General features: G+C 32.5%; 4 protein-coding genes and 1 long non-coding RNA gene across 12 annotated transcripts in view; 2 read left to right on the top strand and 3 right to left on the bottom strand.

Moving 5' to 3' along the window:
* Positions 1-27,836: 27,836 nt before the first annotated feature.
* Positions 27,837-28,809, bottom strand: LOC120259322. The gene is made up of 3 exons (XR_005536093.1): positions 28,378-28,809; positions 28,198-28,299; positions 27,837-27,892 (listed from the first exon to the last, which is right to left on the bottom strand). It is a non-coding gene; the product is annotated as an uncharacterized LOC120259322 (long non-coding RNA).
* Positions 28,810-29,032: 223 nt separating this feature from the next.
* Positions 29,033-36,176, top strand: LOC120258520 (ABC transporter E family member 2). Of its 2 annotated transcripts, none has more exons than XM_039265961.1 (12): positions 29,033-29,446; positions 30,188-30,273; positions 30,380-30,477; positions 30,582-30,699; positions 30,785-30,874; positions 32,374-32,678; positions 32,770-32,965; positions 33,042-33,227; positions 33,330-33,599; positions 34,744-34,989; positions 35,452-35,613; positions 35,701-36,176. In XM_039265961.1, the coding sequence occupies exons 1-11, from the start codon at positions 29,344-29,346 to the stop codon at positions 35,569-35,571; spliced, it is 1,818 nt and encodes a 605-aa protein (XP_039121895.1). In that variant the 5' UTR covers positions 29,033-29,343; the 3' UTR covers positions 35,572-35,613; positions 35,701-36,176. The 2 variants fall into 2 exon arrangements, with proteins under 2 accessions (XP_039121895.1, XP_039121896.1); XM_039265962.1 differs by having other exon boundaries at positions 29,344-29,446; positions 35,452-35,605.
* Positions 36,177-47,974: 11,798 nt separating this feature from the next.
* On the top strand, positions 47,975-53,471 carry LOC120257997. 4 transcript variants are annotated; one of them, XM_039265328.1, is made up of 10 exons: positions 47,975-48,175; positions 48,279-48,355; positions 49,379-49,607; positions 49,876-50,030; positions 50,134-50,179; positions 50,270-50,361; positions 50,773-50,790; positions 50,937-51,033; positions 52,380-52,436; positions 53,132-53,471. In XM_039265328.1, the coding sequence occupies exons 1-10, from the start codon at positions 48,017-48,019 to the stop codon at positions 53,312-53,314; spliced, it is 1,113 nt and encodes a 370-aa protein (XP_039121262.1). In that variant the 5' UTR covers positions 47,975-48,016; the 3' UTR covers positions 53,315-53,471. The 4 variants fall into 4 exon arrangements, with proteins under 4 accessions (XP_039121262.1, XP_039121260.1, XP_039121263.1 ...); XM_039265326.1 differs by having other exon boundaries at positions 49,876-50,054; XM_039265329.1 differs by lacking the exon at positions 50,773-50,790.
* A 2,045-nt stretch (positions 53,472-55,516) lies between these two features.
* Positions 55,517-58,949, bottom strand: LOC120257865. The gene is made up of 4 exons (XM_039265151.1): positions 58,633-58,949; positions 57,933-58,052; positions 57,760-57,830; positions 55,517-56,109 (listed from the first exon to the last, which is right to left on the bottom strand). The coding sequence occupies exons 1-4, from the start codon at positions 58,801-58,803 to the stop codon at positions 55,857-55,859; spliced, it is 615 nt and encodes a 204-aa protein (XP_039121085.1). The 5' UTR covers positions 58,804-58,949; the 3' UTR covers positions 55,517-55,856.
* A 10,037-nt stretch (positions 58,950-68,986) lies between these two features.
* Positions 68,987-72,089, bottom strand: part of LOC120259018 (probable glycosyltransferase At3g07620) — a 4,213-nt gene continuing 1,110 nt past the window's right edge. For 3 of the 4 annotated variants that reach the window (XM_039266541.1, XM_039266538.1, XM_039266539.1), the window contains exons 2-5: positions 71,842-72,089; positions 71,634-71,764; positions 70,622-70,988; positions 68,987-69,826 (exon numbers count right to left, since the gene is read on the bottom strand). The exon at positions 71,842-72,089 is cut by the window's right edge and continues 609 nt beyond it. In XM_039266541.1, coding sequence (XP_039122475.1) covers positions 69,158-69,826; positions 70,622-70,988; positions 71,634-71,764; positions 71,842-72,089 — 1,415 coding nt within the window. In that variant the 3' untranslated portion in view covers positions 68,987-69,157. The remainder of the gene's footprint in view (positions 69,827-70,621; positions 70,989-71,633; positions 71,765-71,841) is intronic. The other variant, XM_039266540.1, reaches the window with a different exon arrangement.

Below are 72,089 nucleotides of genomic sequence, written 5' to 3'. Positions count from 1 at the left end.
TTAAAAAAATTATAAATACCAATAAATTCAAACTAAAATTTCCACATCAAACTCTTTCATCTCTCAATCTAATTCTCTTTTGGCTTTTAAGTGCAATTTCCAAGCTTCAAGTTTGCAAACCCAAGTTTCAAGTTCTTCATCAAGTATCTCAATTGCACTCAAAAGAAAATCGACACCAAAAATCGACTTTCTAAATTATTTGTTAAAGCAATTGAGGTAATCCGTTGTTCTTAAGTTTTAATTTTCATAATGCCGGTTCTTCTCCCAACTTTCCCTCCGATAATACTCCGTTTTGGTTTTTATGAAAATACCCCATTAAATTCTCCAGATGATGATGTTGAGCATGTTATTGAGACCCCAAACATTGGGCCATCAAGTAACAACCCTCCAAGCTCTAGAAAACAAACTTCCAGGGTTTGTCAATTTTATGATATTGTTGATTTTCCGAACAAAGGCACTCGGGCTGTTTGTAAAAAATGTAAAAAAAGGGGATGGGACATTTAAAAAGATATGCCGAAAAGCATGCAGCAAAGCCACTCGATCCCACCCAAATGCAAATTAGTTTTACCGATTCGAGTATGGGAAATTTTATTTTTTTTATAATGAAAATGCAAGAAAAGAAGTTTTAAAATTTATTGTTCAAAATGAGCAACCTTTTTATCTTGCCGAAAATCCTGCGTTTATAAAAATGCTTATTCAAGTTTTTAATCCTAATTTTAAATCGGTTTCAAGAAATGCTATGAGAAAATATTGTCTTATTATTTATGATGATTGTAAACAAAAAAAATTTCTTCTTTTAAAATTTCTCTTACTTCGGATATTTGGTCTTCTCAATTTCGAACAAATTATCTTTTGTGTTACCGCTCACTATATTGATAATAATTGGGTTTTGCAAAAGCATATTTTAAGTTTTTTTCAATTAGAACACCCCCATACCGCAAGTGTTATTGCAAGTTATATAATTCGGGCTATTAATGAGTATAATATTTCAATTTCTATATTTTCAATTACTTTGGATAATGTTTCGACAAATAACAATGCGGTCGATATTTTAAAAATGAATTTAATGCCTTTATTTTCCAAGGCTTTTTTTCATGTGTGTTGTGCTTATAAAGATAGAGATATTATTTCTATGTTTGTTAATGAGAGATTTCCCGAAGATCATATCACTAATTATGATTGGGATATTAGCCATTTAATTAAGGAATTTTTGGAAATTTTTTATGCTTCAACTAATATTTTTTCCGGTGTTTATTATTCCACTTCATCTATTATTGTCAACCAAATATTTTTTTATTAGTGAGATTTTTGCAAAATATAGAGAAGACCCTAATTTTTGCTCCTATTATTGCTCCCATGGAGGAAAAAATTTAAAAAATATTTTCAATTACTTTGGATAATGCTTCAGCAAATAACAATGCGGTCGATATTTTAAAAATGAATTTAATGCCTTTATTTTCCGGGGTTTTTTTTCATGTGCGTTGTCCATGTCATGTTTTGAATTTATGTGTTAAAGATGGTTTAAAAATAATTGAGCCCCATATTAAAAAGGTTCGAAATTCTATTTTGTATGTTCCAAATGGTTCAACCCAAAGACATGATTTTCAATCTTATTGTTCAGAAAGGGGGAGAAGATGTAAAAGATATATTATTGATGTTGAGCATAGGTGGAATTCAACTTATGAAATGTTGGATTGTGCTTATAACGATAGAGATATTATTTCTATGTTTGTTAATGAGAGATTTCCCGAAGATCATGTCACTAATTATGATTGGGAAATTAGTCATTTAATTAAGGATTTTTTGGAAATTTTTTATGCTTCAACAAATATTTTTTCCTGTGTTTATTATTCCACTTCATCTATTATTGTCAACCAAATATTTTTATATTTTTTATTAGTGAGATTTTTGCAAAATATAGAGAAGACCCTAATTTTGCTCCTATTATTGCTCCCATGGAGGAAAAAATTTTAAAAATGTTTTGGAAAAATCAAACCACTTCCTATTTTAGCTAATGTTTCCTGACCGCCCACCCCCCCCTGCCCCCGCAGATGTCGTTTTAAAATTGATGGCACTTTCTTTTTGCATAATTCATACTTATGATAATAATATGGGTATTGATCATTCTTTATTGAAAGAAAATTATCGTTCTATATTTTATGATATGTATAATGAAATATCAAAGAAAATATGGTGTAGAAGGACTTTCAATATGCCTCAATCTAGTGAAAATTCCTCTTCGAGCACCAAAAATAGATCCGCCACTTATGTTGAAAATATAATTAAAAAAAATTTCTATGGGTGCTTCTTCTTCTTCTTCTAATACGAGTACTTCTTCTACTTCTCATGAAATAAATCATTATTTAAATAATAATATTAATAATTTCCTTACATCGGAAGAAATGGATAGTTTTGATATTTTGACATGATGGAAACAACAGCCGCATAGTTATCCTGTGCTTGCCGCCATGGCTCGTGATTTGTTAACTCCACCGATGTCTACAGTAGCATCAGAGTCTTGTTTTAGTGCAGGAAAAAAGAGAATTGGATGATAGGAGGAGCAGAATGAATAATCAAACAGTGCAAATGTGCATATGTTTGAAGGATTGGCTGAATGTTGTTGAAGATAGATTGCAAAGGCAAATAGAAAAAATCACCCCTGATGATGGCGGAGAAGGCACATATACTGACGTAGAAGAGATAAATTGATGAGCCTCAAGCTTGCAAGATGCCAATATCAATCCTTTTCATTATTTCAAGTGTTCAAATTTTTTTAAAAAAGATAAGTATTTTGAGTTTACTTCAAAATTCAAATATCATAGTTGTTAATTGTTATTTTTGTAATTTTTTAATTTTTAGTGACCTTTTGATTAAATATTTTGTAACTTTTATTTAAATATCTACTTGGCTGAATATCATAATATCTATCTTAGTATCTTACCATCTATTTCACTTAGGGTTAGCAACTTCAAGGATTGGGGCCGGCCGCCGGCTTTCAAACATTGGGAAGTCCGGAGAGGAAGATGGAAGAGAGGAAGACGGAGGGCCGGCCGCCACGTTGTTTGCCTCTGAGATGCCGCTACCAAGCCTTGTCCGCCAAAGACCCAACCATCTCCGGGCATTGTCTTTTTCTATTTGAACTTAGGGTTAGCAACTTCAATGATTAGGGCCTCCCACCAGCTTTCAAACATCAGGAAGTCCAGAGAGGAAGACGGAAGAGAGGAAGACAGAGGGCTGGCCACCGTGTTGCTTGCCTCCAAGATGCCGCTACTGAGCCTTCTCCGCTGAAGACCAGCAACACCAACCATCACTGAGCATTGTCACAACATTCTATGTCTCTATTTCAATCTTTTTTCATTCTCTAGTTCTTTGATGTTTCAGATTTCTCAGAAACATATAAATATATGCAACTTTCTTTAGACCAAGCGGCTCATGAAAGAATTAGTTTGATGTTTGTATGTGTTTGATGTTTGTTGATTACTTTTCAAGAGGAATTAGTTTGATTTTTGTATGTGTTTGATATTTGTTGATTATTTTTCAAGAGGAATTATTATGATGTTTGTTGTTTCAATTGATTCAATTAGGAATTTAGCATAGAGTGATGTTTGATGTTTGTTGATTATTTTTAGGAGGAATTATTGGTATAATACCCTAATTGGTCCCTCTACTTTTCTCTCTCTTCCCTTTTGGTCCTTCTACTCAGAAATCCTCCCGACTAGTCCCTCTACTTTTGAAAATGTGCCCACTTAGTTAAAAATGCTCCCAACTAATCTCTCTACTTTTAAAAATGGTCCAACTAGAGGGGCTAAGTGGCCGTATTTTTGAAAGTAGAGGGATTAGTTGGGAGCATTTCTAACTAAGTGGCCATATTTTCAAAAGTAAAGGGACTTCTCTGGAGCATTTTTGAGTATAGGGACCAAAAGGGAAGAGAGAGAAAAGTACATGGACTATTTTGGTAATTATACCGGAATTATTTTGATGTTTGTTGTTTCAATTGATTTTTTTTCAGAGTGATATGATGAAGGGAAAAACTTTGATTCATTTGTAATTTTTAGTATTTTTCATCCTTTAATTTTTAGGTTTTATAAATTTTTATCTGTTCTTGTCTTCTTGATAATTAAAAATTGGTTTATACTTCATCTCTCAAGACTCAATGACTCATGTCTCATGATATGAAAATAAGAATAGATATTTTGTTTTTTCAAATATTTTATATATTATCAATTTAATTGAATAATTGATAGATTTCAATTATGAACTATCATGTTAGTATGAGTAAATCGGTAGTGAAAAATGATAATATAGTTTTTCAATTCTTTAAAATTTAATTTATATTTATATTATAATCATTAGATAATGTTTGTTATATTTTTACCCTTTTTTAAATTTTTTCTGATTGTTTTAGGTCAGTTTTTATTGTTAATATTTTATATTAAAAAAATAAAAATATTAATGGGCCGTCACAACACGAGCCCGGCCAAAGTGGGACATGTCTCGTGTTGGGCCGACCCTCCCCCATTTGTGGGTCGTGACAGCCCAGCACACACAGTGTCCAGGCTGCCCTACGCCCGGGCCGTGCCGGCCCATTTGACACCATTACCTCTTAAGACTCTCTTGAGTCGAGTGGAAAATGCTTTGAAGACTACCATCTCTTGTTGAATTCCAATGTAGTGGTAGAGAGCTCTCTTTGTGAGAGTTTCTCCATTATCTCTTAAGAGTCTCTTGAGTTGAGTGAAAACTATGTTAAAGACCATCAACTCATGTTAAGCTCCAATATAATGGTAGAGAACCCTCATTGTGAGAGTTTCTCCATTACCTCTTGAGACCCTCTTGATAAAGTGGAAAATATTTTGAGTGAGTGGAAATATTCTTAAGATTCTCTTAAGATCGATAACTCTTGTGGAGTTCACAAAGCAATGATGAATAGCTCCCCTCTTCAGATCTACATAGTCAATAGAGGTCTTTCCCCAAAAAAATAAAAATTGAATGATGCTTACACCTCACATGTCAAAAGAGTAAAAAAATAAAGAGTTCTCTCAAATTGACTAAAAAAAAGTTCGATTAGTGAAGAAAAAGAAAGTTCTCTAAATGAAGGCTAAAAAAAGTTCTCGAAGTGAAAAAAAAACTTTTAGCAAAAGAAAAAAAGTATTTCAAGTGAATTGATATAAAAAAAAATAGATTTCCCTGATAATGATGAACAAAGAGGCCTCACAAGAGTAAGACACCAAGCCTTCAAAATCCAAAACCAAAAGAAATCAACTCTATGATTCTCAATCAAATGGTGATCACCGGCCAAAATTCACAAGATATTTAAAAACAAAAAAACAAACAAATCAAAGCAATCGAGTTAGTGGGCTAACCAAATGAGTGGTCATGACTTGGAGATGCACAAACTAAGGCTCAAAAACATAGGGAGTAGATGCTTGAAAAGTTCAAATGATGGGACAAATGAGTTCAGAAATCTCAAGACATCAAAAGTCAAAGAGTCAAAGAGCTTCACAAGCATAAAATGCTGGAGTTTCTCGAAAGTCTAAATTAAATAAAATCAAGTTTGTGATTCATAAACATAGAGAAATCATAACTTGAAATCCAACTGATATTCAAGATACAAACAAAATAAAAAATAAGTCCACATTCAACAAAGTCAAAGGAGACATCCTTAGGGTCGGCGAAAAGTTGGGATAAAACAAAGTCAAAATAGACTCAAATTATGTAAAGCTAGAGGAATATTAGAAAAGTAGAATTACGAGAGTTAGAGTCTTCTAATCCTTGTATTCTTGATCAAATTTATGTAATTCATTCTTCTTCCTTCTTGAAATTAATTAAATTAATTTCTCTCACATTTGTTACTTTTCATTCGCAATTGCTCTTAATCGGAGGTTCCCATGACTTAGACTGGGTAAATTAACATTAGGGGCTTACCCCTAATGGAAGTCATGAACCCATAATCTCTTGAAGTCTAAAAATAAATTAAAATTTGATTGTGATCCATCATTTTTTAACTGGTTAATCCTAATTAAAGGTCAGGTAAGAATAAAAGACACATTTCCAAAGTACTTCAGTTACATCAGAAAGAAATAGATTATTATATATTACCTAGGGAAATAAAAAAAATATTTATGAAAATTAAGAATTTTCATTGCTCTAGCAGTCATCCTAAAGTTATACTTGGGACCCCACACTTCTTTTCATAAATCTAGTTCAGAACACTTTTCCAATTGAGTCATGCTTGAAGTGCTAATGAAAAACTTGAAACATGTTTGAAGTGCCAATGAGAAGAGATGAATAGTTTTGTTGTTTCTGAGAATCAGTATGCCATATCTCAGGAGTATTTAACCGGTGATTTTTTGTCTTTTAATTTATTCGAGAAACAATGTTGAGATTAATTAAAAAGATATGGAATTCTTGATAATCATAACAAAAAGTTAGGCTTTTGTTAAGTATTTGTTTTTTAAAATATTCATCACCCTTATCCAGTTAATTTTCAAATTTTTTTAATATAATTTTTAATGTTTATAATTATGTTTCTTAAATGAATGAAGAGATTTAGTCATAATGAGCCACACTTGTAGTCATAATGAAGAGATGTAGAACTAAGTTGGTCCTGCCAAATCAGTATACAATCACTTTAGGATAGTTTAACTAATGTTTTTTTTTATCTTTAAATATTTTTAAGAAATGTCAGTGAGATTATTATAAAAGATAGGAAAAATTTTGAGAATCATAGAAACAGATTCATATAAAGTGTTTCTATAAAGTGTTCCTATTGGATTTTTCTTTTAATAACTAGACAAATCCTACATATAAAATGTTCCTTATAGCATTTGAATTTCGGGGTAATCATTGATAATATTGTATAGAATAAATTGATTTACATGTGAAAACTTTGCATATCCAAACAAATAGGTGGCCTCTCATGTGAGCATGAGAGGTTTTTGTTTTTCTTAGTACAGAGATTGACGTATTTTTGTATATATTTGTGCGAATATAAGTCACCCTAGTAAGCTTGTTAGTATGGAGATAAAGCTTCACATTAATAACATCCAAACAAACCCATCTATACTATATATTAATTCTATCCTTGATTATCTAAAAAACCGACACATGGTGAACCTAACATTACGAGTTATGATGGTTCATTGTCAACATGATTCTTGATGGTCTGCAGGAGAAGCAATAATAACATTTTTCCGGATATTTTTGAAATATATAAAAAATAAAATAAAAAAATGATGCATTTGTCTACCATTATTGTCCACCAAAAGCAGATCTAGGTTAGAAGGGAAAAAAGAAAAACCAAAGATGGATCGGTTGATAGGCAGGCCGGCGGTAGATCTGGTGCAACGTGGTGAGATCGCCTCTACATCAGTGACCGGAGGAGGAAAAGAGATCTGGCTGTATAAGTAGTCCGGCGGAAGATCTAGCGCGACACAGTGAGAGCGCCATATTTGTTACGGCGTGGTGAGATCCGGCAGCGATGACCGAAGAAGAAAGACGGCGGGAAGTAAGGAGATCTGGTATGAGCGGAGATCTGCCACAGTTGAATTTATTTGTTTTTTTTTTTTTTAACAAAGATGCCATAATTAGCTGATGTGAAATAGAGCTAATCTAATGGAGCATGAATAACTTTAGATCCGGTCAAGTTTTGCAAAAAGTTTCATCTATTTTCCACCAAGTACTGGGAAAAATCTTTCATCAAGGGTGACGGAGGCCAATGCCACGCCAAAAGAAAAGAAGAACCTCTTTAATTTTGTTCTTCATTCATTCATATTTTATTGAAGTTAATCATTTCCAATCTTCCTTATCATCAACATTTCAATTCTGTTGAATAGTTTTCGTGTATGGTTATGCATCTACCTTCGGTGAGTTGTTCCGCTTGAAAATGAAAACGGCCCCTTCATAAATTAGTAGATGGTGTAAAAGATGGAGGCCACCAGCTTTTTGAATTGCATGAAGAAAAGTTTCCATCGGATGGTAGATTCTGAAGATTTCCTGCCCGCTTCAATATCCTGTACTACCAATTTCTTTTAATTTTTTCCAATTAAATTTTGATTAAATATTTTATCTTGTTTGTTTTATTTTTTCTGACAGTTACTAGATTGGAGAGAAAAATATTGAAAAAACAATTTTTATCACGTAAATATCTTTTATTTTAATTTTGAATGATTTTTGATTTGTTTTGTTTTTTCAAAAATGTTTTTTTTAGATGTACAGGAGAAGAATGATAAAAGTAATGACAAACTTTTTATTTGTGCATTTTTATTTGTTGTTAATTGCAAGATTTTTCCATGATGCACTTTTTCAAATTTTTTTTATATAATGAATTATTTTTTAAAACTTTTTTTTAATAATCATCGATTAAAATATAGATAAAAAATAATCATACATGAAATTAATAAATGAAAATTTATTTTTTTTCATGAGATTTTTTCAATGTAATTGTAAGATTTTTTTTCGGATGTACTTTATCATATTATTTTATTTCATGATCTATTTTATTTTAAAATTTTTTAATAACCATTGACTCAAATATATATAAAAAAATGATCATACATGATTAATGAATGAATTTTTTTAAAAAAAAAATCTTGAAAAGAAAATCCATTCCTACTCCTATTTTGAGTTCAGTCCTTTTTATTTTAATTTTAAAAATTACAAAATTATTTCCATTACTTATAAAACCTTATAATTTTCACAATTTTTTCAATTTTCATTTTTTTAAAAAAATCAAATTTTTTCCAATATTTTTTAATTGTAAATCATGTTTTTTTCATTAATAAAAACTAATTCTCTTTTAACAACTTAAATAAAATTTTATTGTTTTATAAGATTATTAATATAAAAAATGTGTACTGATATCAAAATAAATGTAATTTTAAAAAGTAGTAAAATATTATTTTGTTTTATTTCATAACAATTTAAATCAAATTTTCAAATTTGGTTAGGATAGCATGAATAAACAATAAATAGAAAAAAAAAAAAGTTTTACTTTAAATGGCAAAACATAAATTACATGTGCTTATCCACAATGTTTTTTTCTCTCTATAATGAAGGAAAACAACTCACATAAAACTAAAATCTTACCATTCCTTTCAATCAAGATGGTTGTTTGCACAAATCTTAAAGCAAGCCTACAGCTCACATAAGATGTCGAACTCGTGTCCCTTTTTCTGCAGAGTCAGAAATACTTTGTCCTCTTTTCTCCCTAGAAAAAAAATGACGGAAAAAATAAATATTAAGTAGAATACTAATAAACAAATAATAAGGCGTAATTATGTTGAATTCCCTTCAAAATTGTGTTTTATGGATTTTTTTATAAAATTTCTTAAAATAAAAGGGTGTGATTATCTTACTCTTAATAGTTTCGTTCTTGACTTTTTCAAAGACATGATATAAAATTTTGGAATGAATTAGCATTGATTATCAGCCTAATGTGGCTTTTGTAAAGGTTAGATTTATTTTTTTTGGTTAGTTCCAGAGATTTTTTTTTTAATTATATAACTATTTTTTTCAGCCTAATTTAGGTTTAGGCTGAAAAAAATAGTTATATTTTTATCAGCATTAATGTGTTGCCATTGAAATCAACTTTTTTCCAGAGATTTTTGTAAGGGTGAGATTTTTTAATTATATAACTACATAGAAAAAAGTTGATTTCAATGGCAACACATTATACATTAAGGTGTCGTTAATATAGGTTTTAAAAGTCAAAACCTATTTGAATCCTTTAATATAAACTAAACCCGTGATTAAACAATTTATTTTTTATTTTAAAAAATCTTTACATCTTTTGAAAATTTTCTATATATATATATACACAGAATCAAAGAATTCACATGGAACAACTTTAACAATAAGAGAAAAGTGGGTATGTTTAGATGGTGCATCTAAATATAACTATTTTTTTTATTTACTAATGTGAAAAATATATCTCAAGTGATAAGATAAAAGTAGGAGTAGAAAATTTATTTTAAGAAGGTATAAGTGTAAGAAAATTAGAGATAATGATATTTTCTTTCATTAATTTCCCTTGATTTTTTATTTAAAATTTTTTTAATGAAATGTGTGAGACTAAAAAAGAACTCAATCTTTTTCCCAAATTGAATTTGGATTGAATATTTGATATTGTTGTTTTGTTTTTCTTGACAGATTTTACATTTTAAAGAAAAAGAGTTGAAGCACTAATTTCCCTTTTTTTAAAAAATTTAAATATGTTTGCTTGAATTTTTGACATAAAATTTGAGTTTGTTAGTTTTTGATTTGTACTATTTAAATGCAGAGAAGAAGAATATTGAAAGCTATGTGTGAATAAAAATTCAAGATATTTTTTTTTTGATAATATTCATGGAAAATGCAAATACAATTTTTTATATAATATTTTGTTAATTATTACAATGTTTGAATTTTCTTCTCTAATACTTTTTAGAACCTACTTATGTAAAAACTTTATATGTAAATTTATTTAAAAATACAATTAATGACAAATTTTATTATCATTAAATTATTGACCCTAATTTATGGAAAATGTTATTCATATATATTTAAAGATACCCGCAGCGTTAGCGCGAGCCACCCTACTAGTTTAAATAATTTTAGATTAGAATGTACTACTTCCAAAACTTGATGATCCATTTCATTATTAGCCACCCTAGTAAACTTGCTAGTATAGAGATAAAGCTTCACATTAGTAACATCCAAACAAACCCATTTAAATAATTATAAATTAGAATGTATTACTTTCTGAAACTTTATGGTCCATTTCATCATTGTTGGAAATATGGTACCACATCAGTTGTGTGATAGAAGTGTAATGGATTTATATATAGGTATAGAGGTTGAGCCACTAAGTCTTGAGACTTTTTGGTGTAAAACCCCTAAGCCCATATAGAGCCCATATAGGGCCCATTAGTACCAAAAATATAAAATCTAATATTGATCAAAGAAATATAGTGGAGCCCAATATATATTAGAAAAAAAGACCTCTGAGACATAAGTGATATACAAGTTCATGTGTGTGGGATCTCTGAGACACAAAATAGTGTACAAGTCCTGGTAAACAGACCTCTAATGTACAAGTATAAGCAAATTCGACCAAGTTAAACTTGAGAGAGGGTGTTGAAAATATAGTACCACATCGGTTGTGTGATAGAAGTGTAATGGGTTTATACATAGGTATAGGGGTTGAGCCACTAAGAGCTTGCTTGGGAGGGGGTATATGAAGGTTTTAAGGGAAGGTTATTGATCAACCCTTGCTTGGATCCAAGATTATATGCAAGGTAAGGTAGTTGGGGGTTAAATGGAGGGTTGAAAACCCTCTATTTAACCTCCTTTCTCAACCCTCCAAATTGGGGGTTTTTGGAGGGTTGAACTTTTTCTATGACGAAAATACCCTTCTTGAAATTAAGTAATTACATGCATGCTCCATATAACAAATTAAATTTGATGTTTGGGAAAAATAAAAGAAATAGTAATTTTCAAATAAGAATATTTAATTAATAAAAATAATGTTGTATGATTAAAATCAATATAAAATACAATTTATAGCTTCAAGGGCATTTTAGTAATTTTCATATAAAACCTTACCTTTTATTACCTTCAATCCAAATAGTACAAGGTTTGATAACCTCCATTTACCTTACTTTCAATCCAAACAAGGTATAACTTAAAACCTCCTTTTACCTTACTTTACCCTACTCTACCTCACTTTACAAAACATTTCTTCACCTTATCCAAGCAAAGCCTAAGTCTTGAGACTTTTTGGTGTAAGACCCCTAAACCCATATAGAGCCCATATAGAGCCCAGTAGTACCAAAATATAAAATCTAACAATTATTAATGAATCAATTATTTAATTAATAGATTTGTTAAAGCAATAACACAATTTTAAATTTGAATAAATTTGAAGAAATAATTCTATGAAATGTTTAATTTTATAAAGTTGGAAGGACTTTGAGGATATTATAAGAAATCTTAAACCTAAACTTAAGGAAAAATTACATAAACTAGAAAAATAATAATCATGATCAAATAGTTTTTTTCCCTAAGCTTTTCTTCTACATAATCTCATCACTCGCATGGTTTAAACCCACATAATCAAATCTTACATTCAAACAAACACAAAATAAATAAATTAGAATAAAATTACAAACAAATTTTCATTATCAATCCTCCATAAATAAATTTTAAAAAAACTACAAAATCATTTGTAATCACTCTCTCCTCCAAACACATATCTTTCAATACTTTTTTCCTTTGCATAAAAAAACAAAAACAAAACATGGAGTTTGGAATCAAAATTTATAGAAGAAACACAATGAGGGAAAAAATGGAAGAACAATGATACTTTTCTGGGGTCTTCTTATCTCTATCTTTTTACATCCCAAGAACATAACTCGACTCAAAAAATTAAATCTTCAATCAAAATTGAGAAGAAAAAAATTGAAGGGAAAATTATCATAGCTACTACATGAATCTATTCGACTGTGACAAGGCTTGAGATGCACTTCTCTACAATCTTCATTCCCTTTTTTCTAAGACTGCTACCTTGGTAGCGAGACCTCCGGCTTTCAACCTCTCTGATGATGACCTAGTTAAATTCAACGTCTCTTAATGATGATGATAGCCTGATCAAAGCCTCTAATGTCAACCGGATACACCTCTTGGTGGAGGAAGTTGCAGTGGAGAGAGCCAAGTGGTGGCAAGGGAGAAGAAGAGGATGGCGGATAAATGGATGGATATGGCGGTGATTACAGTAGTGAAGTATGGAACTAGCATTTTTGGGGCTCATGGCTCTTGGGTGACCCAACAAGAAAGAGGCGGCCATTCATGGAGATAGGGAATATGAAATGAATATGTTAGACTTAATTTCATCACTTAAAAAAAAAATCAAAACAAACTAAAAAAAGAAAAAGAAAAAACACCAAATTAAATTGTTTAACATTTTCTCAAATAACATGTTGATTGTTGCAACAATAATAATTGCCAGGTGTCGATTATGGAGATCGTTAAAGGGATAGATATAACATTATGATAGAGTTTGGGTAGTGGAATGGGGATGGGAATGAGAATGAAAATTTTGGAAAGAGGGATGTAAATGAAAACTTTGTTTGGGTGGAGTGAAAATTTATCGGGAATGTAAAAACTTAGAAAAAAAATATATGAGAAGATTAGCATTATACCTTTAATCTAAAAAAATAATATTATATATGAAATATGGGTTTATTTTTTATATTTAAATTAACTATAGGTATTTATAATTATATACTAAATTATGTAATTATAATTGAATCTAATTATTATAATTAATTATTTTAAAATAAGTAAGATTTCTTCTATAGATAATATCATGATTCATTTAATAATAATTTTTGTAGTGTAAAATATTATAAATCTCATTGTCATAAATTTGATTATTATAATGAACCATTTAAATTAATGGATTTCATTATAAATATACCAATAATCCCAAACGAGAATTACTCATCCTAAAATTTTACATAGTGTTTAGATTCAAAAGTAAAAGGGAAGGAACAAGGAGGAAAAGTAAGGGAAAGGAAAGGAAGGGTCTAACCCTTATTTGGATAGACAAATTTAATGGAGGGAAAGGAAAAGAGGGTTTTCTGATAAACTATGTTTCATTAAAGAATAGAAATGAAAGGAAAGGGCATATAATAATATGATTTACCAATTATACCCTTTTTATTAAATAAAAAATTATTTATTTCTATCTATCACCCATGCATTATAAATATGTCAAAAAACTCACACTTTAAGTTGATTTTTTTTAATAAATATTAAAATTGTTATAATTATCATTATTATTTTGATTTTGATTTTTATATATTAATTTTGCCTCTTCTCAAATACCACAATTTATTTTTTTTCTTTGGAAATTTATCATATATTATTTAAAGACCAATTCCTCCTACAACTCTATATGGATTATCACAAGATCACTTTATCATATTGTTAGTAAACCTATTCTAATATTTTAATTCATAGTATAATAATCATGTTGAATTAGATAATAATTATTTTTTTCTCACTCAAAGAAAATTTTAATTTTATTTGTACATTGAATAAAATTTGGATAGCAATAGAATTCTATTAAGATAAATTTTTCTAATGATAAATTAACAATAAAAAACACAACATAAACAATTAAAGAAACAAATAAGCAAATATAAAAAATATAAAAACAAGGACCTGCTATGGGTGTGATGTAAATACTTGATTAAAATAAAATTAGATTGAAAAAAGTGAAAGAAGAAACTTATAAAGTGGCATTATATAATTAATTTAAAAAATTAAGGCATTAAGGTCTTTTAAAATATTTTAAATTTTTAGGAGGCTTTCCCTCCTCCGGTACCCCAAATCGGAGGGCGAGAAAAAATGGGGTTTCGGAGGGTTTTGAAGGATCAGAGTTAACCTTTCATTTCCCTTAGTTAAATTATAAAATTTCTATCCAAACGAGGGAAGGGCCCACTTTGACCCTCCAAAACCCTCCCTTTACTTTACTTTCCCTTGCCGACCCTCAACTCAAACATAGCATTAATTTTGTAAGTTGTTTCAAAAAAGTTTAAAAAAAAAATTAAAAAGAAAGTTAAAAAAAATTAATTATGCATAATACAAGAGGGCAAAAAGGTCTTTTCATAAGAGAGGAATGGCCTGGGGGTAATGGCTATTACCATGGTAAGGGGAGTTATATTCCCCTCCTAGGGGTAATAATGCCAGGCCAATAGATACCCAAACATGGCTATCCATTGGAATTAGTAATCATCCCGAGGGGGATGATTACTTGCATCCAAACGTTACCTATGTACTAGTAGGGTGGCCCAAGCTAACGCTGAGGGTATCTTTAAATATATAAATAATTTTTTTCATAAATTAGAGTCAATAAAGATAAATAATGTCTACTAATAATAAAATTTAGCATAGATTGTATTTTTCAAATAAATACACATAGATTCTAAGACAATATTGGAGAAGAAAATTCAAACATTGTAATAATTGACAAAATACTGCATAAAACCCCATATTTGCATTTTCCATAAAGATAATCAAACAAAAAAATATCTTGAATTCCTCTTCACACATTTGTTTTCAATATTCTTCTTCTCTGCATTTAAAAAGTACATACCAAACACCAACAAACTCAAATTTTGGATCAAAATTCAAGCAAACATATGAAAATTTTTTTTAAAAAGGGAAATAATGCCTCAACTCTTCTTCTCTAAAACCTAATACCTATCAACAAAAATAAAACAACAATATCAAATATTGAATCCAAATTCAATTTGGGAAAAAAATTTGAGTTCTTCTTTTCTCTAGTCTCATACCTCTAATTAAAAAATTTAAATAAAAAATCAAGGGAAATTAATGAAAGAAAATATCACCATCTCTAATTTTCCCTAATCTTTTCCATATTCTTACACTAATACCTTCCTGAAATAAATTTTCTACTCCTTTCTTTTCTTATCCCTTGAGATATTTTTTCCACTAGTAGCAAATAAAAAAAAGTTATCTTCAGATGCACCACACTGATATACTTACTGGTGAGCCTAGACATGTTGGAGCTCTGACTTAGGAACCGATTCTAGTTTTAATTGATGTACTTATTCTAGCTCAAAATCGATACAGCCTACGGGATCTTTTGTGATGATGACAATGATGAAAGTGGAGAGAGTGGTTATGGCAAGGTAGGGGGCTGATCAGAAGATGTGGAGGTTGGAGGAGAAGATACTGTAGACACCGAATATGCGGACACCGTCAGCGATGGCGAAGCCAACATACAAGGGGAGGATGATGTTCCAATGGAGTTTCTTACATTTGTTCTCGTGTTTGAGTTTTTCCTCCAGGTCTGTTTTATTTGGAATTATGAACAACAGTATCACCATCATGGCATACTTTAATTGCATTATCATGCATCAATACTACTACTGCTACTACTGCTACTACTACTACTACTACTACTACTACTACTAATAATAATAATAATAATAATAATAGAAAAATCATAGAGTGGAAGAGATGCAGTTACGTGTGTTTGTTGAATATGTGATTGTTAAACTATTTGTTTTTAAAAAGTTATTTAAATATTCTTACAAAAAATTTATTAAATTATATATTGTCCCTGCTAATGTACATATCCAAATATAAACTTAGGCTTTGTGAAAAAAATATATATATATATACATACATACCTTGAATAATGTTTTGAGTTACCTTTATAAAAGAAAATTTGTAAAACTACATATGTGTGTGTGTGTTCATGCCTTGATTATATATATATATATATATATGCATACCTTGATTAATGTTTTGAGCTAACTGCAAAGAAGTTAGGTGAGATGAATAATTGGCTCAACTAAGTATTATATAGGATGTGTGATGACTATACAATCACATGTTAATGGATACTATGTCATTATTGTATAATCATATTTAAAAAAATGCAAATACAGAAAAGATGGTATCTTTTCATGTTTAATAGGGACAAAACATCATTGGGATGAGAGTCAATAATGGAGTTTATAACATATTATAACATATTAGGTGAGATGTAGGTGTTGACAAATTGGATGAGCTTTATACTATATACACACATATAGGGCCTTCCTTCTCCTACGGACCACCAGCCCTCTAATTAAAAATGTAACACATTTCAGCTTCGCGCTAACCTTGCGAGTATCTGTAGACATATAAATAGTTGGTTTATTTTATATGAAATTAAAAGGAATTAAAGATAGAAAGGGTCTAATAATAATAAAATTTCACATGGATTTTATTTTAAAATAAATACACACACAAAGTTTGTCAATAATATAATACAATAAAATTCACACATAAAAAAACTATTTTTAATATTGGGTTTCCCCCTTTTTTGTGGTTATAAGGCTAAAAACGCATCTTTTTTTTTGCCCTGCAAATAAATGTAATATAATGCATTGCTATTTTTCTCAACAATACAAAAAAATTTGGGGAATAATTTGTTCATTAATCTTTTTGATCACTCACTTGCTTTTAAACTTTTTTATTGGATGTTCTTCATGGGAAAGCTCTACTAGAACTTGATGCTGATAAAAACAAAATTAATGTAATTAAGCTACTATAAAGATCTTATAAGCTGTGCTTCATATCATCACCGTCTCTTTGAAACTATTCAAACTAAAGTTGTTGGAATCGCTTTTGTATTTTTTTTATATATATTCTTATGTAGTTAATTTAGTAAATAATAATATAAGCATTAAGCTTGGATCCATTTTGATTTATCTATGAGATGTCCTTTGATTTGTTTTTTTATTTTCCAATATAAGCTTCTCTTATAAAAAAAATGAACTCGGGAGAAATAAGTTTCTTAATTGTTTTTACATCTAGGAAATTTGGTTAAGTTAATTATTTTGTACATCTAAAATAGTTTTATCTGTAAAATAGGAATAAATACAAACAACACATCAAAAGCATCATTTCATACTAATAATATATAAAGAATTTTCTTTATATATATATTATTATATTATATAATGAATCAGTTGGGGAAAACAACTTATGTTACATTTTAGACTCTTATGATTTTTTAATAATGAATTGGTGAAAAGATAATAAGGTTTAGGTATTAATGTGAGGTATTTGCTTGATATTTGTCATATTAGTTATGTACAAATACTCAGAATGATTTGTTTATGATAGTGTTAGTCAATGAAAATAGTAAACTATGTTAATATATATATATATATATATATATATATATATATATATATATATATATATATATATATATATATAGAAGTAACCTATTCTTGTTAGGCTACGATATAAATATTAAGAGAGAAAAATTAATGTTATTTACTATAAAGATCTTATACCATTGTCCTCTTTAAAACTATTCAAACTAAAGTTGTCAAAATTGTTTCTATATTTTTTATATTATTATCTTAAAAAGCAAAAAAAAATTGACAAATTAATTTATTAATTGTCTTTGCATATGCAAAATTTTGTTAAGTTAATTATTTTCAATATTTGAAGTAGTTTTATGAGTGAAAGAAATAAATACAAAAAATAACACATCGTGAATATCAGTTTATACTAATGATAAATAAAGAATTTACTTTATATATATATATATAACATTATACTATATAATGAATAAACTGGAGAGAACAACATATGTTACATTTCAGACTCTTTGATAGAGAGATATAGCAATGGAGTAACTATTGATGGTAGCAATGGAAGAGGAAGGTCTGAGACGAATTGTGCAAGGTAGTATGGTGGTGGTTTTCAGATAGAAAAAGGTTGTTATATAAATTATGTTTCTCAGAGATTGTTGCAATAGTTGGAAAGCTTATCCAACGATGTGTGAAGTTGGTGAAGGGTTTGCATCGAAGATGACATTAATGCATAAGATTGGAAAGATTTTTAGTGAAGATGATAAGATTTTCGTTGAACCATTGTTCCCAGTGGTATACATTGGGGGGAAATTTGTTGGGGTTTGGATTAGCTTATAGCTATTCATATCTCTAGCGAGCTTATTTTCATCTTGAAAACAGCTGACGATATTTGGCCTTGAGTGGTTTGTTCTTTCTATTTTTGTTTTATAAGTAAAATATATAATAAACAGAATTTTTATAATATATGGTTATATATTAATATAAATTCATTATATGTATATATATATATATATTATATTATATTATAAGCTATAAAAATATAAATATGTTATTATGCTTGATCTCTTATTGTTTTATATTTTTCCCCTTGATAGATAAATTTATTTCATCTATTACTTGAAAAATTTTTCAATTATTGTCCTCTTCACACCCTAGAGCAAACCTTCTCTCCTATTCTACTCATACTTCTCTTACACACACACACACACATATGTTTGTGTGTGTGTGTATGTGTGTGTGTGTGTGTGCGCGTGTGCGGCGTGTGTGTGTGATATGCTTTGGTTTGAAAGATGCATGCATATAAACCTAAATGATTATTCATTGAGTGAGATATCATGCATGCTTGTTTTGATATATTTTTTTTAAGGTTGGTGTAATGCATGCAAAGGGGATATACAGTGATGGTATGGTGAAGATATGATGAAGATATGATGAAGATGATGGTGGAGAAGATGATAGAAGAGAGAGAGCATAGTTTATTAACAATGGTGAAAAATGGTTCCCTGTTGTCTTAACTTTACTCTCTGCTCTATCTGTCATCATTATCTTCTTTCCGTCCATCTTTCTCTCTCTTTCACACACACACACACACACACTCTCTCTCTCTCTCTCTCTTCAGGGTTTCATTCTCTATATATTTCTATTCAACCCCTGGTATATAGTTCATACAAAGATATCCAAAGATATTCTTGTTATACTTACCATGGTTCAACTATGAAGGTAACAATGATGTAATCCTCTTTGTATCTTTTCTCTCTTTTTCTAAGGGTGTGTTTTTGTTTTGGAAGTATTTAAAAAAAATTAAAAAAATTATTGTTGAAACATATTTATAGATATATATATATATATATATAACAATCAGATTTTTAATTTTCATGCATCCTCGCATCTTTCTATTATAAACAAAATTATTCTTATGGCTCTTACTTGGATTTCTGCAGATAGGAACCCGAATCAATGCTTCCTAGATGTCTCTATGCAAAACCTTAGGTGCTCCCTCAATTTCCAGCCCTTTGCTACCAGGAAGTGGGCTTCGGCAACTCAGCTTTGACTTTCTTTATTTTCCCTTTACTTTTGTGTGGTGGTTGTGAAGTGCATCATCCCTTGTGATAGTGCTCACTTTGTTCAGTCTTGTTTTAGTTTTAGTTTTTCTCTTCTGAATGTTTATTTAGTTCTTGTCTTTATGTTGTGCTTTCTTTCTTTAATAAATTGGCGATTTATCAACTTTTATCGTATATATATATATATATATATATATATATATATATATATATTTGTAGCTATTATTTATTATTGATTTAAATAAATTAGCTAGTTTGAATTATACTAAGATAACTTTTTACAAATAGAAATGGGAATGTATTTTTAGACAGTAATCAATGCCTAATTTAATACAATAACATAATAAATAAAATAACTGACACTATATCATAACATCACGGTGTTGATGGAAAGTTTAAGAAATAATGCAACTGTTATTAGATATACTAGGCAAACTCCCTAGCTCCGCATCGGAGTTTTTACAATTTTGAGAGTTTTGAGATAATATCGTATATAGAATACAATGGAAAAACAATATGATTAAATAACTCATTCAATATTAATTAAAAAAAACTCTTACAACAGAAACGGTTGACAAACCTTGGTTTCCAAAAGTCTTACAACATTTATTGCACAAACAAATAAGTGCAATTAAATTCTTTTTTAATTATTAATATCATAATTTATATAAATAAAAACTTAAATGTAATAAAAAAAATTAAACTTGTTCCTCAAGGCCCAGATTATACATCTATTATGGGCATTAATTTTTTATAATAATTATCCTCACCATGGGAAAAAAAATTAAAAATTGTTATTTACATAAACACTTTTTCAAATGAGACAAATAAACATTTTTTCTCCACTTACATCCACCCAAATCATAGATCATGTGTTAGGTTATAAATTTATTGAATATCTATAATATGTTACTATATTTTGTAGGTGCCTATTATCGATAAACTTATATTAATATTTATACAATTACTTATTATGATAATAAAGTAACTTATGATCCAAATGAGCTTCATTAAAAGAGCAATAAAATAAATTTTAAATTTTTGTATAATTGTGATTTTATTATTTATTTAAGTAATAAAAACAAAATACGTGCAAGAAATATTTTATTGCAAGTTGTGAAAGTTCTAGACTTGCACTAAAGATGAGAATTTAAACATTGCAATATTTGACAAAATATCAAAGTAGTCAGACACGACTCGGGGATTGACCTGGTCCAGCCCAGGGGTTAGGGGTCGATGGGTTTGACCGAGTTGAACCAGGATTGAACCAAAGCCAATAATAAAATATTAAAAAATATATTATAATAATTAATACTGATAAAAAATAATATAACATATATTTTAATAATTAAAAAACAGAATGACTTAAATATGATATTTAAACATTTAATTTTATATCTTTTCTTTTATTTTAAAAATATCTGTAATATAATTAAATTTGATACTTAAAAGGGAAAATTATTGTTTACCCCTAAAAAATTTCAAAACTTCCCAAACAACCCCTGTGAGTTTTGAATACCTTAGACAACCCATCCTTTATTGTTTAACTTCCTTTTTGCCCCCTGCAGATCACTAGGACTGGCTCCATATTATGAAATTCCATCGTTGCCCTCAAAAATGGTGGGAAAACAACCGCCCAATCACATCTGTTAAACCTTTTTGCATACATTTTTTCATTCTTTTTGCATTCCTTTTTGTTAAACAGAAACCTCATTTCTTAAACAGAGAACTCATTTGTTTAAACAGAAACCTCATTTTTTAAACAGAGAACTCATTTTTTTAAACAGAAATCTCATCTCTTAAACAGAGAACTCATTTTTTTAAACATAAACCTCATTTCTTAAATAGAAACCTCATTTCTTAAACAGAAAACTCATTTTTTAAACAGAAACATTGATATTTAAATAGAAAAACTAATATTTATGTGACAAATTAATCTTGAGTATAAAAACCAAGTGATCTTGGCCACTCGTCCATATTTAAATAGAAACAACGATATTTAAGCACATTTTTAAATGTAAATACAATATAATAAACAAAAACATCGATAGTTAAGCAAAGACAACCAAGCATAAAGACGGTCGTTCTTTATTATATGGAGATAACGATATTTATATTAAAAATTTAATAAGTTTGTGAGAAAAATTTAGGTTAGCATGATTACATTATAACTGCAAACAAATTTATAACTACAAACAAAAGAATTTAGGTTATCATGAAGAGTAATGCATGTACTCATTTCTTAAACAGAAATCTCATTTAAAAACAGAAAACTCATTTTTTTAAACAAAAATCTCATTTCTTAAACAGAGAACTCATTATTTTAAACAGAAAACTCATTTATTAAACAGAAACCTCATTTCTTAAACAGAAAACTCATTTCTTAAACAGAAACCTTATTTCTTAAACAGAAAACTCATTTTTTAAACATAAACATTGATATTTAAACAGAAAAACCAATATTTACGTGACAAATTAATCTTGGGTATAAAAACCAATTAATCTTAGTCACTCGTACATATTTAAATAGAAACAACGATATTTAAACACTTTTTTAAATATAAACACAATATATTAAACAAAAACATCGATAGTTAAATAAAGACAACCAAGCATAAAAATGGTCGTTCTTTATTATATGGATATAACGATATTTACATTAAAAATTTAATATGTTTCTGGAAAAGAATTTATGTTAGCATGATTACATTATAACTACAAACAAAAGAATTTAGGTTAGCATGAAGAGTAATGCATGTACTTATTTCTTAAACAGAAAACTCATTTTTTAAACAGAACCTCATATTTTAAATAGAAACCTCATATTTTAAACATAAACCTCATGTTTTAAATAGAAACTCATTGCACCCAAGGGCATTATAGCCAAACCATGTCACACTTGCCACAACTTCCCACGCAAGGGACAATTTTGTCGAAAAAATTCCAAATTAACTCTATCAATCACTGTTAGATGCTTGGGGGGTTTAAAGAATCATTATATTCAAAAGAAAGGGGTTTTTATAGATATTCAAATTTAAGGGGAGAATCTATACATATTGCAAATTTTGGGGGTGTTTTTAGCAATTTCCACTACTTAAAATTTTAGTTTTATATATATTGATTTTTTAAAAATTTAAAATATTTTAAAAAACCTAATAATTCTCCTCTCAAGTCCCAAGACTCCCAACCCTTAACCTCTCAGGACTCAAAAAAATAAAAATAAAAAATGCACTCAGTCACATGACACACACACACACACACACACACACACACACACACTCTCTCTCTCTCTCTTGCCGCTCTCACTTTCTTTCGCAGCGGCTCTCTCTTGCTTCTGCTTTACTTCCTTTTGCCACAGACCTCACTTTCTTTCATCGCCGTTCACTCCCTCATTCTCTTTTTATTTTCTAAAAAATTAAGAACATGTAGATCCGCCCGGGTCAATGGGTTCCCGGGTAAACCGCCAGGGTCATGGTCGTACCGAGCAGGTCATTGAGTTAACAGCGGGTTTCTTTACACCCTGTTCAAAAAGACATGCCCGGACCAGCCACATGGCAGGTTCCCGGTTTTTCCATTTAAACTAAAAATATTAAACTAAAAAAAACTAAAAATTGCATTTTTCTTTGAACAAATTAAAGAAAGAATTACTACAAAATTAATTTTTATTCGAACAAAAAAATAATTATGAATCCGTCTCCACACATACGTTTTCAATCTTCTTCTCCTTTGCATCCAAGAAAACCAAAAACCAAGAAACTCAAAGCTTGAATCAAAATTGAAGCAAAGATATTTAAATGAAATGAAAAAAGAAAAATGGCATTTAAGCTCTTCTTCTCTCCAATCCAATACTTGTCAACAAAAATAAAACAAATAAAATCAAATGTTGAATCAAAATTTAATGGGAAAAGATGAAGCAAATAAACAAAAAAAAAAAATGAAAGAAAGTGGTACCTTTCTTGAGCTCTTCTCTCTAATCTCATATCCCTTGTGAACAAAACCCAAAAATTTCAAACTTTTAATCAAAAATCCAAAAGAAAAAAATTAATGAAGAAAAATAATACCTTTCTTGATCTCACCTTCTCCCTAATCTTTATCTCTTATGAAATAAATTTTCCATAGCAAAAAAAAAGAAGACAAAATCAGTTATCTATGGATGAACTACACCGAGATACTTTGCCCTAGAGAACCTAGACATGTTGGACCCCCGATTGAGGAGATGATTCTAGCTTCAATGTATTGATCGAGGAACAACGAAATCTCTTAAGACTATTGTGAGCCCCACCCCTTAATCAAATCCTAGCCATTGCTTTTATCTCTTAATCCTAGCCGTTGGTTTTACTTTCAATCTTAGCCATTGATTTTTCTTTTTTTGTTTAGTTTCAAAACCCCTAGCCGTCTCTTCAAATTTTTCGGGTTTTTAGATCATAGGGGGAAAAAGAGAGAGAGAGACTTGCGTCGTCTCTTTCTCTTCCTTTTATGGGTGGTGTCGGGCGACGAGGACTCGGGAGAAGGGGTCTCATCGTCACGGATTTCATTTCAACGTTATTGTTGAGGTAAGGTTATGAGTTTTTTTGTTATTGCTCTTTCTTATGCTTGTTTGTGACATGTTACTAGTTAGGGTTAGGGTTTGGTGAGAATTGATTTGATTTTTAGTTTGAGGATAAAAATTCGGAAAAGTCTCTAGTTAGCACGAGAGAGATCTCTAATTTATTTTTGAAGATATAGAGATGGAATTTGGAAGAGATCAGAATAGAAAAAAATTGTAGATCGAGATCGTTTTTTTAGCTTGCTACGAAATTTCAGAATTTTTTTGGAGTAGTATCCCTGAAAATTATAAATTTTTAGACGCAGTGACGCGGACGAGGATTTCTGTTCAGCCCTTGAACAGTTTTTTTGATTATTTTTTGTAATTGTAAGTTCTGTTTTTAGATTTATATTTATATAAGAAAGTTATATAGGACGATGTTATATTTGTCTCTGCAAAAATTTCAGAATTTTTTTAGACATGTAAATTGTGAGATATGAGCAGATTTCTATAGGTGTGCTCAATACTATTTCTGAGAGAACATTATGATTGCTTAGACAATTTGATGGTCCGGTAAATGGAATTTGGAGAAGAGTAACATAACAAAGTTATATATTTTGATGTTACCTAATTACCTGAAATTTTTCAGATTTTATGCATATGTAGTTTGTGAGATATAGCCCTATTGGTATAAGTGTCTCGGATGAAGATGCCTAGTTTTTCTCATAAGTTTGAAATTTTTGATTTGGGTTAGAATTTTGCAAAGCTACGCTGATTTTTAATCTTAAGGTTTGTAGGTGAGTTGGTTATTGGTCTTGACCTTGGTAATTTTGTTAGTGTTTGATTTGTTTTTGCATTCGTGTGAATTTTTAGAATTTGTTTACTTGTAATTCGATGGGTTATTCCCAAATTAGGACTTCCCGAGAAATACTCGATTGGTGTAAGAATTCAAAAAAATCCGGATGTTAATCGAGTAAGTATCCTACATATAAATCATATTATATGTATATACTCTAGTTTTTCCGAACATCCGAAAATTTTTGAGAAAAAAATAATGATTTTATGTATTTATTTATATTTTTGAATTATTTATTTATTATTATTTTTTTGGAATTATTTTTAAATTATTTTAAAGTTCCAGTTAATGATATTTTATTTTGGATTAGAATTAATTGAAAGGTTTAAATATTTTTATTTACATTTGGATTGCTTTAATTTTTTTGAATTCGGATATTTATTTACTTTCCCGATTAATTACTATTGTGTTTTTTTCTTTATTATCTATTCATGTTTGGATTCTATTAAGCTGGATTATTTTGATATGATAAAAATGGGATCATGTGATCGCAAATTACTTGCATTTTTGCCCAGTATGAATTTTTGATAGTTTATTGTTTTGTGATCATTAAATATTTTTGACAAAGTACTCGTAGTCCCCAAAACTAACTTTGCAATAACCACTCACATCGGGGGTTAAACACCCGACCGTGTCGAGCATGTACTCGATATAGAAACTATAGTTTCCCACCGCTTCCGTCGGTGAAGAATAACGGCCTCGATAATTACGCTCGGGTCACTGAGGGTAAACTTATGAGTTCTAATATTCGCTCGAGTCACCGAGGGATAAATATATGAGATCTGTTATTTTGTTTTGACAATAGTTGTTTGGGGGACCTATATGCTTGGTTTTGACATCTGTGTTTATTTGAAATAAATTTGATTTTGATTTTGATAATTTATGATTTTTTGTAAATGATCCCTATAAATTTTTAGTGGGTGCTTACTGGGCCGTCAAGCTCATAACTGTTGTTAATCGGGGTTTTTGAGGCCTTGTATGCCTACTTGGTTTCGGCTTTCTAGGTGTACGGCCGTTTGTCGGCGTCCCTGGTCCATAGAGCTGGGTTCGGGGCGTGACAACTATTAAACCTAGGCATGCTGAAAGCTTTGATCATAAGTAAGGCTAGGTTTTGGTAGCTGCCTCTTGAGCAATGTTGTTTGATGTGGACATTGAACATCTATGCTTGTTTGAGGTGGAAGAGATGTTTGGATGGTTATCATATAATATAATAATATCACGTATGATTACACTACCTATATAATAAGACAATGATAATTAAAAGTATGTGGAGCTTGTGACAAAAATCAAAGCAAAACTCAATTCCAAAGTCACATTTGCCTCCCTTAATAATATTTAATGATAATTATCATAATTATAGTGATAGTGACAAAGACCTATATATTTTGCTAATGAGAGGGAAAGGGAAATTAGACAGTTATTGTTTGATAATATAACAATATAATGTATGATTACATTACCTAAGACAATAATAATCTAAAGGATATGGAGCCTGCGACAAAAAAATTAAAGCAAAACCTAATTACAAAATCACATTTGCCTCCTTTTAATAATATTTAATAATAATTATCACAACAATAATGACTTATTTGAAATTATGAACAATAATGTCACCATCATCACATACTTTAATGGCATTATCATATATATAAATAATAATAATAATAATAATAATAACAATAAGATAATAATCAAAGAGTGAAAGAGGTGCAATTGCGCATGCTTGATGAATATGTGATTAATGTGGACATATGGCTATAGAATAAGACTACAGTTCAGTTCTGAAAGCAAAGAGCACCACGGTCCATCATTGAGATTATTAAGAGATAAGATTAACATTAAGTATATATTACGTATAAACGATGAAGATGATAACACAAGAAAATCTCCCTTGAAGTTACTTTAAAAAATATATTAATATCAAAAATTAAAAATATCTGCAAAAATTAATTTTAATATATATAATATCATAAGATAATTCATCCATAAAAATTATTTTAAAAAAATATTGATCTCAGAAATTAAAATTGAATTGAAATAAAAAAATTATTTTCAGATTATATAAATTATCAAAAAATATATTTTAAAAAATAATTAAAAAAGTATATCATCTACCCTTTCATCATAAATTATAAATACACTACAAGCCTGTTTGGATGCATAATAAATTTTTCCATAAAAATTTTATTCCATAGGATTTGAAGATGATTTCTATGGAATTTATTACAGGAAAAATTCTTACATAATGGTGTTTGGATATACATAGAAAAATTTTCCTATGAAAATAATTTTAAAATTTTTTCTATGAAGCAAAAGTTTAATAAATAGTTTTCATAAGCAAGTAGTTCTCTAAACCATGAATATGCTATTAATTCAACAAAAATACCTCAAATTAACACTCATATTTACTCCTTAGAGTGGGTAATATGCAAGAAAAGCCGAAAAGAAAAATCTTTGAGACCGGAATAAAATTGGCTGCAGAATAAAAATAAAAATAACAATAATGGCTGCAGAATGCTATCTCTCCCCCATTGTTTATTTTAAAAAAATCCAAATGGTTCAATATCCTTTCCACTGGAGTAATATCTTGAAAACTTCTCAAAATCTATCATTTTTCCAGCAATGTTATAGACCGGAATAACACGTCTCTTAGTTGGATATTATAGTGATGAAAATATTACAGTGTTCTATTTTTTTTTCAATCATTGCTACTTTTTCTACTTTTTCTGTGGATGTTTAACAAGACACATCTCCTTTTGTTGAAGAACTCCTTGATATCTCTCATCTACAAAACAACCAAGGTCCAAGGATTATATTTTGCTTGGATATTATATAAAGCTAGTAAAGCAATATCAAGGAGAAAGATTTACAAGAAAACCTCAAAGGTTAATTTGTGATGAACATTATTCAACCAAGCTGTTGTAACCATCCACCATATATATAAAACAAGACACTGTCAACAAACTAGTGTAAATATGCATCTTTTGATTAATTATATGCAAATGTTTACCTGAATATATGAGTTTGGATTTCATTCATTAATTTGGGATTTTCTGATATGCTAAAATCCACAAGAAACAATATAATAACCTCATATGTTCAATTCCTCCTCTCCCCCAACTATGACTTTTGACCTCCTCACAGCTTCGAATCCGATGGGGAAACTCCCCCACATGAAATTCTCCACATAATCTACACCAAAAAGGCAAATAATTCAGCTTTAATTCTCCCAAAAGAGCAAGTTTTGAATTGGAATTCTAGGGCATAAACCTGTAAAAACATGAACAGGAATGATGCCAACGTTCTTTGAAAAGCAAAAGAACAGAATTAGCAACAGGTAGCAGAGATTTGACCAAGAGGCCATTTTCAGATGCGCGAAGGGAGATCTCACGCGCCTCCTACCTCGTCTTACTCTATAACCTGGAGCAGTGCTTGAGGTCGGTGATGGCAGTCACCAGAGGCTTCCGCTTGGACCTCCGATGCCTTGTCGAGAGATCGACGTGGTCGAAAACATGAGTAAGAGTTCCGAATGAGAAGAGCTTTATGAATCTCCATGAAGCTCTGCAAAGCATCGGCACTAGGAACGGCATTGGGCGATGATGGCTGTGGGTTTTCTTGCATATTACCCATTGTAAAAAGATTTTGGTCACGAACCCGAAATTCAGAGGAAAAATACAATATTTTGGTCCAACCTCTTTTTAAAATTACAATAGAATCGTATGGTTCTATAGTAATTTTATACTGTCAAAAAAGTATCCAAACACCTTTTATAATTTTATTATAATTTTCTACGTAACATTAAATTCCATAAGAATTATCACTGTTCTTATGGAATTTAATGTGTTCGGCCCTACAACATAGCTTTATCTTTATATTTTGAAAATACCCATTATAGTTCAAGCAAACACCGCCCCAATAAGACGTAATATTCGTTAGGCAGCCACACTCCAAATCCAACGGCTATAAATTAATTTCCACCGTACAACTCTTAAATCCATCACACAATATTCTCGAGATAATCCTAAGAAACCAAATCCCGAGGCACTCTCCCTTCTTCATCTCCTCTTTCGGTTTCTAGGGTTTCCCATCCCTATATAAGACTCCCACCGTCGCCGCGTTCCCTCGCTTGCTTCCCGGCTCTGCAACGCTTCTCTCGTAGGTGTTCATTGGGTGTCATCTTGGACCTGTCCTAGGGTTTTGTCTCGCTTCGATCGGAGGTCTTAGAGGGCTGAATCCATGGCGGATCGACTGACCAGGATCGCCATCGTCAGCCAGGACCGGTGCAAGCCCAAGAAGTGCCGCCAGGAGTGCAAAAAGAGCTGCCCGGTCGTCAAAACAGGTATATCGATCTCAATATCTGTGATGAGATCCGACTTGGTCTGGGATTTAGTGTTTTAGCGTCGTATGATTGCACGCTTTCATTGGTTTTGTGGCGATTGTACTGAATTTGAGTTGCGCGGATCTTCTTGGGTGAAATTGGTGATTTGGTATTGGATCTCTTGGATAGGCGTGAATTTTGTGGGGGATATGGTGTTTTTGGCATTGGCTACTTGCTCATTTGATCTGTTTTGCTGAAGATTGTGCTGATATACGGTTTTTCGGGTTTCGGAAATTAGTGTTTTGCATCTGATTTAGTTTTTAGTTGCTGCGTCAATGGAGTTTTGTGTGTTTGTGATGTTGTCTGGTGCATTAGAGGCATGCTTTTGTTGCCGTTGTGGTTCTTGTCCACTGAAAAACATTATTTTAAATTTATATTTGTATTAATTGAAGTCTTGCTTGAAGATGTTCTGGAAAATCCTCTTATGCGGTGAGCTTGAGTTAAGTAGAAAGCTTTCTTCTGTTAGAACTGAAAATTTTGAAATTGTGTCATGTTTTATTATGTTTTGATAGCATACTTTCAGGGGAAATCAAATTCTGCAGTGTCGATTCAATACTTGACTTTCTGTTTAACATGCTATTTACTTGCTTTGAATGAGTTCTCAATTAGGACTTGTTTAATCCATTTATATCTGTAGCTTTTGCATGACCAATTTTTGTTGCCCTTTATAACTGAGGTGGTTTCCATAATTTTGCTTTGAAGGAAAACTTTGTATTGAGGTCACTCCTGCCTCAAAGCTCGCTTTCATTTCTGAGGAGTTGTGTATTGGATGTGGTATTTGTGTCAAGGTATGTAGTGCAAGAAGTTTTACTTTGATCTCTTCTTTTGTGATATTATATGCTGTTTGCTATTTGAATATGCTTTCCACTCATTATATCTTTCTTTGGAATTCAGAAATGCCCATTTGAGGCAATTCAAATTATCAATTTACCGAGAGATTTGGATAAAGATACAACTCATAGATATGGACCAAATACTTTCAAGTTGCATAGGTCAGCATAAATACGTTCTGTTTCTATCCAGACTTCCAGCAATTGCCTTAAAATTGTTGATCACATGTTTTCTTAAAGGAGTTTTGTTGTTCTTCTGGGTTTAGGTTGCCTGTACCAAGACCAGGACAAGTTTTGGGGCTTGTGGGAACAAATGGCATTGGAAAATCAACTGCCCTTAAAGTTCTTGCTGGGAAGTTGAAGCCCAACCTGGGCCGCTTTAATGTGATGCTCATATGTTTTTATTTTCTAGCATTTGCTTCTTCTTGGATTAATCTTTACTTATAATATTTCCTGATGTTTTATGCAGAATCCTCCAGATTGGCAGGAAATTTTGACATACTTTCGAGGATCTGAGCTTCAAAATTACTTCACTCGTATTCTAGAAGACAATTTAAAGGTTCCAATATTTAACATCCATTATCATTGTATTATATTGATGCTTCATCTGAACTAAATTCTGGTATGGCTGTGTGACCATGCAAGTTCCTACTTTTGTCTTCTTCATCCTGCCAAATTTCACCTGGTTCTTTATATGATGAAAGTCTTTGCCTCTTGAATCTCTAGTTGTAGGATCCAGTACATGATTAAATGTTGGTATATTTTCCAATGAATGTGTTCTTCAATTTTGATCGATTTAATTTCATTCTGAGAAGAATGCATATACCTATTTCTTTTAGTGGTGTTGTTTGTGCACATAATACTTGTTTCTAGTGATGAGGTTGTGAGCATGCATTGTCCTTTCTTCTTTAAATTTTTTTTCCCATAGTAGGTGAATCATGTTTCACCTCTCCTTTATGGTGTTAGGATATTCTTCTCCATCACCTCTGCCTTCTTGCTGATGTCTTAATCTTGTTAGATAATCTAGTTTTACTGTACTGACTACCCGACCCAAGTTCCACCTTATTGGTGATCTTGTTATTTTGTTGCTAGCCTTGGTTTCGGTGGAACCATGCTAGCTTGTTTTGTCTTGACTCCTAACCTAATGCTTTGGTATGAGAACCACTAGCAAGCTTTACATTGACTCCTACCATTCATTCAAACCCAGGTTCCTACTTGACATCTTTCAGACTTTGAAGATCGTTTGATAAGTGAAAATCTAAAATACAGCACAGCATAACATTTTTTGTCACCCGTTTATTTTGCAAATAGGGTAGGAGTACAAAACAAAAAGGTAACTGAGTATAGCACGACTTCATAAATTTGTTGTACCCCAAAAGCCATGGTGCAAATTTTTTTTAAGTTACAACACAACTAAAAGACAACCATCTTTGCTTTAAATATAAAATGGCCAGGTTACCCTAAACATATCTGATCTCATCAAAACATAATAAAATTTTTTATTAACTACTCATGAACTAATATTTGTTGTTTTAGCTTATGACTAAATAACTTTCGTGAATCATTTATTAAAATCTAATTTCTTACATTAATATTTTTTATGCTTAAATGTTATTTAATATATTTTGAAAATTTAAAAATGTAATTATGAACTAATAAATTTTATTTTTTTAATAAAATTAAGTGGCAAAATATTGAAAAAGAGAGAAAATCATAAAACATTGTCTCATGAATTTGTTCATTGCAAAACAAAGTTAACAAACATAAGACAATTAAAGGGTATCACAGTAATTTTATAATTTCTTGGCTAGTACTTGTGCTAATCAAATGGTGAACACTAAAAGAAATTTGTGCCATCTGTTGACACAACATAAAACAGGACAAGCACTTCGGCTATAACCATTTGTACTATGGTGCATTGCTTATGTTCTCATCTGTGAATCAAATGGACCGTTTATAGTCCAGCCATTTCTCCTTTTTCATGATGAACTCTGTTTGATTCAGTATCTTAGTCTTCCTTCATATCTGTTGTTTTACCACTAATGACGTATCTTGCAGGCTATCATCAAGCCACAGTATGTTGATCACATTCCAAAAGCTGTTCAAGGCAATGTGGGACAGGTGCTTGACCAAAAGGATGAGAGAAAAATGAAAGCTGAACTTTGTGATGACCTTGAGTTGAATCAGGTTATTGATAGGAATGTTGGGGATTTATCTGGTGGAGAGTTGCAGAGATTTGCGATTGCTGTGGTTGCTATACAAAATGCTGAAATATACATGTTTGATGAACCATCAAGTTATCTTGATGTGAAACAGAGGCTTAAAGCCGCTCAAGTTGTTCGATCATTGCTCAGGGCTGACAGGTTCTGATGACTTCTTATTTGAAAATTGCCTTTCTCCTTGGTAATTGAAGATTTCAATGCTAAGATTTTGTGGTTTTTTCTGCTTCTGCAGTTATGTTATTGTGGTTGAGCATGATCTCAGCGTGCTTGATTACCTATCAGATTTTATATGCTGCTTGTATGGGAAGCCAGGAGCTTATGGTGTGGTTACTTTACCCTTTTCTGTCAGAGAAGGAATCAATATTTTCTTGGCTGGTTATGTTCCTACTGAAAATCTGCGTTTCCGTGAAGAACAACTTACATTTAGGGTAAAACCCTCATGTTGTCTTGAGATTATTGTATCTTCAGGACCCACTTCATGGCTTGCTGTCATTACCCTTTCAGGTTGCTGAAACTCCTCAAGAGAGTGCTGAGGAGATCCAGACCTATCAACGATATAAATACCCTAGTATGGTCAGAACTCAGGGCAATTTCAAGCTTTCTGTGGTTGAGGGTGAGTTCACTGACTCTCAGATTATAGTAATGCTGGGTGAGAATGGAACCGGGAAGACAACCTTCATTCGTATGCTGGTATCCTTCTTTTCTTGTGCTTGTGGTTGCATGTGAAAATTGCAATTTTTGGTACTTAATTTCTTTGCCTTATTCATTTTTCATTTATTCCGACTTCTATAGGCTGGTCTTTTAAAGCCAGATGCAGTGGAAGGCTCGGACATTGAGATACCTGAGTTCAATGTTTCATATAAGCCCCAGAAAATCAGTCCTAAATTCCAAAATAATGTGCGGAATTTGTTGCATTCAAAAATCCGGGATTCTTATATGCATCCTCAATTTGTGTCGGACGTGATGAAGCCTTTACAAATGGAGCAACTAATGGATCAAGAAGTTGGGACTTTATCTGGCGGTGAGTTGCAAAGAGTTGCGTTAGCTTTATGCCTTGGAAAGGTATGTGTGATTTGTGAATTTTTCTTCTTCTTAAAACTATAGATTCAAGAATATGGTATTTTAATATTTTTCCTCTTGTCCCCTTTACCTTTCTTGTGAAAATTTTTAATTGTTACTTGAGGAGCTTAAACTGGACGTACGAAAATGATTACTTTACTTAGGAACAATTTGAAAATTTGATCTATCTATTGCATGTAATATTGTGAATACTCCTTTATCCCAAAGATAAGCAAATCTAAGCTAGGCTTCTTGTCCTGTTGGGAGCCATTGTTAAGGTAGTGCTTCACATCTCTGTATTGGATAGGCAATTGAAAGAGCATGTGGTACTAATGATAAGAACATAGGTAGAGAAAATAAGCTAAAGGTTGATTACCGGAGTAGATGGGATACACCCTTAGATAGGGCATCCTATGTTCTTGTTGAGTATCCTTCCATGTGCAGCTCAGAAGATTGGAAAGTGTCATCTCTTCTGAGCTGGGAAAAGTAGTTTCACTTGTTGTTTCAACTGGTGGAACTTTATGTTTTGCCTTTTGTGATCTGAGCGGACAGTGATAGGCCTCTACCTACAGGGGCTATTGCAACACATTTCAAAGCTTCTTGTTATATACTATTTGTGTTCAGTTGACTTAAAATGAGTTCAACCCTTTGCCTTACTGAGATCAAGGTTGCTTGCTAGTGGATGAAAGAAAATTTAATTTGGTGTATTTTTAAGTCTACCAGAAGCTCAATAAAATGCATACTCATCCTTCAAGTATAACAAATAAGATCTTTCTTTACTACATGAATGGCTTTTTCAAAAATTCTGAATTACTCTTGATTGGGACTAGATCCACTGTAGACATGTGATGATTTGTCAAAACAATTGAATGCGGCCTTAGCCAGTCTCCATTCCCTGTATTAGTATTTAGTTGTTATGTAGAATCCAGCTGTGCCATAAGAATTTAAAGCAGTCTGAGCAAATCCACTATCACATTCCTTGCTGGTAAGTTAATCTCATTCTTCATTGGTGTCCATACTTCTTTGATGTTTGATCTGAATAAATTAATGAACTTGAAATCATATGGAACAATATTTTCTTAGCATGCCCCATGGTTGAAATAAAATTGCTTTCTTCAACAGTTGACTTTTGATGCTACTTTTGCAGCCTGCAGATATATACTTGATAGATGAGCCAAGTGCTTACCTTGACTCAGAGCAGCGTATAGTTGCTGCAAAAGTTATTAAGAGGTTTATTCTTCACGCTAAGAAAACTGCCTTCGTTGTTGAACATGATTTCATTATGGCGGCTTATCTTGCGGATAAGGTGATAGTCTATGAGGGGAAACCATCTGTTGATTGTACTGCCAATGCTCCTCAGTCTTTAGTCTCTGGGATGAACAGCTTCTTATCTGTAAGATCATATCTTTGCCTTCTTCTGCTTGTATTCTTTTGTTTTTCTTATATTTCTATGCCATTTTTAAATGATGACTTTGAACCTTTTTTTGTTTTTAAATTTCATTAACCTTGTGAAACTATTGGTTTATATGATGTGATTCATTGATGCAAGTGCTTACTGCAACACTTATTCTGGAGCAGTAATGAGGATTTAGCAGACAATTTTGCTGCTCTAAATAGATTATGTGTGCTAGCAATCAGACAATTCTGTCTGATTAGGTGTTTTCTTTGTTACGCAATAACCTTGAACAGGTTAGAATATTAGCAAAAACAATAAAGCCAGTGAGGACCCTTTTGGTTGTTAATCTAATGACATGAATGGAAATTCCAATAGGGTGCATTGCAATCTGTTTTATTCTCTCTACATAAATGAGTCCACCAAACTTGTGCCAAATTGACAGTCTGTTTTATGATGCAGCATCTCGATATTACCTTTAGACGAGATCCATCCAATTACAGGCCACGAATTAACAAGTTGGATTCCACCAAAGACAGGGAGCAGAAGGCCGCGGGTTCCTATTACTACCTTGATGATTAATGTAAAATATACACGTGGTTTTATACCATTCACGGCAATATGGTACATGCATGTTTATTGGTTCCTCTTCTTTTCTTGTGATTAACTCTCATCCATTGACAGAACTTAAGACTCAGTTCTTCATCACAGGTTCTTCTATCTCCAATTATCTATATCATTGAGGAAAGCAAACAGCAAGCCTCGCATGGAGAAGATGTATGCAGCACCTACACTGGTGAAACAATTATATTTTTTCAGGTTTCTGTTTGGGAATGACTTGAGTATTAAATAGAGCTGCAGCTGCTCTAGTTTAAGAATGGTTCCTACTGGTATTGACTACAAATTTGTTCTTGCTAGAGTGGAGAAATAGTGTTATTTTGGTAAATTACCTCCCTCTAAGGTTTGTCTGAGTTTTTTTTTCGCATGATTACTAGGATGTTCTGATAAATGCCTACATAGATTCTTCTTTTATGGATTAGAGTCTTTATGTTGATATAAGAGGTTGCATATTTTGTTCCGCCTCATTTGATGTGGTGATTTGTTTTCAATTTTGCACTCATTTGGGAGTTGACTTTGGTTGTCTGTGAGCTTTTATGTGGAAGTGCATGGTTTTGTGTTCTGGTTCACCATCAGTCTTTTTCAACTCATTGTCAAACTGACTAGATTTTTTGATCTATATGCCTACTGCCTTTTGATATCTATCAACCAGAATCTTTCATTGTTTAATTGTTTTGGAGGTCGATGGTGTTACAATCAAGATAGTCAGATCCAGACTGGTCCGGCCGGTTTAATCGGAAAAACTGAAAATTGGCTATGTGACTGGTCTGGGTATACTCAATTGAACCGGGTATGAAAAAATCCCAGTGTTAACCCGGTGACCCGTGCGGTTTAACCGGGAACCAGATTGATCGAATCGGGTCATAATGTTAGAATTTTTTTTACAATATTTGATAATTTATTATTATTTTCTCATTGGAAACAACAAAATTATGTATATTTATTAATATTAATTTTAAATTTATAATCAATAAATAGAATTACAAATATATATAAATATATATTGTAAACATACCAACAAAAATTAACATTTAAAAATAAAATCCAGTAATAATTAATATGTTATGTAAATATTTTATAAAAATTTAATTTATTAAAAAAATAAAATAATAATTGAGTGCAATTTTATTATATAATATAAAAATAAAAAAATTTAACTAAATAAAAAAATAAGAAAATTTAAAATAAAATAAAAACTCAATTGAGATCGGATAAATTATATAATTTACTGATAAAATATATCATAAATATATAAAAGATAAAAATAAGTGAATTAAATTTTTTAATCTATTCTAACAAAATCAACCAATAAATAAGTAAATAAATAAAAAAATACTGAAAAAAGTTCAATAATTATATATTAATATATTAAATTTATAAATATTTTAAAAAAACATAAAAATAAATGAAATAATTAGAAAACACTAATGCAAATAAAGTCATTTATTAATTTAAATATCAAATTTGAGTAGTTTTTTATATTATAATTATGGTTTTAATATTATATTTGCTCATTATTTTTAATTATAGTATTTTTTATATTTTATTATTGACCCCTGTTCAATCCCGATTTGACTCGATCAAACTTATCGACCTCTAACCCTTAGGCTTAGTTGGGTCAATATCCGGGTCAGATCTGACAATTTTAGTTACAACTGTGAAAATATGGTTTTGTTTTTGGTCTCTTCTGTATAAGTGCTTATTTTATAAATTATGTAATTTTTAAATAAAGAAATAAAGAAAAACACTCGGTCACTGATGGCTTAATTTCAGAAGTGCTTATTTTATAAAATCATAAATGGTTCTTTTTTTTTAAAGTTTTCCTTTCAAATGACAAATGTTTGGTATTTTTGTTGAAGCACTCAAAATGCATTTCTGAAAAATGATAATTAACATTCAATATCATGGTTTAAATATCTTCACACCCTATCATAACCCATAAATATTAATATGAGCATACCCTGCAATGCGATCATTGCAGTGCACTGTTATTTATAAATCTACATGGAGGTTCTCCATTTCTAATGTAAACAATTTATGATTAGTAAAGCAATTATTGTTGAACAGCTCACACAAATGATGTGGATGCCCATGTGGCATTGACATCATTTACATCTTATGAGTTTGGTATATTCCTTGCGTATGTGTACCGCAAGTGCACGGGTTGTCAAAGTAATAAAATACTCTGGTGAGTGGGTAGTCATATCCACGGGGAATAGTGATCAGAAACACAAAAATTGCTATTTAACTATGGTGAAGATGATTCAAAGTGGTGTGAACAATATCGATGCAAATACAAATAAAGAAAATAAAAAAAAGACGCAAAAGAATGATAGGAGAGGCAATGGATAGAAAATGAGGCACCCGGACATTGCTCTCCCTAGGACTATTGTTTCAAGTGTAAGACCAATCATTATGTCTCTTAACTGATGTTTAATGAGTCGTGGAAATCCTATAACACACGGTCCCAAACCTAAGGTCAACCGTGACTAACCCTACACTATGCCCCGGTGGAAAGGAGTACTTTCGATGCCTTTACACTGTGTGGGGTTGCAAGAAGCTCTAGGGACTCCAAATAGTAAACCGTATTCCCTAATATAGATCTAACCCTTTAGTCTAGGCGAAAGACCCCTAGTTACAATTAAGCCTCAGCACTAAGTATTACTTCAACGCTTCACTCTGTTGCTTGTGCAACTAAGCCCCAACAGAGTTCCTCTTTTAGCACTTCATTCTATTGTAACTGCAAAAAACTCTTGCAACGCAGAGGTAGGATAAATCACATCGGAACGGAAAGGGGACGTTCCGCTATCTCTCGACTCACCCTCTCGACTTTCTCTAACCTTGCTTTGTCTAACCCCCATGGTGTGTTACTCATCCACAAAGATTACCAAGATGGATTCTTAACCCTAATGTCACTCTAAGGGAAAATCAACTCAACAAGCATTCAAGATTGGAATTCAATTAAAAATATCAATTAAATAAACAAAATAAAAAGCCAATGAAACAAAATCATCCTAGGGTTTATAAGTCCAAGCACCCACTAGGGGTTTAGCTCTCCATGGAGCAAGATACAATCAATAATGAAATCGAATGTAAAAGCATGCAATCCATAAGTAAAACCCCCTTGTAGTCTGTATCGATGGTCTTGTGCAATAGCCTCGTCTTTACCAAAGGTTTCTCGTCAAGCCTAGGGCACACCTCGCCGAATCGATGCCGACGAAAGCTCCCCCAATAACTATCTTCTGAAGGAACGCGGTGTTGAAGGCGGTAGAACCACCCCAAAAATCTTGCCAAAGCCTCTCCAAACCCTAGCCACGAGCGCCTCCAAAGTTGGGGAAAAGATGAGAAAATGATCGGAAAAAGATTCTTTAAAACGTTACAAATCGTGACTTAAATAGGCTGGAATTAGGTATCCACACGGGCGTGTGGAATTACCACACGCTCGTGTGAATCTCCAGGAATCAGTTTCTGCGAACTGTTAACGGTAACTGCTACAGTGATTTTGCTATAGTAAACTGCTACAATACTTCGCCAAAACGCTCCCGAATCCACAATTTTTATCGAGCCCACATGAATGGGCACACATCCATGCGGTAGATCGCATTGCGTCTTTAATAAAATCACATTTGACGAAGATCTTGTTAGTGTTGCACAAGTCGGAACACATGAGCGTGACTGCCTTTGTAACCCTCCAATTTGCATGTTCACTCGAGCACAACAGTGGTTAGCACACACTCACATGTCTTTGAGCACAACTTGTGTCTTCACAATTATTCACTCCAAGATTTCATCAATAAATTGCATTCCCAATCTACTTTTGGTTTTTTTCTTTCATAATTGTCTCCACAACCCTTTATGCACAAAAGAACACAAATACACATGCATAAAGCGATAAAATCTGAGAAAAGTAATGCTCAATGTAAGCAAAAAATACTTCGTATTACTAATACACAAGCGCATATCAGAGTTATTAAAATTAAAAAAACTTAAAAGTCTAAAACTAAAATCGGCCGTCATCCCCATCTCCCCGCTCTTTTCTCCTCTGACCGGTGCGATTTTCGGAGGAGAAATAAAGGAAATCAAAGCAGGAGAGGAAGTAGACTTTTTTTAAGTAGGAGGTTGATGGTGATGTCGGGAGGAGAGAAACGGCAGCGAGATGGGGATGACGGTGGCACCGGTGAGAGGAGAGAAGACAAGGAGATGGTGATGACGGGCGGTTTTAGTTTTAGACTTTAAGTTTTTTTTTTTTAATTTTAAAAACTGATAAGATGTGAATGATGTGGATGTCACATGGGCATCCACATCATTCTTGTGAGAACTTTGCATGAGCTATTTGGCAAGAATAGCTTTACTAATTTATGATCCACACAAATGGATGTTTTCATACTCATTAAATCCAATTGTTTTTTTTTAAATAAGGGGATAAACCTCACTTTTATTGAAGAAGCAAAAACAAGTACAGATAAAAAAAGACGGGAATTGAGGCAAGGGTGTCAGGCTTGATCCAATCAAACTAGAAAGACATCACTAGTAATGATGTGCTTCCCAGAAAAACATAGCGGATCAAACAAAAACGCAAAAAACAAAAGAAAGGAATCCACTGCTAGAAGACAAAGAACGGCAGAAGGTGTTAAAGGTCTTCACCAGCTAACTAGGAGGATCAAGGGTGAATCATTCCCTAGCCGAGAGATCTGCAGGGGTGTCTGGCATTGCAGAAGTATCACCGGGACAATTCGAAGCATGTGCATTGCGTAAGTTGAGAGATTGCTTTATCTTCTCGGATGCTTTGTTTAGAGGTTGTTGTTGGTGCCCTGAAGCTGCAGAAAACAATGAAATAAGCATATTAGTAATTTTAATAAACATAGTAAAATAAGGTAGATCAAGTAATTGAAAATTTTGATTATTCCGTACCATCCATACGTTTCACATGATAGCTCTTTTGATAAGGTCCCAAAGGATATGGAATTGAGAATTCAGAGAAGATAACCAGGTGGTCCAAATTAAAGAAACAGTTGGAGGAGAGGACTGCAAGGCTAAGCATTGGTTGAAAAATAACCAAACACGCTCCGAGAATTCTCAGTTAAAGAATAAGCGCTCCATTGTTTCAGAGTCTTTGTGGCAAAGAACACATGTTTATGTGGCAACTTGTATGTTATAGTCTTTCTTGAAAAGATTTGAAAGTGTAAGTATTTTATCATCCCATGCTAACCAACATAACAAGGAGATTTTGCTTGGGCATCGTATTTTCCAAAATTGGGAATATAAAGGACTGCGCGTCCCACCATCTATTAAAAACTTATAAAAGGATTTAACCATGAAGGTACTCCTTTTGTTAAGTGTCCAATTGTAGAAATCCTTCTGGTCGTGAGAGCAGTCTGGTAAAACTTCTAGAAGCGAGGTAAGATCCTTGACATTAGCTGTGTGGAAAAGATTTTCTGGAGAGCTAAGTTGCTGACAGAATTGTCTTAACGTTATCCATAGAGAGGTGCGATCATTGAATAATGATGGCTAGATATCTTTAAGGGGATGACCAGAGTACCATCTGTCATACCAAAGAGCACTGGAAACTCCATTTTTAACAGTTTTGGAAATACACGAACAAAAAGGGTTCTACTATAGAGTTGATCCCTGCCCAGAAGAAGGATTTATTTTTATGTGGAGTTTGGAAAAGAAGTACCAACTGTATTGCTAACTAAGAATTTGCCTTGATAATTTTGTCTCAACATCTGTTTAGATTAGACGTAATTTTCCACCACCATTTTCCTAATAAAGCACTCTTGAAATCTTGGAGATTGAGAATTCCCCATCCTTCCATGTTACGGGGATCCTTTTCTAGGCTACCATACTAGCTCCTTTGGAGCCCATGTCTGGTCCTTTCTATAAAAAGTTTCTTCGAATCTTATCTATTTCTTTTATTACCCAAACAGGTAGTTTGAACATTGACTTCCAATAGACTAGGACTGAAGAAAGCACCTAGTTAAAAAGGGTTAGGCCTCCACCTAAAGATAAGTATACTGCTTTCCAAGGTGTTAGCCTAAATCTGACCATTTCAATGAGCTTTTGTCCAGTCTTGGCATTTTTGGCGCTTTCGAGATAGAGGAACACCTAAGTAGTTGATTGGTAAAAAAAATTTTTTGGAGCAGTTTAGAATCATTTCTTGAAAGCTATAATTTGTTGAACATATGCAACTTTTTGAGAAGTTAATGGAAAGACCCGAAGATCCTTCAAAAAGATAGAGAATTAATTTGATTATTTGAAGGTCTTAATCTCCTCCTAACGAGAAGATTAAATCATCTGCATATTGATGATGAAAAATGCTATATGAGTGGTTTAACTGAATACCTAGAAGAACTTTGGAGGTAAGTGCATGCGTAAACATAACACTTAAAACATCTGCTGCTAAGGCAAATAGAAGTGGTGACAATGGATCTATTTGTCTTAGACCTCTTTTATAGCGAATGTATCCCTGAGGAGACCGGTTGATGATAATTTGGGTCTTAGCGGATCTAAGGTTGGTGTGCACCCGATTTATCCATCGAAGTCTAAAACCTCTAGAAGTTAGAATTTCCAGTAAGAAGTTCCAATTTAGGGAAACAAAGGCTTTGGCGAAGTTTACTTTAAAGGCATAACCAAGAAATGTTCTTTTTGGAGGTGAAAGATTAATTCTTCCAGTTGAAACGATGTTGTCAGCTATGTACCTTCCATTTATGAATCTGGATTGTTTATCACTGACCATATTATCGATCACTGAGCTTAGTCTAGAGGCAAGAATCTTAGAAATGATTTTGCAAATGGAATTAATTAGGATAATAGGATGGAATTCAGAAACTTCTATAGTTGTATTTTTGGCAATAACTGCAATATGAACCTAGATTAGATGATTAAAATTAAGTGCTCCTACATAGAAATCGTCACATAGTTTCATAATGGCATCTTGAAGGATGTTCTAGTGTTTCTAAAAGAAAAAGATTGGAGATCCATTTGGACTTGGATCCTTGTCAGCATTGAGGTCGAACACCGCTTGTTTTATTTTGTCTATTGTGAAAGGGGAGTTCAAGCATTAAAAGTTCTACTTGCTTCTTGTACAGGACAAGATTTTGCCAATCTAGAAGGATTCCATTAGAGATGGGAGTATTAAGTAGATTCTGGAAATGATCTAAGAAAATTTTACTAATTTCTTTCTCCCTTTTACCAATTGCCCAAGATGACGAATGCAAGATATATTGTTTTTATTTCTCCTGCCATTCACTATTTGGTAGAAAAATTTGGTATTTGAATCTCCTTCTTAACTCCAGGTGATCCTAGATCTCTGTTTCCAATAAATTTCTTCTTGGTTTAGAATAGAGAAAAGTTCAACACGAATTTGGTTGAGGCGTGAAAATTCTGTTTCTGAAAGGGATCTACTCTCACCAATCGTGTCTAGATTGCTTAACTCCGCAAGTAGACTTTTCTTTTAGAGCTTAGAAGCTCCAAAAGTCTCGTTAGCCCAGTAATAGAGATTAGATTTCAGATATGCTAGTTGTTTTGGTAAGAACAAAGGCTCCACAGCCTTTCAGATTAATGTCCATCCACCACTCCAGAATTAAATTTTCTAGTTGCTTGTTAGAGTACCAAAATTTCTCAAATCTAAATCGTTGGGGTTGTGAAAGGTGAATCCCAAAATCTAAGCAGATAGGAATGATGTGTTCTTCGCCAAGTGCACGGGTCGCACACGAGTAATACAGTGGTACCCCGTTAGGGGTAGGGTTGTCGAACCTCAGGGACTGGACTTAAAGTGCTAATCGATCTTCTGATGTTCAGTCTAACAAAGATTTGGTAAAATATTTAATTAAGTACTAGTAGTGAAAGAGTGAATGATGGTAGAAATCAGGGAGTTAGGTTTGTGTTTTCAACTACAAGAGAACAATGCCCCAGGATGATCCCTATGAGTTATAGTATGCTGACTTGATTAAAATGGTTACCATGTACATTCTATGATTGAAGTGTATGCCCTAAAGCAATGTTGCATCTATGGTTCTCAAACACACCAAGTTATGCCAAGATAACTAGATTACCAAGGCAGCTGTGCAATTCAAGCCATCAAGAAATGCAAACACAAGACTAAACACAAGAACTTCGTAATCATTAAAAATCAAGTAGTCAAGTATACAAAACCACATAATTCAACATCCCGGGGCACCATGGACGGTTAGCCCCTCATGGATGGGTACAACAAGAAAGACATAGATGAATAGCAAGAGAAAGAAGACATGACTCCCTTCTACTCAAGATGATCTTTCCTTTTTGAGCTCCGTATGCTCAACCCCACTTCTCTTGTACCTTCGACTCCTCCTTAATCCCCTTAGAGTGTGTGATGAAGCCTGATCTTCACCCTCTTCAGAGTCCTCCTGGTGGAGAGTTGAATCCCCGACAAAAAAATAAGGGCAAACCCTAAAAACTGGAGTTAAAAAAGGCTGTATTCAAGCTTGACACAGTCTAAGCATGATGGTGCTTAAACCGTGTTTCCATGGGCAGCTTTTGAGTGAATCGGCTAAGTGTTCTCCTGTGATTTTCAGTGGGAGGAAACGCGGTCATGCTAGGTGCGTATTTCCATAAGCATGATCATGTTAGGAGTCCCCGGCACGTGCTTCTCCTGTTGAGAAGAACAACAATTCCAACCTGAGAGATTCAGGGGAGGGACACAGTTGTGCTTCGACTGTGTTCGCCCTGGTGTCACTCCCCTGCAAGCTTCTTCACTTGGTCCGCACCAGGTTGGGAGATTCAGGGGGACAGAGCACGACTGTGCTCTGCTCATGTTGAGCTTGAACACTTAGCATTTTTCTCATTTTCTCTCATTCGATGACCTGATTCACTCCAAGTTAAATCGGGCTCCTCTATTCCTGCATCATTCACAAACATACCCAGAATAGCACCAAATATACACAAAGATGTGCTAAAAGACAAGCAAAAGCATAAACTGAGGGTAAGAAAACATTATATGAATTACACTCATCAAGGAGAGTGATCTAACCCAAACATTGGAAGAACATATTGAATAGATCTGGGATTTAGCGAAGACTAATTATGAAAGTAAAGAAAACGGTCTAATTGGACCCAAGTCGGATCTGCTTGACCATTAGTCCAAGTAAATTGATGGCCATGAATAGTGGGATCAATATGGTTTAGATCGCTTAAGAGATTTTGAGAGGTAGAAAGATCTCTTGGGTTGACATCCCCTTTATTTTTATCTTGCAAGGTGAATACGATATTGAAGTCTCCACAGATCACCCAAGGTAAGGCGTGTAGACTTCGCACTAAACAAATTTCACTCTAGAAGGTAGATTTGAGCGATCGTTTATTGGGTCCGTAAACACTTGTGCAAGCCCAAACATAGTTGTTTGAATGATTTGAGAATCCTATTATGATTGAGAATATCCCTTTGTGAATCAGGGTTCCGCTGACTTGAGAATGATCCCAGGCAGTGATGATTCCACCTGCTGTTCCCAGCGCTGGTATGAAATCAAAAGAGTCAATGTGTGGACTTCCAATAGATCTCCAAGTTGAACTGTGAATTTCTTGAAGTTTGGATCCTTTTGAGCAGACTACATCTGCTTAGGTGGAAATAATGGCATCCTTAACTAAGTGGCGTTTTGAGGGTCGGCCTAGACCTCTAACGTTCCAACTTAAAATTTTAATTAAAAAAAATAGAGAGGGTCTAATTGTTTGATCTCGAAGGAGAGCCTTGGGAATGTGAGAATTTTGAAGCCCTATAAGCTTCCAAGGAGCGAATCAAGTCTAGACATTTGTGCTTATGATTAGGTGATCCTAGAAATTTTACACCACATGAATTGCTATAATTGAAAAATTGTGAATCCGACCAAGTAGAGAAGACAGAATTAATGAGATTAGGTCTACTTTCTCTTGGATCATCAGGTATTTTCTTCTTTGTTGAGCGAGCTAGGAGGGTACAGAATAAACCCAGCTTCCTTGTTTCAGTGTCCAGAAGACTTCTTGGTTATGTCGCTCCTTCTGACTTGTTTTGGTTCAAAAGAGACAGTAGGAAGACCTGAGGGTGTTGAGACTGAAAAAACCACTGCTGCGATTTTCTTTGCATCTCTTGTTTCTCCTATTGCCTTTTCTTCTCTAAGAGATTCAAGTTGATCTATAATACATTGATCAGAAAATCATATTATTGTTCTGTAAGTCATTCTTCAAGTGAATATTATTTTCTTCGTCAAGAAAAAAGATCATCCTCTGCAAACTCATTTGCTAGGATGTCTTCATCTTCTCCATAGTCAATAAGCTTATTATCGGAGGGATCTTCCCACTGAGTGTTCTGTGGGGAAGGATCTTGTGAGTAGAATTGGTCAGAGTTGATGCTTGGAATATGGGTCAATCCACCATGGATAAAAATCCATTTATACCATTTTGGAATTTTGATTGTAAGGGGTGTAACTCCAAATGAGTTGGAAGGATTCCTGCTTGAGAGGGTAGAATATTGATCGGAGGAGTGATCAAATCTAAAGAAATGGAATCATTCTCACTGCAGACCAATAAGTCTGAGGTAATCTGATCATTAGAAAGTGATTGTGAATTTAAAAGAGATAAATCGATTTTACTGGAATTAAAATGAGATAAATTCGCAGCAAAGAGAATTCAATATATATTCAACCATTTAATTAAATCCAATTGTTTAAAGATTTTTTATTTAAGTATATATAAGTATATATATATATATATATATAGAGAGAGAGAGAGAGAGAGAGAGAGAGAGAGAGAGAGAGAGAAGGACAGATCGACACACGTTAAATCATGTCCTGAACACAATCAATCTGTTATGGCCTTGAGGATCTGGTAAGGTTTATTATAAACCATGCTACTTACTAAATGGGTTAAAGTTTCCAAACCCTAATGTGACATTGCGTTCCATTTGATATTTTTACTATATTCTAAATATGATTACTATTAATTTATATAACCCATTTATCTGTTTTATGTTTTTAACAACACATTCTATATATTAATAAATTAATGCACAACATTTCCATTTGAAGCTGCTCATTTTTCTTGTTAATAATCAAGTCAATCTGCCTTTTGAGCCAAACCCAATTTATATCAAACCCAAAGCCTTCTAGATTATATATATATAGAGAGTGTGTGTGTGTGTGTGTTAAGAGTTTGGTTGACCTAATGCTTACAATTACACCTAAATGTTTTAGTCATCCTAACAACACTAGTTCCACCCAAGATTGGTATTAGATGGAGAACATTGGAGTTGGTGGCTGCTTACCTACATAACTCTAAATCAAATATATACATATATATTTATATATTATTATATTTATTCTGCATTCTCAAAACCACTCAAATTGTGATCATTTGTTAATATGTACATGCTCTTTTTCTTCACTTCCACTTTGCCCAATCACACAACTTCTCCACTCGCTTATATTATGGACTTGCACTTCTCATGATACACCAATTTGTTTTCTTTCTTGTTTAAAATGCCCTCATAAAGTATTTTAATTATATATGTACACTTTGTATATACCCTTCAATTTTCTAGTTTTTTTTTTTTATTTTTGAAGAGTTGAAAATGTATTCTTTTATGGTTTGTATGGCCATATAATTTTGAGAGTTTACATGCAAAAATGTTTAAAATGTCTGTATTTATTTATAGATTGTAAAATTTGTCAACATTTAACTATTTTTTTTATGAAAAATAATTTTATTTTTTCAGTGCAGCCATCTTTGGAATAAGCTAAAAGGAAAGAAATTTAAGAGTGATAAAAAATTTGAAATAAATCTTAATTATTTATATACATAAATGTAATGTCTTAAACTATTAAATAATAAAAATATGGAATATATAGTAATTATTTGTTTTTAAAATTTTGTTAGCAAATTTCAGGCATATATATATAGTTGCTTATAGAACCCTATAAAGGTGGGTTGTTGCTAAAATGCCCTTGAAAAAAAAAAAATTCTATTTGTATATTTAAAGATCAACTTACAAATCTCATAAAAACATGAATTTCATCTTAAATCCTACTTCTCTCCCTTTTAAAGTAAATTAAAAATAGCAAGTAAAAAGTAATATAATAGTTTTATAATTTTTTAATAATTATTTGTAACGATAAAGTCAGGTAATCAAATGCTAATTATTTGTGTGTATATTAAAAGATATATATAGTTTTATAGAAGTGTAATACTAATAACTTAATTTTGTGAGGGTATTAAAAAAAAACCCATAAAATTCTCAGAAGTTATAATGGCCTTTATGGAAAATAAATATCAACTTGTTTGAGGGACTATTCCATAATTTTGCAGAACAAGCCGTTAAATTTCTTCAAACCCGCCTATTTATACTCAGAAGCGTCGCTTTTTCTCACTCAATAATCAGAAGAAAAAGAGCTCCTTTTTCCCGGAAATGGAACCCTCGTTCCCATCGAATCGCTTCTTCTTCGGATCTCCATCGATGGAGGAGTCCTACCACTCTCTCCCCACTCTCTACTTGGCCTTTCTCTTCTTCTGGTGCTTCTCCACCTTGTCCTGGTCCCTCAACACCTGGAGGCATCGCCGCTCCCAGGTATGTGGCTACTTCAGCTCTTTGCTGGATGATTTTATTTGATATTTTTATCTATTTGATGTTTTGTTGTTGTTGTTGTGGCTTTGGGTTGATGTTGTGGCAGACGAGCAATTTGCAGTGGATGATGGCTTTGGTTCCGATGGTCAAGGCTTTACAGTTAGGGATGTCATATATCTTTTGGTACATATATGTTATTTCTGGATTTTTTGTTTTTTTGTGTTTTTTTCGATAAGATTTTTCTAAACCCTAGAAAGGTTGAGCTTAATTGGTGGAACTCATACGCATATATGTATATTAGAGACCACTCGCTGTTTTCATGCTTGATGTGGCATTTTACTTTTTAAATTGGTTTTCTTGATTTTTGAGTAGTTATGATTGAATAATGAATTTATAGATTGAGTTTTTGTTTCCTTGAAGAGGGATTTTTGCATTCTGTGATTGTCAGTGTTATTTCCTTATTTGAGTGGTATTAGTCTATGATTATTTATGTAGAACTCAGGAGATCATAACAACACTGATGAGACGGATATAATAACTTTTGTAGGCATGATATATATTTGAGCTTGTGAACAAAATTTAATGTAGATGTATGTGGACTCTTGGTTCTGTACCCAATGAAAACCACTTTAGCAGTTTTCAATTTAATGACAGAAAGGAATTTATATATATTGTCACTAAGTTAAAAAGAATTGAATGCTGTCATGGTGAGTATCCAAGTAAATGAACTCAAGGGTCACTTTGCTTGAATCATTAAGCTGAAGATAATTGTTGGACACAGAGAAACTAAGGTGTGTTTAAGCTTTGTTTATAATGTGGACCTGAGATACAGGACTTGGCATACATGCTCTTTATGATAAATAGACAACCATAAATTGCCTCAAGATCTTCTGCAGTCATAAAATATTTGAATTTTTGCTCACCTTAAAAATTACAGCAATGAAGTTCAAATAGGATAAGCATTAGCAAGTAGTGAAAATATAATTACACAAAAGATTAATTTAAGATGTATGTATTAAAGTCTATATGCATGTTTAAGTCTGAAATTAGCAATTTTACCCCTTTAGTGATAACTCAAGAAAATTCATCAAGAAGTTGGTTCTATTTATTTATCATTTTATGTTTTTAAAAATTCATACTTTTATGACAGTTTTATTTTGTTAAATTCTCCAAAAAAACATTCATATTGTAGAGCGCTCCTTGCAGGTACTCTTGTATTAAACTTCAGATGTGCTCGTTGTGGATGTCTTTTGGTGTCTATGTCTCTGGAATAATTTTTCAGACAGCTTATTTTGTGTCTTTTATGCTCATTTCGCATGGTTATTGTATCATGTGTGAGCGCCTTTCAGTACCTGAACGGCGTACAACTGCTATATCAGGATGCATCCTCTACTTGGCTCTAGTCGGGTATAAAGCTGCTATTCCCTACTTCACAGTAAGTCTTGCTTTGTCTCCCCTGCACGTCTTCACTTATAACAACCATTGCTGTTTCCTTTTCTTCTATATGAACCATTAACTGAAAATTTGTGGAGATGATTTGAAATAACAAAAGCAGTTGAGATGTTATATTTTTCTTCTTGTGATTTCCATCATTAGTGATGAGCTTTTTCATCTTCTTTTGCATTTTGCTTGAGAATTTTAGTAGTTTATAGTACCTTTCGAATCTCTATCAAAATTAAACTTTTGATGTCATGGCAATGCAGGTGTTTCTTCTGCTAAATTATTCTGTAGCATTTTATATGATCTTCCGGCACATTTCCCAAAATCTTCTAGTATTGCGTGAACAACTGAATATTATAGAGGATGAGGAGAGTCCAATGCTGCATGATGTATTGCAAAAGAAATACAAAATGTTCAAGTATGTGGCATCTTCTCAAAAAATGTATGTCTTTATTAATTCAGTGAATAGAAGTATTTTATGGGTTGCATGCAGCTTTTTGGTTTGGTTTTGCACCATTCAGGAAATTTCAAGGGACAATGCAGATTGTAGCTGTGGCAGAAATTCTCGTATGAATATTACATTTTCCATTGAGCCTGCAGTTTCCACATCTATCTGACAAATTGAAGGCCTCATTAGATTTTCATTATTATTGACAGGTCCATATCAATGTTGATAAAACACCAGATAATTATTGGTTCCGTTTGTTGGTTCGGGAATGGACACAGTTCTGCATATTCCTGTACATTGGGTAGGTTAAAGATCAGCATGCACATCACTTGTGATGGAATGAATTTTGCAATATACATGTCACTGGAGTTTTCTGGTTTGACTGCATCCTTTTGAATTTAATATCAAATTATGCTGTTATACATTAATAGGTTGGTCTAAATTCTTTATATAGTTTGGAATTTTACATATATTTTGAATTTTCAAGATAATTTAAAATAGTTTTATACAGTATCTGTATATATATATAGTTGGGTTATGTCTCAGTTGTTGTTCGTTGCTGCATCTTTATGTTGAATTGTAAATCATATCATTGGCAAAATTAAGCAGTCAATTTTGAGGTTGTGAAACGTTTTATCAAACAAATGTAAATCCTGAAATATGTGTTTGTTTGTTTTTGATTAAGATTCATTTCTATAAATATTATATGTAGGGTTTGGGCCCTTTGGAGGTTAGTTGTTAGATCATCTGGAAGTGTGATTCTGATCAGTACAAGATTAAATGGTCACTCTTAGTTTTGGTGGATGATGGTTAATTTATCAAGCTAAGATGTGTAACAAATGTGGTTTTTTTTTTTAATTTTTTTTTTATTTACAGATGGACTTTCAGAACACGTCAGGCCTCATCACATTTCTCTGTTGTGCCCACTTTGAAATCCAAACAGAAGATGATGCTGCCCCCCATATACAGCATAGTATGCTTCTATTCTTTGATTTGACTTTTAGTCATTTCCAAAGCTTATTTTATGCATATGCATATCCGAACTCAATTAATTTTTAAGCGTAAAAAGCCTACTGACTTCACAACTAATATAAGCTTCACATGCTATGCAATTTCACTTGCATGAATGAAGGAATTTTCTGATATAAATGTTGAATTGGTTGATAAGTTTAAGGGAGTTTAGGTCATGGCCCAATCTCTCAAACGAGCAGGGTTGAAGGCGTAAAAGTCAATTTCTAGCCTATCTGAAACTTGTTGCTGTCCAATATATATCTTAATAAATTATTAGTCAAGCACATAGAATATAATCAAACTCAGAATTATATAAGATAAGGTGCCTTGATCACATCACTATGTTGGAGATGAGTGGAAACCAAGGTTTCTTTTGAAAAGTTTGAAATCAAGGGCAAGATTGTAAGGCACTAGTGCTAATAAAATAAGCCCAACAAAGTATCAGATGCATTACGGAGATGAAGGACTGCCAACTTAACAGCAAAAATGCAGGTAGAAAAATCTAGCTGAAGTTTGTGCCTAAGTGAAGCATTGTCAACTTTCATTCTGATTACTTCCTTCCAATAAAATCTTTGAAATTGTTTGAACTAGGATTCATCAAATACAATTTGTCACATTTTAATATGATAAAGCACACCTTTGAAGTACAATTAAACTAAATTCTACAATATTATATTTCAGAAAATAAAATTATCTTTCCAAGCTCCGAGGCTACTTGTTTTTCATATGTAGCTCTGAGATTGCTTGTTCTAATTAAACATAATTATTTGCCAAGTGTGCGCGCACTCCCATACAAGACTAACAAAACATGCATCCAATGGCGTGCATTCATTAAAACATTGATTGACCAAGTTTTATGAAATCATGGATATGTATTAAATAATCCCTCTAAACATTTAATTGTAGAAATAGTATTTTCCGATAATTTTTATTCTTACATTAGCTATAGAAGTTTGCAGTAGAGATTTTTTTTCTTTGCTTTAAAGTAAAAATCAGGAATTTAATCAAGTTGGGATCTCACAGTTGGAAAGTGAGATAATCTGGGTTCATTTAAGGTGATGTTTGAACAATAACATTTATGAAATTTATTTTTCTGACAAATGTTGTCATATTCCAAATATATCTTGTAAATCCTGATGTCAATTGCTTCTAGACTATATGATGCCTTAAAGACAACATAGATATTTATAATGTGCATTCCTTCCTTGTATTGTTATGTTATATCAACATTATGTAAAAATTGTGTAGTATATTTTAAACATGTTTCTCATCCTTATTCCCATGTTCTAATAATTTAGAATGTTGTAGGAAATGGATGCAGCCAGTTTCAAAGGTTTTGCATCTCAACAATGGCATGTTGGAGTGGTAAGCCACTTATAACTTTCTACAAACTAATTTTGTCTCCTTCAAGCTAATTGCATGTCGAATAAGGTCAGAGAATCTATTTCTTATTGAAGTTGTTTTATTCTAAGAAATATTCCCTTGATGAATGTTGTCTCATCTAAATAATAACTGAAATGATATTTTAAGAATATCCATTGCTCTAATCCAAATCTAGGAAGCTGTAGGAAGGAAAAGTAAATCCTTCACACCCTGATTTTCTTACATTGCCAAAATCAGCAAGAGCAATGTATACTTTGTTTTTACAGCCATAATCTCTGCGTGGACAAGTACTTCATTATGATGATCTATATTATCCTAGCAGTTGTCAATTATACTTTGTTTTCATATCTGTAAGGTGGTCCTCTATAATTTTCTTAGAAGCACTTCCTTCATATCTGAAGAAAAGAATACATTAATAAAAGGAATAAAATCATCCTTTTTCTTCCATATACCTAATGAAGCGCATGGCAAATGAAACAATTTATAACAGCTTATAGGCAGAACCATCAGATGTATGTTTTCCCCTTTGCACTCTCCAGTGGGTTTCGCTTTCCTTGATTTTCAGTGCTGTATTAGGAAATACAATGCAATATTAATGATTTCATAACGCATTGCATTGTTACTAGGATTTGGTAGATTATGTGATTTATGACAAAACTACAATTGTAAATTTGCAGCCAACTTCTTTTCCTCCTCCCCAGTGTGGAAAATCATCGGATTCTTTGCTGGTCATAGTTCAGCACCCTGCTCTGGTGAGTAGAGCTTCTCCTGAAGTAACAGCTGATCTAAAACTGTCTACTGCAAGCATTGATGCTACAAACTTATTATCTCAGCAAAACAGTGATAAAGTTTGGGTTTAAGTGAATAGAAAGAGTAGGATTATCCAATTTACAAAGGAACAAGCATATCTTTTTATTTCGGTTTTCACTAAATCCGCACCCACAAGGGACATGTACATGTACTTTTACTAATGTCAATCAATTCGCAAAGCAATGCAAGTTGAAAAGGTATTGATTCTTTTCGTTGTTGGTTTCCTTTTGGCTCTACAACAGCTTCTTTGTGCTTGGCTATCATAATGGTTCAATTGCTCATTCCATACTTTAAATTGATAGCTAATCTTTGTTTCTGTTTTTTATTTTTATTTTTATTTTTTTATTTTTAAATTTTATTTTGTTGCATTTCTCAATGGAAAATTTCCTCGAAAATTCATTCAACATGAGCAGGGACTTTGTATCGCCATGATAATTAGGTTCCTAAGACACTTTTTTGCTAGCATGATATGATTTGTGAAAAAATTTCATTTTTTTAATCATTAAGAAGGGGCACTGCTTAGTCACTTGAGCTAAGACCCTTCTGAAACACTTGGTGAACCTCTGGATTGGTTTCTCGAAAGCTCACTGTGGTTGAGAGAAAAATATTATTATTATTGAAAACTAGATTGATTAAAGCAAATATTATATTGACCTAACAAAGCAATATGAAGAATTGTTTGTTTAGTTTTGTCCCAAAATATTTTTGCCTTATGGAATTCGTCTTACATGTCAATATAAAATGATATGTAAGCTATGAGAGTAATTGCTTGTTTTGTTTTGTCTCAAGCTCTGTGATTTTGTCCTTTTAGATAGTGTGTGTCTGCTTGATTGTGCTTAGAGCATTCCCATCCAATGGATGAAAGCGGTTGATATATATATATATATATATATATATATATGGATGCAATAATACATAATGTATGTTTAATTAGAGGATAAGGTAATGGGATGTAGTCTTTTTGGTGTTTGGTTGACGAGATAAAGGATAGATGAAGGAGAGTGGATGTTGTGGGAACTAGCTATAATTAATATCTAAAACATGCAATTAACACATAATTAGCGATACTCAAAATGAATATAGAGAATTTTTCAAGATTGAGCTAAGATCAAGTTTGCATCCTGCCTCTTAAGGATTTTCAGTGTCACTTTAATCATTAGAGTACAACAAACATGAAATTTGAATAATCCTCAGCCTAGCACACCTCACCAAACTTGTTGCTTAGAATGTTACCCATGAACAGAATGAACGAGGTTTGAACGGCACTAAAAAGAGGTGGATGTTTGTTTTTTCTCATAGGCAACTAAGGGCAACTAATGTTTTCAGACGTAAAGTGTATTTTTAGCTGAAAAGTGAACTAAGCCTCATAGGCTAAATCTAGCAGTTATCGAGTATATCGATAGTATTTGGTTGCTCAAGTTTTCTTAGAAATATAGATGGACATGGGGTAATATAAGAAGGGTGGATGTTTTACAAGTAAAAAAGCAGCATCGCATGTTAGGATTGAAATCACACGTACATGTTAAAAAGATATTTGGGGTGCAGCTATTTAGTTCACCCCTTATCACACAATCATTACTTACAATGAATACAAGCCTAAATTTGGAATTATAGTATAAAATTACTTGCATGCTAGATCCACCAAAATTGAGTTCAAATAAACCAATCTACAAGAAAGAACCAGAATGTGATATTATTGGTAACTGCCTAGGCTCGTTTGTACAAAGAATGTTTGTTTTGACATGCCCTGTCTTGCAAAGGACATTCGTATATTCATTAGTACATTCATGTTGTGTCATACATACATATTACATAATCTTCTTTTCCTCTATTTGAGTTTGCCGCTTTCGCACAATCATTCATGATAAGTCTTACCTCAAATCAACTACCAGAACTCAAACTTAATTGCCAAATAAGGTCTCAGGTTTTAGGCAAAGTTAAAAGCCCTCATGTCTAACATGATTCAGGCCAACGTCTACATACAACATTCCATGCTTTTGTTTCTTACAAGCTGTATTGTATCTGTAACATAAAATCGATAGGTTCTATTTTCAGAAGATGATCCATCAGCAATCTCTTGAATATTTCAGCCGCATCTTCTGGAATATATTCAATCATCTATGACAATATTTGTATCAGTAGTATACATCTCCCAGTTTTCCATTCATTTCATCAGTTCACACAACATTTTTGTATCCACATTAAGAGCAAACAAATTACTCCCAGACATTCATGCAGATTGCAGATACAAGTATCACGTAAAACCGAAGTCACGCTATTATTTTTGCATGTTACAACAGAAAAAAAATGTATCTTGGGAATCACAACAACAATAATGGTTTATTGTTTGTAAATAAAGTGAAAATAAAAAATGCCAATGATTTTTTCTAATTTTACAATGAAACTTGATGAGCCATGAGGGCCTTAATTGCAAAGGCTCGCGCCTTGTTCGCCTCTCACTAATTCTGTTCAATAGCTGTCCTGAGAACTAAAAGTCAGAAATAAACCAGATTTTTCCGGCACCCCTTGATTGGTAGCAGACTATCATTAAAGTTACACCATTGGCTTCAACAACAACCATATTATTTTCCCTTATATCTTTGGCTTCTTGGCCTTCACAATGAAGTCATCATCGTCATCACTGTAGCTTACTCTTTTCTTCACTTTGGCATCTCCGTTCTTCGTGACCTGAGATTTATTTGAGCTTTCTGGTCTCTCAGACTTGAAGGACTTTATCGGGGGAGATTTGATCGGAGTTCCTGTCCTAAGCTGCTGCTGCCTCCTCTGCTTTTTCTCATATGCTTTCTTTGCTTTATCAGGGGGCAGCAAACCATGCTCCATCATCCTGCATGTGAATATTGTTAATTGATGACATACCGGCATACTTGATAAAGATCCACAGCTTCAAATGCACAATTTAATGAGATCCAAATAATTTAAAACTATGACTTTGAAATGCAGAGAATGTACCGTGTTGCTTTTTGCAGAATGGAGATAATTTTTACAAGGTGTTTCCAAATAGAGAAAAGGTATAAGATGCAGATTTGAGAATACAGGTGATAGATAAACCAAGCATCTGCATTGACTTCCTTTGCCAATGTTTTATTAAAGATCAGAAATACAGTTTTCATAAAACTAAATCTCATTGATAGGAGTTATTAGAATATGGACTAGAATAAGGACAAGCATATATAAACAGAACATCACACTGACATCAAAGAACTTCTATTTTACCCAAAGAAGTCTCTTACCCATGATTGCACATTCTACACTCAACCTGCAAGCTATTAATCATCCTGTAAAATTATGAAAGACATCTCATGTTTATTTCTAATCTAGCTGCTCTATTATTGTGTTCAATAGGCCTTTTCAAGTAAATAAGTATTGATAAACTGGAGGATTCCAAAATTCTTATAGCCCTCGAATCATTTCTGCCACAAAAATTACTGTTTCCAGAGGGCATTTCCTCATAGCATATTAAGCCTCATCTGAATACAAGCTAATAAAAATTCTCTTCTCATGATCTCCCAAATTGTGTGAAAATATATGATTATGCTATTATACATTGGGAGTATGATATCACAAACATAACACAGACTTTGGACAGTGATAAAATCATGTTAAAGCCTCCAAATTCAAGCAAAGCTGTATGGGCACATGTGCACATAATTTAGTCTCAACTATCTAGTTGACTTTGAAAACTCAGTGACCAACCCTGTACCATGATATTCCCAAATCTTTTCTTCCTGTTTCCATGCCAATTTTCACTTTCCTCTGATATATGAGCACATAAACGCGTCAAAATAAAAATATGTAAGGAAGATATACAATACCCTTGATCTGTCTACTCAAACTCTTGCTCTTAATTATTAATTTGTTGTTGACTGAAGTTACCCTCCCTTCTCAGGGCCTACACTTATAATTTTTGAAGGTAATATTTCATTTAGTTTAGCTTGTGAAGGGCAATTAACTCAAGGAAATAGAAACTAGTTCCGAAGTGAATTTGATATAATTGGAAAATCAAATCCATTTGGAAGGGTAAGCATGCTAGCAAAGCTCAAATCTACACAACCTTGTTCATCAGTGTCAGATGTTTAACCAATAACTTCTCAAATATAACTGCTGAAGAAAACATGGATTGAATGATCCAATGCACAAGAGAGTTGCAATTCTGAGACCCCTAATGAAGATTTTTAAAGATTAAACTTCTTAAAAATAGTAATTTTTCATTAGTTCATCTATGTAGCAAAAGCTCGACTTGCTTAATGTCATCCATGATCAACAGGAAAACTATTTGCCATTGTTGTATGGCTTACATCAAGAAAACCAAAAACAAGTTTTATTCAATCACATCCAGAAACAATCTATATTACAGAATAACAAAATAAATAAATAAATAAAAAAAGCATTACATCAGTAATGAAACCGGTGTTCAATATTGCAAGAAAGGAAAAATGAAGAAGTAAAAACTCATAATTAGAACATCAAAACATACCAAAATTCTGCCATTTCACTTGATGGAATCTGTTTTGACAACGATTCATAGAATATCCTCAAAGGTTCTCTCTGCAAAGAGGATCAATATAATGGATAGTTATTAGATAAACTCTTGAGCTTCGCCCAAAATAAGTTAAGAGACAGATTAAAGCTCAGCAGCAAATCAAAGACCTCTTCGGGAGGATCATGCTTCTGTCCTGGCAAAGTATAAACTTTCTTCTCAGTTTTTCTTTTGACAGTTGTTGTCTTCGTGAGTGTTTTTGATGAACGCGAACCTGAATTTCCTTTGACCTTTTTCCCACATAGAAGATTGAAAGAAAAGACATAAAGAAACCAATAAGCACAAAGTTGCAACAGCTGGAACTAAGGAACAAAATAAATCAAATATGATGATATAAAACCAAATAATAAAAAAAAAAGGGCCACAAGAGAAACCATGGATTAATATGAAACATAATGAATCAAACTCAATTTGGTAAACAGTGAAGAACTTCAAAGGAGCGGCAAAATAGCCAGCCAAATTGTGAAACCATTTCTAATAAGATTTTGGCAACTATGAATAGCTAAGCTACATTGTGGCTCCTGAATAAGGAAAAAAAAAAAGTTCCAGTTTTTATCCACTATTAATTCAAAGAAAACTATCCTGACAAGCAATCAACTAATAAATCAAATCAATCCTCCAAAAAGAAACATTTTCAGCAAAATCCAAGCATAACAATCATGAAAAACATACCCATACAAAATCTATCATAATTTATTAAACAAATTCACGCCCTAAAACCATCAAAGTAGAACATCAAAATCAACAAATCCCTAAATGGATAGATCTTATTAACTCCCTATATAAAGATGGCATCTTTTCTTCATCTACCTCCGATTTAGTAACCACTGTGACAGATTTCTGCTTGGAATCCGACCCTAGCTTCACAGAGCCCTCAACCTTCTTCTTCACCTCGGGGGATGCCAGCACAGCTTTCCCCTTCCCATCCGGCTTCGGCTTCGCCGCGCCCCCGCTCCCCTTCATCACCGCCGTGGATGCCATCGCCTACCAACCAGAACCTGCGGCGAGATCCGATGATCGATGAGAAAAATACGAGCTTGGGGAGCTACGGCGAAGGCTGCGAGCTTTGTTTGATCTTGTTTGTTTCGTTCTCCGTTCTCAGCTGAAAACGGAAGAGGAAGACGTCATTCTCAGACTTCAGGGGTACTTTTGTCATTTCGGTTGACGTAGTAGTTATTACTTATTTGGTTGGGTTTCCGGGTTTTGGAAAATATTTGAGAAAATTATTTTACTCCATAAATTTTGTAATATGATTATTTAATGTTACATGTCATGTCATTTTATTTCATTATTTTCCTGAAAAACTCGCAATACATAATTTTACTATGATTTTACATTGGACCAGGATCCATCACATCCATCATTAAAATAAAAATGAGTTTTTAACTTTTTTTTAACCTTAACCTTAATTTTTTTTTATTTATTTTTTATTCTTACAATGATGAAGTACATTAATTTTATTTGTCAAAATTTTATTGGCCAGAAAGACCATAAAAACATTTTATTACTGTATAATAGAATGTACAGAGCACTCAAATGTACTAAAAAAAAAAATTCAAAAAATAAATTGTGTTTTTTGTGTTTTAATGATTCTAAGGACATGATTCCGTAATTGTCAATGGCATAACTAAAAATCACCAACGCCAAGAGATTGAAATCTCATCTAGTCCTTAGTTATGCCATTGACATTAATTACTATGAAACCCAGATGTGGTTTATTCTCACTTGTTTGATTCCTCAAATTAGTGGTTTTTATAATAAAAATAATTTTTTGGGATAATTACCAATTTATCTCTTTAGTTTTTTTTTTAAAATCTATTAAATTTTAATTTTTCAAAATAAATTTATTTTTTAAAAAATATTTTAAATTTTTACTTTTGAAACCGCAAGCATTCTTGCATTTCTTTTTTAAAATATACTGTGTTTTAATTTGTTTTAAAAAATATTTATAAATTTTGTAAAATCAATTTGGGCACTAATTTTTTTTTAAGTTTCTCTTGCTACAATGCTAAAATGGTATATTTACAATAATTATGTCTGATATACATATTATGTAAGATGTTAATATTTGATAAATATTTATTTTGAACTAAATAATTGGTGATATTTTTTGGTTACATATCTCTACAACTAAATATTATATATGTATATATACCCACAAAATTATTCAATATATAAATATGATTGTTTAATTAGCATATATATATATATATATATATATATCTTGAAGTAATTTTTTTTATAAATTATTAAGACCCAAATTATAAGAATAAAATATGTATAATGAACAAATTTATTCTCTATCCAAAACTAAAAAAAATAATGATGATTAATTTTGTTTAAAATATTTATACGTGTACATGAAACTCAAATAAAGTTATATGTGGAATGAGAAATGTTTTTTAAAAGACATTGTGGTTGAATGGATTCAAAAAATTAATTTTTAAAGAACATATAAATAATAAATAAATTAAACGGCAATGGATTTTAAAAATTGTTCAACAATACTTACTGTGTTAATAATAATAATAATAATAATAATAATAATAATAATAATAATAATAATAAAAATGATATTTAGGCCTAATAAAATTACATAATGACATGGATGCTCGGTTGCCATCCATATCATTTACTCTCTCTTTCCTAATCATCATTTCCCATAAAAAAAACAAGGTTTCATCGACCACCATTTGTCCCACGATGCCATGACAATGCCGCTTACCCCATATTTCCCTCGCTTGGTATTCTTTCCCCTAAAATATGCACTAAATCCACCAAGTTCCACCCACATTCTTGTATTGCCTCCACACCGCCATACTTGTTGCTTTCCCTTCCCTCTCATTCACACCTTTTGTCAAGCCCCGACCCATGGTTGAGTAAGCAACAACTGCCACAATACTTTCAAGTAGGGGATACAAGTCTTCCTAACCTTGAACTACTGTAAGGTTGCTTGGTATCTTGTCCTCAATATAATCTCCAAAGCCCTGAAAAACCTACGCTAAACAAGATGATAATGTGAAAGACATAACAATATTCTACAATTTTAATACTGTATAACAATACAAAAGAATAAAAGCTTTTCAGGAAAAATATGAGGAAACGACAACAACCTGAAAGTCCAACACTTGAAAAAAAATAGAAGAAGAGAGGCTGAATAACTCGGTTACTTAGTGAGCGGGTGAAAGCAATTGAAAAACTCATAAATACCATCAAATATGGAAATGTGTTACTTATACCTTCCCAAAATGATAGTATAAATCACAACATTCAAGAATGAACACAGTAAGTAAAGGTAAGGCATGATACAACATACATGAATGAATATACACAAATAATACCATTTTCATAACATGAGTTGATCAAAATAAATTTCTTTTCAAGTAAACATCAAATTTCCAACAAACTCATGGAAACAATGCTTTATGAAAACCATGTCAAAACCATCAATGTAATAGATAGCCTCAACAAACCCTCCATCTCTAACCATGACCATGGCTAGATTTGGAACCACCAAGATAAGCATCTCTTGGCGTTTGGGACACCCGCGTGGTGACTCCGGGCACCGAGAGCATGGCACACCTTTCAGGTTTTCTACATGCCTCCTGAAAGGGCGAATTTCAACGGAGTTCTCCACGCCACCCCAACTAGGTCGGACCGTGGATACTCTCTTACTACAGTAGGTAGTGCAATGTGACCCCATGTCACCATCAAAACCATCAAACCATAATACCGCATGAAGGCCGGATATATAAATCATCATAATGTGCCGAAATCTCAACAGGATTTCATAATTTTCACATAAACATGCCCCCACTCAGAGAGTGAGTAATTTAGAAACATCGACTCTTGTAAACACAAGTTTCAACATGAAACAATATTCTTTCTCAAAAATCAAAGTCACTTGTATTCAACATTTAAATACACATTTCAAGAAACAAGGTTTTGCAAACACAAGTAATGCATACTTGCAATCTCTTCAACGAAATCATCTAAGATCAAAATAACAATTTCAAGAATCATAAATAATTTTTAAGGAAACCTTTATCAAGATAAAATATCATTTGAAGTGGATGAAAATCAAATATAGCAAAGTCATGCATGACATCATATTTCATGTAACCAATAATCCCACTCACAAACTTGCCGAGCCACACTACTCTAGTGTTAATCCTCCACTAGTCCTTCTATCAACTCCAATAATAATAAATAACCCACATTTAATATCAACATCATGACCATAAACACAAATACACAAGTTAGGATTTAAATATCATTACCCAATTATGTTGTCTCTCTTTAAGGGTCATTAATTCATTCAAAGACTTCTTACTCGAAATAATATGGTAACCTTGTCATCTCCCATACTTGAAAAGATTATAACTAGAGAGACATAGGCGAGCTTGAACTTAACTATTCTTATAAACCTTCATTCCGATCTTCTACTTCTACTAATTCTAACAAGATAGTTCATCACTATTATATTTCCAAATCCATTACATCAAGATAATCTTGAATGCACATTATAACTCAACTAACCCCAAGATCCATCATAAATACAATCATTCCTAACGGTCAATAAAAATTCACTACAAGTCTTCTTTCACCAAGATTTTTGGTTTACTTTAACAATAATTAAACAAACTTCTCGACAAATAAGTAAATTTGCCTTCAAATAAGAATAATCCATCGCCTCATTAAAATCCATACTCTAATTTTTCCTAGGTTTAAATCTATAGATTTACATAACAAAACCCAATACTAACTCACCCTAATATTATAGAAGTTAGATTTATCCAAAATTCAACTCCGGAAAAATGATTAAAGAAATTGAGTCAGTAATACAGTAATGCTACAGTGTCATGTGGCCTTCCATGCAGCTTGCATGGTTGCCCACATGGTTTTCAACCAAGTCCATGCAGCCTGCATAGCGCCTGTACACACCCCTATTGATCCTTGATTTAACCATATGCACCTTAATTAACCTCAAAACCTTCCATGGAATATGTAACCCAATCATGAGCATAAAACCCTATAAAACCCATTTAAAATCCTAGTATCCATAGATATATATACACCATGACATCTTTAGCTTTTCTCAATACTTATAATTTAACCAACTTCTTTTACTCATTCTACTAAATTTAGCTATAAACTCTCTTGCATCTATATCTCTTAATAACCCAACACTTTGCTCTAAAAAACATACTTTCCCCAATGCTAACACACACATTTCCTTCTTCTACTCTTATTGATTCATGCACAAAATCACAAATACATCCATGTATTTTCCTCCTAAACTCCTTCCGATGAACACAATTTCAAGCAACTACCATACATTCCAAGTTTGTCAACATATACAAGGTGCCCAAACTCAAACATTCAATAACAACACTATGCATTTACAGCCATCCTAATTCCTCTAAACACATCTCCAGTCCATTAACATCATTTTTCTATCAACATTTCTCACAATCCTTTGATCATTGTTTACATTAAATACTCAAGAGCATTTTATCAAATGGCTCACATGCATTAACCAAATCTCCACACATTACTTCTAACATAACACATAAATATAACCCATTTACATACACCATTCTTCAAACATTTTTATTCAACTAGAAATGGGCTAATCACCCTGTCTAATACATGAGATCCGCTTAATTCTCTTATATAAATCGCAATGAATCTCCCAAAGGTCTTCAATTGTCATAAATTAAGTTAACATCAAGTATAGAGTTTACTAAGTAACACATAATGAATCTTGGCAAATAAAATAATAAGAAGCCAAAATATATAAACAAAACCTTAAATATCGAATAAAATCATCAAATAAATTCTTGGAGATCTCCTAATTAAACATGGTATGATACTCTAACAAAACAAAACCAAGGTTCCGACAACATCATGCCAAATCAACACCAAACCAAAACAATACATCATACAAGAGTTAAAAAGAGATCAATAAGGGTTTGGTTAGCCCACTCATCTGAAATCTCCTCCTCCGCCTTACTTCTATAAACCTAATGAAAACAAGAGAGAACAAGGGGATGAAGCATCCTAACTTCCCTAGGGTTAAGATCAAGAAATAAAATTTGAAATTTAAATGAAACACAAGGTTACTTACCTATAACCATCAAGGGAAAGAAGATGAACAAAGAGGGGGCTAGGGTTTGCAGCCCATTGAAGGAAGATAACATTGGAGGAGAAAAGGGCTGAAGCTTTTAAAGAAAATCTATTGTTGCTACAATACCACCAGTTATTACAGTGCGGAATAAAATCTACATTGTTGGGCTGAAAACACTACAGAAGAAGGCTTAGAAAATGAGGTTATAACACTTTTTTGCCTCCGCTTCTCCTGTGATTTACATCGCCATGACCTTTGAAGCCACCTTTCTCTTCTTTTCCACCTACTCCGTTGCCTTCATGTGCTAATTGCCCTGTCTTTTCTACCCTTTGCCATTCACTGCTTCGACGCTGCCATTGTAACTTTGAAATCTCTTTCATCTGACACACCCTTAATTAGCCCCTTAACTATGGCATACAATCTCGCCGAGGCATCCACATTATTAAGTAATTTTATTAGACCTACATATTATTACTTGTAATAATAATAATAATAGTAATAATAATAATAGGAAAAATTAAAAAAAAACTTATGGTTTCCCAATTTTGTGAAATAAGGACAAAAGTTTGTTTGTTTGTTTGTTTTTTTTTCTTTTTTAAACTTTGCAGTTTTTACAATTACAAAAAAAAAGAAGGAAAAACTATTAAAATAAATCCTTAACGGTGTTAACCCATATGGGTAAAATCATCAATTCATTTAAAAAACCTTTTATGCATAAAAGACAGCTTTTAAATGAAATAACAATTTTACCCCTATGAGTTAACACTTGTTAATGGTTTTTTCTTTTTGTTACTAGCTAAAGAAACACATAGTTATTAACTTCTATCCCTATTTTGCAAAAACTAGAAAAATCACTAGGGTTTTTGAAAAAATTTTCAACTATAATAAAAAATTAAAATCTAACACAAATTTTTTTATAAAAAAATTAAAAAGTATCCTTGTGAACACCGAAGGCTTCAAAAACTTCAAAACAAGCAAAATAGCTCCATGTCACTTTGATAAATGAAATGGCCTAGAACCATTGTTGTAATAGTTGAGTAGTAGTGTAATTAATTTTCATGCAAAATGTTTGGTGTTTGACTTCTATGCAAAGCATGGTTGAGGATGTAGTGTGAGAAAAAATAAATTTAAAAAAAAACACCTGGAAGCCATGCATTTTGGCAAATATACAAGGGTGAGGCTAAGCCGGGAAAAAAAACCAATAAAAATACGGATAAATAAAACAAAAGCACATGAATCTAATAAAGACTTACATTACAAAGATGATGCTCATTAACTTTAGGATCCAATCTTAGCACTATATAAATTAGCAATTCAATCTAAAGACTTAACATAATATCAACAAAGTAACATCTTACATCTAACAATATTCAATGTTCTGATTGCACACCATATTCAAACCAAAAAGCTTCAAATTTTTGTTGTTCTTATCAGAACACTTGGATTTATTACATGGCACAGAATAGTTTCATAAGAAAAATCTCAGCTTTCCATAGGGAAAGAAAAACATACAAGACTTTCTCACAACTGTCGCAACATAGTGTCTAATATTTTTAGTATTTTAAATTATCTTGGTATTTTGTAATTATCTTAGTTTTATTAGTTATTTAGGGCCCGTTTGGTGGACATGATAAGAACGAAAAGATATGATAGACTATCATATCCTGCTACTATCCTTTGTTTGGTGTGCCAATAGGATGTGATAGTCTTATCTTATTGGCTCACTTTATCATGCCGCCCACATGATAATGAATTCTATGGGGGGAGTTAGGATAGAAACTGGGGGGATATGATAAAAAATAAATTTACCTTTTTGTCCTATTATTTGGTTACTCTCCCTAAACTAGGGTTTCATTGTATATCTTCTTTTGATCTTAATGCTTGGGACAAAAAACTTGTCAACAACTAGATATGACACTAATTTCACTATTTAAGTAGGAGCAGTTAAAGTGTTTCTACTTCGATCTCGTGCTTGAGTAGATTATTTTTCATCTAAATCTCTTTTTTAATCATGTTTTATTTTTAGTTTCTCTAGTTCAATGATTTTTTTTCAAATTGATTTTGATGTGATCTATTTATTTTCCATTATTGAGTTTGTTAGTTTAGCTTTATGCTATGTTGATAACTTTGTGTATGATTTTTCTCCAAAAAAATTGGTATGGATTACAATATTTTCAAGTTGGTGATATTGCAATCTATATATTTGTGGACATTATATATAAGTTATTTATTTTTTTAAAATTTAAAATATACCGATAAATAAATCATTAAGGAAAAATCCAAAAAAAAAAGTATTTTTTTAAAAAAGATATATAACTATATTATAAAGGGTAATTTTGTCTATTTACATATCATTCATATCATATTATGTCATTATCCGGTTCACTTCAAATATAAAATAGGATAACAAAATGCTATATGATGGTTTATCTAGTGCGCATCAAACAAATGATAGGATATAGCTTATCATGCCCATATCCTTTCCTACTCCTATCCAATCTTTATATCATATCCGTCCATATCCTATCATGTCCACCAAACGGGCCCTTAGTTTAATTTAATTATCTAGTATTATGTAATTATTTTAATTTTATTTACTATTTTGTCCCCTAGTTTAGACCTCTATAAATACTTGTTTTAGGGTTTGTGAAATGGGATCAATGAATTAAAATTAATTTTCTTGTTTAGTCTTATTTGAGTGTTAGTTCTTGGATTAGAACTGAGTATCTGCTACGTCAGGTTAGAGCTCATTTGGAGAATGAAGTGTTGCAACAATTGGAGCGACGTTTAGAGCAACAGATGGATCTCAGATTCTGACATTTTGATGAGCGCTTTGAAAAAATTGTAGATCATCTAGATGCTCTACAAATTGATGCACATAGGAGACGGAATGACAATAGAAGGCCAGGGGTGGAGGTGGCTCGTGGTGTTCCTATTGACAGACGTCGTCCTGTCCCTATTCATATACAATATGAAGATTCAAAGGAAGAAGATGATTTTGAACCAAATTGGTTCGGACATCATTAACCATATGAAGGCCAGAGGGAGAGAAAAATTTATGGGCGTGTTGAAAGGGATGGTGAAGATTTCCGGTTAAGAGTGGATATCCCGTGTTTCAATGGAAGCTTGGCAATAGAAGAATTTTTGGATTGGATTGCGGAAATTGACAGATTTTTTGAGTACATGGAGACCCCTGTAGAGAAACGAGTTTGATTAGTAGCATACCGTTTGAAAGGGGGAGCATCTGCATGGTGGGAATGGATTTAATCCAGTAGAGAACGAGAAGGTAAAGATCCTGTACGAACTTGGTACAAGATGAAATATTTATTGAAGAGGGAGTTTCTACCCCCAGATTTTAAGCAAATCCTGTTTCAACAATACCAACATTGTCAACAGGGGGAGTCGGTTTGTCCATGAATACTTTGTGGAATTCATGAAACTGACTGACAGAAACAACCTCCTTGAATCAGAAAGGTAGCAGGTTGCAAGGTATTTGGAGGTCTTTGAAGGGGTTGAGGCCAGGACTCAGAGACAGAATCGGTTTACAAGTTATCCGAACTTTATTTGAGGCAAAGAGTATGGTCCTAAAGGCAGAGTTAATGCAATAAGAGCAAGGTAGGAGGAACCATGAAGATTACAAAGCCGTAGAGTCCAAAGAGTTTGAAGATCGTAGTAATAAGAACAACAACCAATATAGACGAAACAAGGCAGTAGAGACGGTAGATAAAGAAGGGAAGGATAAAGATGTAAGAAGAACAGAAAATCCATATGCCAAACCTACTGTGGGGAAGTGTTTCAAATATAATCAACCGAGACACAGATCAAATGAATGTCCCTTGAGGAAGACTGTAAACATTGTAGAGAAGAATGAAGAGATTATTTGTGAGCCAGATGGTGAAGAAGAAGAAGAATATGAAGCAGAAGAGAGGCAAGTTTATATTTTAAGGCAAACAATGTCAACTCCCAAAAGCCATCAGTTGATTAAAACTAAGGTGTTCAATACTATTATTGATGATGGAAATTGTGAAAAAATAATTAAGAAAGCTTTTAAAACTGAGGGCAAATATGAAAAAATTGATTAGGAAAGTGTTGATGAAAGAAAGAAGACCAATGAGAAGGATTTCTCGAGCATCTCGAAGAATCCAAGCTAAGGATGTAGTTATTTTCGAAGAGGAAGAGAAAGAAAGCTACTAAATGGAAAGATTTTAAAATAAAAAAAATTCAAATTTTGGAATGGTGATGGTTCGATGAAATATCCAATCACAAGCTTAATTGCCTAGTTTAAAACTCGAGGTCGAGTTGCTCTTGAGTGGAGATGAATGACGCAGCATAGTGTCTATTATTTTTAAGATTTTAAATTATCTTAGTTTTTTGTAATTATCTTAGTTTTATTAGTTATTTAGTTTTATTTAATTATCTAGTACTCTATAATTATTTTAGTTTTATTTACTATTTTGTCCTTAGTTTAGACCTCTATAAATACTTGTTTTAGGGTTTGTGAAAAAGAATCAATGAATTGAAATTAATTTTCTTATTTACTCTTATTTTATTTGAGTGTGAGTTATTGGATTATAATTGGGTATCCGTTGCGTCAACTACGTATCCATAAAGATCCTTAACCCTGTTATGAATACATTTTCCTTAACATTTCTGTATATTTCATGGGCTCAACAAACATTATCATATTCTCTACTCTTCATGTACAAATACAAAACCATCACCATATATTCTTATCTCATTAAATCTGTCTAAGCATCATAAGGTGAGTGGCTCCCAAACAATTGGGCTTGGAATTGAACAACTTCTTAGCTGGAAAGGCTACACAACAGAAGCAGAATCCTATAAACCAATGATCTTTTCTTCCATGGTTACCTCATCGTCAGAATTTTACACTTGTCTACTGACAATAAATTGACAATGGCATGAACAAATTGTATGCCATGCATAACTTAACTGATTTTTCACAATTGCATGTGCTTCCTGAAGTCTGCTGAATTAGACTAACAAAAGTTCAGAAATAAGCAATCAGTGAGAAACCGGTGAATGATTTCATTCCTTTCCATAGCTGCAGAGGTAGATGTTACAGAAAGGAAACACAAAGCATTGATTATATTCGAAGCTTTGTTTCCATATATACAGATATGTACATACTTGTCTGACAAATCCAACCAGTGGCTTCTTCACTATGAACATTTCAGAATGTAATCAAGTTCTTATCTGATACAATCTATTGTACCAAATAGAGTGAAGAGTCATATGAAACAAATCATACTTCACAGGCTTGGTGTGCCAAAGGAAGTGCTTTTGCACTTTCCTCACCCCCAACTGCAATTTAAGATACTTCTTTTCATGAATTGATACCAGTATTGATTTAAGTCGTGGTACATCTTTCTCTGGAAGGATCACAGCGAAGGCATCCCAATTCAAGACTTCAAAGAAAGGAGGCACGTAATTGTCTGATATAAGCACAGGGACGCACTCGTAGAAGATGGACTCAACTATGCGTGGGCTATTACCTTCATGACCGCTTGGGCAGAGGCAGTACTTACTGTTCTTCATATGCTGGATGTAATCCATCTTGTTCATGTTTATGGAAGACATGGGGCCGAAGATTTTCATGTCAGGATCTTTGTTCTCCCAATGTTGTAATAAGATCGGGCGGAGCCTGCCATGCAACTTGCCAGCAAAGAATGCAAGAATGTGTCTCTTGTTTGCAGGTCTTCCACCGATACCTCTGAGATGATACTGTCCAGCTGACCAAATGTAAATTTGAGGAAGTGAAACATCTTTGCCCAAAACAAAGCCACTATGCACATCAGCAGTGCAGAGGGCCCGGATTGCAAGAACCAAGGAGGATGCAGTTTCATATGGAGCCTGCAGGAACATATAGCATGAATCAGGATGATGGTGTTCTCTGCATGGAGAACTGCAACAATTTTTTCGATGATGCACAAGTTTACAAGACTATTTGGAATATCAAGTCAAGAAAATTGAGTTGGTAAACTAACCAAATAGAATTTATTTATGAATTTTGATGGTGTGAATGTTGAAAGGACTATATATGTTTCCAGTTTAAATTCTTCCCTTTTAACTTGAAAGTCAAATGTTTTTTAGTTCTTTCTTTAAACTATTTGTCTAAAGATTGTGCAATTAAATGACCCATGTAGCCTAATTAGTTTAATTGGATCTCTGAACCGACTTAGCTGTTGATATAACATGGCCAGATTAACTCACACCTTATGATCTTACTTATAAGAACCCAAAGTTTTATTTTGTTTTGCTTGTGAAGTTTCCATTGAAGTTCTATTATTCAAGATGTTAGCAGCCTTCCATGTCAACAAATTATATCAAATTTGTAACAAACTGGAAATTTGAATTAAAATTCAAGGAGCCAAATAAACTAGTCATATTTGGATATTTCACTGTATATTTTTCAGTTTACAGACATGCTGAACATTAGTCCCTAGTTCAAGGACTAAAGTTAACTTGAATCCTAATGAAATCTAACTAAAATATTGTTTAGCATACCAAAGAATGACAGAAACTGACACAGATATACACATACAATGCTAATATCAAATAACCTTGTTGAAACTGCTAAAGCTTCATGCATTGTGTGATATCTATAAATCAGATGAAATGATTCTAATAACCTTCAAATCCACTTACATGTTGTTTAAAACTTACCCAGTCATGGCAAGCAACAAGGAAATGGTCTGCTCCACCAGTCCTGTTCCAGAAAGGATATTTTGTTGCAATTTTGTCTAAATACTCCTTCAGACACAGCTCCATTAATGTCCGATTATGAGAATTGGGTACATACAAGGTAGATTGCAGCAACCGGGAACTGAAGGGCAAGTAAAACAAGTGAGCTTTTCTGGGATCCTTCACAATGAAGTTTCTATTTCCTTCCATCAATTTCATGAACCATCCTTCAGAAGAATAAATTCCATTGAGCAGTGGTTGATGGAATATTGGTTTTTGCCCTTCCTTATAAACATATACCTTCAGTGTCCGCACCATCAATTCATAGCTCCTACAGTTGACTTTAGTACCCATAAACAACTCATGTATAACTTTGGAATACAAACATTGGCAATCTCAATATATATTTGGTTGATGTCTATATTCAATTATTATTCAAAAACAATGTAACAGAGAAGCACAGACATAAAGACTAGTCTGTAGTCTTTGTGTTCCAACATTCAGAAATTGAGTATTTGCTATGATAGTAGAGCACTTGAATCCATTGATTCTACCTGCCCTGGCAGTAAATCTCACTAGAATTGTTTATGTTTTGCCAAGCAATGAACTCATTTATTCTTTTAAAATGTTCTCAAGTGAAATAATCAATTTGACACTAATGAATTTCAATGAGTTGAGTTAGATATAAATCAATAAATATTATGCCACTAAATAAATAAGATCACTTGCTTAAATTGATTGATTAAAGTTGAAACATAGGTATATAAGAGCTTCTGCTAAATAATAAAATATGAACAAGGAGAAATTGCATGTGTTGCTTTGTAAACAAACTAAGGTAACTTTCCTTTCACTGCCCTTCATCTCTAAACCTTCTTGATTAAAATATGTTGCCACATTTCTCAGAAGATAAACAAAGACATATTGATTACGTCAATTTTCACATGCACCATTTGAGGACATTTAGAAAAGAAAATACCTCTTAAACACAGATATGTTCCGAAAAGCTGGCGCATAAAGTTCCTGTATATTCTTGATAATAGGAGCACTCTCAATTTGAGCTCTGATGGCGAACAATTGCTGATCAAGTGATGATGGCCATCGAGGTCTCTGCAATGCAACAGAACATCAGGACTGGTCTGAAAGTAATTTCTTGAATACAAACAAGTGAGTTCACAGAAACAAACCATTGAATGATAGGCATTGCGATTCATGACTAAAAGGCGGTTCATTTCTGATATATATACTGGAGGTAATCCAATTGGATATCCCACAGGGAATCCCATATTCTTCTTCCTATTTATTGATAGAATTCTAAAACCAGTAAAATTTTCACCGGATGTAGCCCCATTCAGCATTGGTGTCTCCTGAAAAGTTTGACTTTGTCCAGAGAAAGAAGAACCTGATGCAGCATTCACAATAGTATCACTAGAAT

This window comes from Dioscorea cayenensis, chromosome 4 (genome assembly GCF_009730915.1).
Source record: "Dioscorea cayenensis subsp. rotundata cultivar TDr96_F1 chromosome 4, TDr96_F1_v2_PseudoChromosome.rev07_lg8_w22 25.fasta, whole genome shotgun sequence".
NCBI classification, from domain to species: Eukaryota; Viridiplantae; Streptophyta; class Magnoliopsida; order Dioscoreales; family Dioscoreaceae; genus Dioscorea; species Dioscorea cayenensis.
This window is presented reverse-complemented; position numbering and strand designations above follow the sequence as displayed.

Bases quoted from the DNA above. Each gene is read 5' to 3' on its own strand.
- LOC120257997 (XM_039265326.1), top strand. From the start codon at position 48,017: ATGGAACCCTCGTTCCCATCGAATCGCTTCTTCTTCGGATCTCCATCG. The intron at 50,055-50,133 runs GTATGTCTTTAT...TGCACCATTCAG, and splicing joins GTGGCATCTTCTCAAAAAAT to GAAATTTCAAGGGACAATGC. The intron at 50,180-50,269 runs GTATGAATATTA...TATTATTGACAG, and splicing joins TAGCTGTGGCAGAAATTCTC to GTCCATATCAATGTTGATAA.
- LOC120258520 (XM_039265961.1), top strand. From the start codon at position 29,344: ATGGCGGATCGACTGACCAGGATCGCCATCGTCAGCCAGGACCGGTGC. The intron at 32,966-33,041 runs GTAAAACCCTCA...TTACCCTTTCAG, and splicing joins AAGAACAACTTACATTTAGG to GTTGCTGAAACTCCTCAAGA. The intron at 34,990-35,451 runs GTAAGATCATAT...TTTATGATGCAG, and splicing joins GGATGAACAGCTTCTTATCT to CATCTCGATATTACCTTTAG.
- LOC120257865 (XM_039265151.1), bottom strand. From the start codon at position 58,803: ATGGCATCCACGGCGGTGATGAAGGGGAGCGGGGGCGCGGCGAAGCCG. The intron at 58,053-58,632 runs GTAGATGAAGAA...TGTGGGAAAAAG, and splicing joins CAGTGGTTACTAAATCGGAG to GTCAAAGGAAATTCAGGTTC. The intron at 56,110-57,759 runs GTATGTTTTGAT...ATTCACATGCAG, and splicing joins AGTGAAATGGCAGAATTTTG to GATGATGGAGCATGGTTTGC.